The sequence below is a fragment of the Oryza brachyantha genome, chromosome 2, assembly GCF_000231095.2.
Source record: "Oryza brachyantha chromosome 2, ObraRS2, whole genome shotgun sequence".
NCBI classification, from domain to species: Eukaryota; Viridiplantae; Streptophyta; class Magnoliopsida; order Poales; family Poaceae; genus Oryza; species Oryza brachyantha.
The window spans coordinates 9,377,139-9,447,540 of NC_023164.2; the positions used below are offsets into that span (position 1 = coordinate 9,377,139).

Here is a 70,402-nt window from a genome sequence, read left to right on the forward strand (position 1 = left end):
GAAAGTATGTCTAGTAAACAAATGTTTGTAAATTTTAATTCCATCAATTAAATTTGGTGGTGCTCTTACCTTATAAAGGTATGATCTGATTCTAATTGAATTATTAACCTCTGAACTCGCATGTGTTGATTGCAATGCAGGAATCGGGTCAAGTTCCGTATATACACTTGTATCTACATGAGGATCCAAAGAAAATGAATAAATCTTACCTACATATGATCAATGATATTAAGAGACATATCAAGTTGAAGTCAGCGCAAGAGAATGGGGGTGTTGCTCGCTACATCGAGGCTGTGGAGATCCACTGTGGAGCTAACTTGGGGAGCGAGGGCGATGCGCCACATTTCGTACACAAGATCCCGATGCTCCCAACGGCGCCCAACGATAACATGTACTTCGTTGTGGTAATGCACAGACCAGACAGTTGGGTAGGCGGCCCACGGGAGCCAGTAAAGTTGCTGTTTGCGTTCCGCGACCTCTACTTGCTAGGATTTCTTCATGGGAACCAATGGAATGTATTCTGTGATGCGAAGCTGGGTAGTGACATCACTCTGGAGGAGAAGTTATTATGGACTGTGACTCTCCCATTCACGGGCAGCTACAGGGATCTTGACGGCGACCGATCCACTTTGGATTTATGGTTCCAAGGTCAATCCGACACTTATGGAAGTTTGTCCTCCTTCAACAGTCAGGTCAACACAAAGCGTGGACTGCTGCGTTCGGTACTTTCTATAGCAGAGGCTCTTCGTTTTCCTGATCTACTCATACGCATTAGCATTGGGTTCGCTGCCGGGTTGCATGGCGCCACACTACCAGCATGGGAGCTGTACTGGCCATCGCTGACTCCAACAACACACCAGCCACGTATCCCAAGGATCTTCAAGTGCCCCTTCGATGAATCTCATTTCACTAATTGGAGTGACTACTGCGAGCTTGCTAAACTTGGCCCAAAGGCGTTTATTCCAATACCAGGATTTGCCACTTACTCTAGCTTAGTTTCATTCCTAGGGGTATGTCTTGATTGACTGAGGCCCACTACATTTTGATCTGGTAGATGTACATTTTTTGGGAGCTCTAAGTAGATGTACAAATTTCTTTGCTTCATATGTTAAACTCGATTTCTTAAACTTTGAGTTGTCAAAAATCTAAAAAAGCTGAAACATTCAGTTTGCTGTTACTTTGGTTACTGCTCTAGTGATTTTTGTACCTTGAAATGTGTTACAAATTAGAAGAGGCTTACCTTACATCTTTTGGTCCTCTATGGTTGGAATTCACTACCAAATTTATTCATATTTTTTTTTATATCATTTGGATGCCTTTTCAGTGCACTTTCAAAACTCTTTTCAAATTGTTAAAAACTGAAAAGTCTGAACTTTTTAGTTTTCTGAAAACTGTCATTTTTGTTTCCTCCATTTCGTTGAGAACAGGGAAAGGCTTCCAAAATAAAAAAAATGTGTATTGTTCCATAGACTATCTCCTGGATTTATTTAATATTTTTGGCGCTTATTTGCATAGGTTTTCCTTCGCTAATTTAAGCCACCCAGGATGTCTCTTTGAGCTAAAATATTAGTTTATATCCCTTCTGTTCATTATTTGAGCACAGTGTAGCGAGCAGACTGGCCGGAGAGAGTTCAGTTGATCACTGCTACATTCAGACAGGGATTCAAAAGTTCAGATCCATGCGATCTATGGGGATGATCAAGGGATCAGGTGTTGATAGTTTACTTTTCTTCAGATAAGGATTCAGAAGTTCAGATCCATGCGATGTATAGAGATGATCAAGGGATCAGGTGCTGATCGTTTACTTCTCTTCAGATAAGGATTCAGATGTTCAGATACATGCGATGCATAGAGAGGATCAATGGATCAGGCGTTGGTCGTTTACCTTTCTTGCTTCTTTGACAAGATCAGATAGTTAATTAGGAGACAGCATGTGTAATTGTGCATATATAAGAAAGAATCAAGCTGCTGTAGCTGGTGAATAGTCAGTCTGAAAATAAGAATTGAAATTGGTAAGGCTGTAATGTTTTCTCTTGTGGCATATGCTTCAAAGTTCGAACTTCAGACAGAAAATATATAGCTAGGATACACGGTCATCTGCTTCTTTCTGGTCTCAACAGCACGTGACTTAAGTTGCAAGGTCAGTACTCAGTAGTAGGTGAATTTGGGAAAAAATACTAGGGAATTTACAGATAACAGATGCAATATTGTTACTCTCATCTTCCCAATCTGGGGGGTAAACACAGAAATCAGTTACAGACAATGTGGTATTTGTGGGTCGCCTTTAACAAAAATGTGCCTTGTCATGTCGTATGACTCGAGTTAAGAAGCACATCATGGACCTCCCTCTGCTGCTATATTCTTTCAGGAGCATAAACAATGGCCTTGCGAAACGCATCGTTGTGGATGAAAAACGAGGATACATGCCCTCCTGTTACTCGCCGGAACTCTGAACCTGGCAGTGCCTTCTGGAGTTCCATTATCGAATGTTAGGGAGTGTAACCATCATCCTCAAATAATTAAGGAGATCACTTTAAACTAGCAACCAAGATCCATTGAACATTAGATGGCACCGATAAAAACGATTGATATCTCAAAGTACTGAATTAAGCAGATGACAATACTACAGCAGAGAGGCATGGGTCATCACTGGAATGGAGCACCTAAGATGATGTGTTGCTGCAAATGACACAGACAATAAATCTATTTTGAATGAATGCAGAAATAAGATATGAGAAACAGTAGGAAACCAGAATGAACTAGTAAGGTAGGTGGACATTGGGTTAGATTGTTTGGGTGTTTCAACGAAAAAAACAAATGACATATTTACAAACAGAGAATAATTTGTAAATAAATTTTTTATATACGTATTTTTAGTGATTTAAAAGCCAATGCTAGAAATAAACTTTGGTGAAAAAAACTCAAAATCAACTTCAAATTTAAAGTTGAAAATTTAATATATTTTTTTGCTTATAAGCATATGCAAAAAGACGAGGGACCTGAGTTACCCTTACAAGAAATTTATGTACTAGGTTGAGAACATAAGACCCAAGCAGGGAAATCATGTTTGTGAAATGATAATAAAAGGCGTTGACACTGACCGTTGCACGAACGAAAATGACCGTTGCACGAACGAAAATGACAGTCTGTGGGTTCTTTGGCACTGGAAATCGAGTAACGTCAGTCAAAGACAGCACTGATCGCAACCTCTCCTTTACTTGCTCAAGAGTGATTCCTGATTTTTGTGTCTCATATTCCGTCAGACAAGTTACACCTTGAGACTGAGTTAATGCGGCTGCATCATCCCTCGATGCATCCCAAGCTGTAGTAGAATGTGGATCAAGAAATGGCAGCGTAGCAATTGGTATAGGATGCAAGCATCCAACCATTGCAGCATGTACATCACCTGTCTAATTCGCAAGAGATCCCCTTAAGAAATAACAGCGAATTTTATATGTATACAGTATTTGGATGAGAACAAGATATTTTTTTACAAAAATAATTGATGCCAAACTTAACCACGTATCCTGCACTCTATCCGTTTCATATAATAAGAAAAACCTCTCTAAATTTGACCAAATGTATGGACAAAAATAGTATCTTTACAACACCGAATTAGTTTTATTAACTCCACATTGACCACATTTTTTGTAGTATATTTATTTTATGTTTTAAATATTGTCATATTTTTTCTATAAATTTGGTTAAACTTGAAAAAGTTTGACTTAGATTAAATACGTAGCAATGTAATAGGAAATGGAGGGAGTACTTTTTTTAATATCAATTAGAAATCCAAAAAATAGGAAAAACAACACTTCGACGAAAGAAAGATATAAAGAAAAGGGGCCAAAGTACTCATAGAAAAGTTATCGCATCAATAAACAAGTATAGGAATCTTGAAACGAGGTTGCTACAAGATCATACATGTAGTATATATTTAAAAGAGTAAATTATGTTGGCGGTACATAAATTTATTAGGTGAGTGTAATTTAATACACAAACTCGTAAATGGTTCAATATGATGCTCGAACTTATTTAGTGTGTGCGAGCCAAGTCCAAAACGACATATTATGACAAATCATGCTCGGACAACAACGAAGGAAGCTAATAGGAGCGACGAGGCTCAATGAGGATCGATTCCCCACATGGGGATAGTAAAAACATTGCTAGTCCCACTTAGTGTTGGCGGGCGGTCGGGGGACAGGGCAGTTCTTGAGTCTTGACAAGCCTAGTTGACGACCCTAGTTGCACCTGACCAGGAAGGATATAGGGTCGTATGCCCTGGCAAGGAATTCCCTGTCTCTACAGGAGATCTTCACGCTTCAAATTGATTTGGTCCTACAAAATAAATCTTTTTAGGCTTTACTAACATTGCCTCTGTCGAGATTTTCAGGCTAAACCGGAATCCACTCCCTTCAGTCTTCTCCTTCAGCACATGCGCCATTCCGATTGCAGCATCCAAACATTGTTGGATCAGAAGGTTTTAGATATTCTGATTGTATTGTAGTAATCTAGTTGCAACTCCAGCATGAAGAACCGAGATTGATACGGTGACGTCCTGCTATAATTCATCCCAAAACTAGGGACAGGTAAGATTTTTTCGAAGTTGATATATATGTGCTTGTGCCAGCGCATCCCCCTAAAAGTCAGGTGTATCGAATTTCTATTTTCAAACCGTTCATAATTCAAAGTACTGATGTGTGCATATAATGTAACTCTTAACAGGTATGAATACACGATGCCTTCTCTAATCCATCCTGCCGAAGACTACTACGATTCAGGCACAGAAAATAATGATTGCGCAACAGGATATTAGACCATCTCAGAACTCTCGATGTATAAAATAAAATGTAATGATGTCCGACCAAAGATAGCAAGGCAAGTCAAATTAATACAGGACAATTAAATCCAAATTCGTTAATCCACAGGTGTTGCACAAAATTTGATGATTGCGAAAGTAGGAGAAAAGTTCCAAGTAGCTTAGTTTCCAAAACATCTAGAAAACTAAAGAAAATAACTTAGAACACCCGGTACACCTTTCCCATAGTGCTCTTCAGGTACAAGCACCTAACCTGCACGATGATACAAATAGCATGTCAATCGTCAGAATAATTAGGCATAAGTCTAGGTAACAAAGATAAATCTTGTATCTACGATGCTACAAGGAATATCAGATAACATACGTTCTGCCAATTCTTCTTCAAAAGAGAGACAAGGAAGTTCACGCTCATCTGCACATTTTGGAAGATCTGCTTCTCCTCCATAGCACAGTTGCCAACAGCAACACCCATGCAGAGAACCTTTTTCAGCTGGAATTTCACTGTAGCCTTAGTCTCATTAACCTTGGACTCGAGGGATTCCTGGTGTGTCACCAGAGTTGGGAATTTTCCTGTGGTGGAGAAATGTAACAGCGTATGAACAAAAGGGTAGGAGATAATAAAAAAATTGTTAAAACCACTTGCTGCAGATGGATCATGTTATGATAGGCTTTACATGGCATAAACAATTAAGTTCACAAGCAAAAATATTGGTCACTAGATAGTGTACATTTCCAATAAATAAAGAACAAAGAAAATACGTATTAGCAGAGCATGCTTCTGTTAAAAGGGTAAAAAACAAAAGAATTGAAGAAGCATTCTCATACATTCCTTTCTAACAAAAAAGCCCCCACGTGGCCTACCACTTACTAATCAAGTAAAAATTCTATAAAAAGACAGTTCTTGATATAGTAATGTATAACAGTTAATAACTGTTTGCTCAACTGCTAGACAACCACTGAAACCAAGTGGAATGGATGGAATAAGGAAAAGGCACACTTGCCTGCCTTGTTAAGACCAGGACCAAGAAGACGGGGAATCTGCTTGATGATAGCCTCGGAAGCAAGGAAAGCATGATATTTCTTTGCAAGCTTCTTAACTAGCTTCTTGTTTTTGTTCATTTTCTTGAGGGCTTCCACATCCATATAGTCTAGGCCAATTTTCTCAGCCTGCAGAACAAAAATGTGACATAGAACACAATTATCAGCTTTAGATTTTAAAATAGTCTGATATGAATAGGCATATACTCAAGAGTACAAATTCATGTATGCCATCAAGTGGAACAAATCTATAAAAATAGCAAATTTTGGATTTTGGAATATTGATTTAAGGTATTAATCTATCATTACTGCAATAGAATACATTTACAATGAACAGATATTATAATATTGTATCTGAGAATAAATCTTTCACATGACATGAATTGAAACCTGTGGATAAATTGGTTAATGAGATTTTACGTTTTAATTAATGAAATATTTACAAAGAACAGCAAAAACCACATAGCAAGCCGCATACTTATAGTAACTACTGAGTTGCAATGAAAGATATCATTCCACACATTACAGATCAAAAGTAAGTGAATGCAAAATCAATACAATCCTAGCATACCTCTTCAACATGCTGAGCATCACCAAGCATGCAAACCTTCATTTTTGGACGAGGAATGTGAGGCAGCTTAACTGACCCACTGAAACGCTTATCCTTTTGAGGGTCATAGTTCTTCAGTCCAATCTGCAGCTCAATGGTTTCCACAAATTTGCGCTGCTTCTCACGAGAGTCATTGGCAATCTGGGAGATCGCTTCTCTCAGAGCATCACTCTGCAACTTACTGCAACAGGAAAAAGAAAACCAGTTTGCATTATTGAACATGTGGCAGCTTATCTTACTGCGAATTCAGATTGCTCACTACCAGATATAGTAATGTTTTTTTGGCAGAATACAATTGCAAACAAAAATGATTAGACAGAACAAGTTCTACATCAGAATACATTTGTCAAAATGTTTATCACACAAACTTCCCTTGCAGCATTTCTATAAAATATTGCAGCCAACAGCTATCTGCAACTATGGGATAAAAATCTACTATATACTGAAGATAAACAGGTTAATCTTACATGCATTATTTAATCGCAGGCAATAACAAACCAAGTCATCTAACAGGTAAAATATATGCTTCGTCAAAGAATTTAAAACATGGTTATAAAATGGTGCAATGACGGGCCGTTCTCCCACAAATTCGACGTGAGATGAGCAGGAAAGCAAACTAGTCACCATCAAAATAGTATACTAGGATAAGAAGACACATGAAACAAGTTCCATCACCCCCTCCATTCCTGCCTCTCGCGATCTCTCTCCAAACAGCAATTCGCATCACCTCACCCCCACACCCAACGCCGCAATCCCGTTGAGCAGCCGGCCGAATCGGACACGCAGCCCACCCAACCCAGATCCGCCGCTCCTACCTCCGCCGAGGCCACCCAAGCCCCAAATCCCACACAGATTTCGCTCGAACAAGCGGCGCCGCCACCCGATTTTTTCGAACACACTGGCAACTACAACACGAACACCTCACGGCAATCACGGATGCAAAGGACGAGAAAGCGAATCCATACCTCATTGCGCCGCCGGTGAGTGGTCCGAGCACAGATCCTGCACAGCGAGAGAGGAGGCAGGATGAGACGAACGGAACGAATCGCGCCAATGGATGGATAGGAGGAGTTCGGAAGAGACCGTGTTACCGCGGGAGGGAGACGGCGCCGCGGAGTGGGAAACCCTAGACGGCGGCGGGGAAGAGCGTGGTTTATATACTGCTCGCGCGAGTGGCAGTCTAAACCCTAAAACGAGCGGGGCGGGAGGCGATGATGGGCTCTGGGCCCGTTAGGATTTGGGCCGTTCCTTTTGTACCTTTCGAGTTTTGTACATGGGTCAGTCGTGCAGTGACCGAGGATCTTTGCGTAGGAAAAATGTCTAGTATACCTATGCATTTCATTTGACCTTTGTGATACATTTGACTTGATCGATGCACCGACAAACCGTGCATCTCATATTTGCATATCTAGTTAATTTTTCTAAAAAGGTCTTCATTTTGAAGGAATGGCGCATATTGGCGAAAAAAAGGAATTTATTTTTCTTCTATTTCACGGAAGTGAAAAATAGAGTAAGGTTGTTTGTTTCAGTTTGGGATTAATATAAACTAAATAATAGAAATAATTTCAAACATATTGAAAAGTCACATATTGGTTGTGAAATAATAAGAGACCTAATATAAAAGGAGAGGAGCTTTCATCTCATCGGCTAGCTTTTGGAATAAAAAATACTATTTTTGACTCTATAATAGGTACTAGAGTTTGGTTGGTTTAACATCTTTAGCCCGATGGGTCCTAGAGCATGAGGATACGATGGACCATGGGTGCATGCGGATCTTATATACCCGAGTGACCATCGGTGTATGATGAAGGGACAACACGAGGTCTGTATATATGAGGGGACCATAGGTGTACAATGAAGATGCTGTGAATAGCTAAGGGAGATAGTTGAATAGTCGCAGGGGCGCTTCACGTGGTTATCCCTGATGAAAACACCCTTAAACTAAGGATCCGGTGGAATGGGTTTGTGATTGGAGGTTATGCATATGTGGTATATGGATAAACTATGCTAGTATGGTGGATTCCCCGGATTTAAATAACCCCTCTTATACCATAAAAAATGATATAGTTTACGCCTTTCCACACGACCGAGTTTAACCTTAGCATAGCCCAATATACTGTCCCATGATACGAAAGACTATAGGGGTGGCTTTTGATAAGCAGGTCGGGGCGTAAAATGTGAAAGGGGCACGAGGTGCTAGGTTGCATGTTTACGCAACAGTGGACAACCATGAAAGTGTGACGATAAAGTACCTTGCTTGGGCTCTGGCAAGAGTTCAACCACTTAGATGATTCAAGGATCCACTGGACAGTAACTAGTAGTATATGGGACATCTTAAACGACTACGTTATCTTAACCCTGATCAGTTCATTATATTATGTGGTTAAAGCTGGGCAGTCTCTGTAGAGGTGATTTAAACCATTAGAATGTGCCGTACTCCTGGTCTTTAGAGTTATGTCATTTGGGTGATTCCAAATTCTTCTGGTATAAGTAGTTTTTATAATATAAAATTTACTGCAGGTATTTTGGTAAGTTTTTATTTATTTGTTTTGGTATTTTATGATTATATTGCTTTTACTTATTGTTTTGCTTAATCAACTAGCAATATATCTTGCTGAGTACATAAGTACTCATTCTTGCATAAATTGACATATAGATTACTTCGAAAGATGACGAGATCTTCTAAGGTGAAGACTTGAGCTAGGCTTGATCTACACTAGTTTTTGCATGTGGAGTCTTTTATCAATTTTTCTTGTAAAAATTCTTTTAGTTTGAATCTTATAACCTTTAGAGTTGTAATAATCAACTATTATGAAATAATCGAAGCTTGTGTGGTCGAAATCCTAGACAATCATAAGAAATTCCTTCCGGGGCACACATGTTAAAAATTGGTGTCCCTACATCTTTTTATCTCAGTATGTCGCACTTTAGTCTAAGTTATATGAGTCTAAGCATTGAAACACACTTGAATAAACTAACATCTTATGACATATTTATACTTAGAACTTAAAAAATATATACACTAAAGATGTCCTAAAACCCAACCTTAGGTCTGTTTCGGATTATTAGGTTGGTCTCTATTTTCCAGATTACTGGGTGGGCAAAGACCCAACCTTAGGGGTTTTTTTTTCAGTTTATTGAGTGAGCAAAGAGTCACTCTTGGATGCTTTATTATATCTACCCACTTTTCCATTTATCACATACTTCAGAGATAATAATTCAGTTTATAGTAGTCAGGCTTAATAATCTAATCAATTCTAAGTGAAAACAAGCCGAGTCTAACCTTAGCTCTAAACAAAAGCGCTCATCGAAGATGGTTTCTACAGGCCTCTGAAAAAAAAACAATTTGATATTAGGTCAGCTGCTGAAGCAGAGTTAAAGAATTTATTTTCCATCTTTCCTGGAAGGACAAGTTCCAACCAGAACACAAAAATTGCTATACTCAGCTCATGCGGCATAAATACGAAGAATAGACTATGCAGCGTGCCAGTGCCATGGAAACTGGACATCTTGCATTCACAAATCAAAATATGTGCTCATGAGCATTAGATCAAATTGCAGTTATGGTGCCGCCAGCGCAATTGACTAAATTAACACAAGGGAATGAGTCCAACACAAATAGATCATGTTTCATGTGAATGCAATTAACAAACATTATTAATATAACCAAATAAAGTAAAAAATGTAAGTGCATGACAATATAGAACTCGAATTTTCCTACAATTATATATTACAAAAGCTAGTTAAGTAAATCTGTCAAAACTGATAAGGGAAAATACTACTGAACTAGCATATTGTCTGCACATTGAATCCAGACGACCTTACCACCAGGAATGAACTTGAATTTTTCAGCAAAACTGTGATGGACAAGTTTCTGCAGCAATAGGTTGACTTGAAAATATTTTTCTTGAAATTGTTTCAAGAACTGGACAGCCTGAGGTCAATGGAGTGCAGCTGCTCCCGGAGATGTTGGTTGTCCTCCAGCAAACGGTCGTATTCAAGTAGCAGGCTTTCAGATTGTTTTCGAATAGCAAGAGCCTTATCTTCGGCAATGTGAGCTTCCTCTGTCTTCTCTTGGACTTGTAGCTTCAGCTTCTTCATATCCTCATTGAGAGCGGCAATCTCTTCCTGGTATTTCTTTGTCTCCTCAATACTTCCATGTTTTGCTTCCTCTAACATTTTATTATGCTTACTTACAGCCTCAACATTCTTCTTTAGCCCACGTAGTTCTCTGATGTATTGGTGGAGCCGGTCAATAACTAGAGCAAGAAATAAGGAATATCCTGAAAGAACATCGCAAATGGTCAGAATTTCAACGTATGACAACAGATATGCAGATCTAAGGCACAAAGTGAAATATTTTTTAGTCATAACAGACACAATATATTCCACATAGCTGCTAACTCCAGACTCACACCCCTGGTCCAGCCTTTAGGGGAAAAGGAACATCTTATGTCCCTACCTCACATCAAACAGTAACAAACAAGAAATAGTTGATTATAGGAGTTCGGCAGGCAAGAATTATTGAAAACAAATTTCTCCATTGGTGAAACCATTGTGAACATTAGTCCCACACCCAGCCACAGAAACTGTGCTAAGCTTAATACATTGGACTTCCAGTGATAGAGATAGTGACTATCTTCAGTGCTGTAGATATTGGTTCACAACAGAAACATATTGCCAAATTAGTATGTAAACATATCATGTGTCACAGGTGATCCTCCAAATACATGCAATTCATATTGATTCTATTTTGTGAAATTGATTAATCTCTGAAAGAACACCATCTAATACGAGGCATCTCACATACTCCACCCCCTCCCCTAACTTCGAAGAGATTCTGGGGATGAATCTGGACCCTTAAATTAAAGGACAGAGGGGGAATATTAGATTTGTTTTCATGACATCGCAGTCACAGATATGTTCTGCCTAATTTCTATTTCCTAAGCTCATTTTTTCTGTTCCTCCTTTTTTTTAAGAAATAAATGGCTTCCATCCCACTATGGTACTTGGACAGTGTTGGACATAATGTGAAGACAAGGAACAAATATTAGCTACACAAAAGCTGAATTGTAATAAGTCTTTTATTTGGTTGCATAAACACATACTGCACTCTAGCAGTATTTAAAATGACGAAGCATAAAATAGTACCAGTTCAAAGGAAACAAAATACTAGATTAAACTGACAAGAGGAATTAAATTCATCCTTTGGGCACAAGTATAAACTGAACATGAGCAACATGGTGTGCTTAAACTTCTGTACAAATCACGGTCATGAGTCATGACAAGTTGACAAAACCTGAACGTTTTCTAGCTAAAGTTTACTGGACAGAGATAACTGATTTTATTTTCATGCAATAAAGAAACCAGTTGCAGAACCCATAACTTTACTTTGAAATAGGCTATGTTTCAAAAAGAATTCAGTGGCGGTAATCCTAGCCACAAATTTAATTTTATGGGAGGGAACTTGAGATTTAATCATACTATAGAACATTTGACAACTTTAAGCACATGCATGCAGATGCAGATTTCAGATCTTCAACTGAATTAGATGGATATGCTCTTTCCATGTTCAAAACCAAACTTGTACAAGAGTGGGCACAAATGGATGCAGTGACTCAGACAAAAATCTCCAAGGTAAGTCATTGTGTCACATTGCACCTAACAAATCAAGGGCATGCCTGAACTAGGCATGCCAAGCTATAGCATAGAGCGAACAGTTTAGCGGGAGAAAATGTTGCGGTGAGGCCAGCTGTGGTTACTGGCTAGTTGCTAACTCTATATCAGGGTGAACGTCGAAGATATCTATGAATAGGTCAGAGGGCTTTAAAAAGGCATAAAGTACATTACTTGTAGTTTGAATAAAAGAAGAGCTTCGATTTTGAATGAAAATGAAGTCCACACTGGATTACTGAAAGAAAGCAACATGAAATAAGACACAAGGGCAACTTCTTCGATAAAATGTACTCAGGGAACTAACTATTTATGTGTTTTGACCACACATAACCATTAATTAACCCATATTTCGTCAATCTTTGTTAATCTTATATAGCATGGACGTTTGCAGCATCCACTATATGAGAAGTGGACATTCTCTAGTGGAAGAAATACATATCTTGTTCAATTAAAAGATGAGTGTACCCAAGCAACAGTGTTGTACTTTCCGCCCCCATTTCACACTGAGAATTTGTACAGTCCCTTGCAACACCAACTAGATGCTTACTGCTATGGACCAATATATAGATCTTTCCAGTGGTGGAGAAGTACCCTTTTTATGAAAACATTATAACCAGAACACAGAAAAGGTAAATAGCTCAGATGGCCAGGCAACAAGAAGCCTTCTTCCTGTAATAAATTTGCTTTCTTTTTACATAACAAAATCACTAGTCGGAATGAAGTCCGTGTGACTGGCTGAATCGATTTCTTCTCAAGGAACTGAATCTCAATACCCTAGGTCTGAACTAAAAGCTAGTAGACAAAATAAAATGAGAAAAATGAGTTTGCTTCGGCTGAAGCACCTAACTCTTCTTAAACTTCTGATGTTTCTTTGCGACAAGTAAATGCCTAAAAAGATTGTTTGACATGTTCACTCGTGTTAGTGTCTTCATCCCATAGGCAGGATGAAGGAAATCAGCTACAAGTATAACCCTCTACAGCCTAAACTATCGTTTGATCCATTTCTTCCTTCTAAAATTTTCAGTACTGATCACACCAAATATTTTGTGTGAGATTTCTACACTGGTGAATGCCATTAACGCGACCCCAACGCATAGCGCATCGGTGAAGCGGTTTGATCAAGCGAGGGATGTGCGCAACCAACACCTACCCATGAGGGACGCCTCGAGGAGGTGCCGCGAGAACAGGACCTGGTCAGTTGGCGAGAGGGAGGCGCCGCCCCCGCCGCCGCCGGATTCGGGGTCTCCCCCGGCGCGGCCGCTGATCTCGGCCATGCTGTAGAGCGTGGAGGTGAGCAGGGCGGTAACGACGCCGGCGACGGTCTTCACGGCGACGGGCGCGCGCCGGCCGCGCTTGAGGCAGTCGATCCCTAGCACGGCAAGCTTCCGCAGCGGCGTCTTGAAGAGGAGCGCCGCCGCCACGGCCGCCTCCGCCACGAGCACCAGGAACAGCAGCTGGATCATTGCTCTCTCCCCCTCTCGTTGTTCGATTCGATGGAACCGAGGAGAGGCGGCGACTTTGGGAGTGGTTTGGGGAAGGAGGAGGAGGCGGGGATCAGAATTTTCGATTTGTTTTATTCGCTTGCACTACTACTGTACTATTCTTTTCGGTGATTTCCCGTTGAGAATATTTTTATAATGGCTTGGAATGAGTAAAAAGTGTCACGTCTCACATACCTATCAAATTATAATAATTTAGTCTTAATTTTGTGAATATAATGACATACTACCTCCGTTTCATAATATATAATATAAAATGTTTGATATTTTTTTAACGTTTGATTATTCGTCTTATTCGAAAAATTTAGTATAAATATAAAAAAAGATAAATAGTGCTTAAAGTTTTTTTGATAATAAAATAAGTTACAAGCAAAACAAATGATATTTTCATAATTTTTTGAATAAGATAAATGATCAAACATTATAAAAAAAAGTCAAACATCTTACGTTATAAAAAGAGAGATTATTTTAAAACAAATAAATTTAGGAGGGTATGGATCCAATTAACTTTTTAAAACCCATTTCAAGCCCTGTTCTCCCCATCTCAAAATATAAATATTTTAGAATTTAAATTTTATTCTCGTGTACTTATATCTCGTGTATTCCGTGTGAAGGTTTTAGTTTTCCTTAATTAACCGTGCTGCCTGGTTTTCCTATAAACTGGATCGATTATCTTCTTCTTCTTAATATAAAAGCAGCACAGTTCCACCTCAGTTTTTTTTTTAAAAAAAATCTGACTATACTCCACCCAATCGCAATTCACAAGAGGTTTGCACAAAGCAGGAACGGGAGTTCTTCTGAAGGAGATAACACTCGTAATGAGCAATATACCTGACGAACGCGCGACCTTCGTTAATTTATTGCCTCTCGGTGCCTCAGTACCTCCCTGAATACTACTAGCTATACTGACTAGTGACTACACTGAGACACGCAGTTGGCCCGGCTGGACAACCAACGAAACAAAAGATGTACACACACATATCGTTCGGTTAATTAACTGAAACACAGGAAGCACCGGGATGACCGGCCAGCCGTCAAGCTAGAGCCCTAGAAGGCCTAGAGCATGTCCCTCAGCACCATGATCGCCGCCGCGTGCTTCTCCTGCAGGCAGATATATCGACACACGAACGAATTAACGAGCCACGCCGTTGATTAGTTTGCTCAGCTAGTGCAAATGCATGGCGAGCGAGCGAGCGATGGCGAGCGAGAGGTGCATCACCTGGTCGCGCGCCCTGTCCCGGACGCCGCTGCACACCGGCCGGCCGCGCTCGTCGTACAGTATCATCCCGCTGAACCGCGGGAGCTGGCACTTGACGCCCATCAGCACCTTCCTCTGCCATATCGGCCTCGCCGGCGTGCCACCGGCGCCCGCCGTTGCCTCCGCCCCGGACCTCACCACCTTCCGCGCCGCCGCCACTAATTCCTCCGCCTCCAGCACATCGGCGTCAATGCCACCTCCCAGAAGCCCGTACCCGCCGCCGCCGCCGCCTCCTCCTCCCCGCACGTCCTCCGCGCCGGCAAGAACCACCTCGCCGCGCCGCCGCCCCGCGAGGACGACCTTCTCCTTCCACACGGCCACGGACGACATACAGATCCCCATGGCTTCGTGCGAGCGAGAGCAAACGCGGCCGGCCAAACGCCAATGAAGAAGCTAGCGAGACAGCTAGCTCGCGTCGCATCGTATCGTACGTGGTGGTGGGCATTCTTAAGGCGGGTGGCGCCAAGAACGAACGAGCCAATGCGCGCACAGGCCGCCCGTGACCGGAGACGCGCGGTCGATCGGATGCGTGCGTGCGCGTATTTACGTTTCACCGTTTCGCGTCGCGTCCCGTCCCGGTCCCGTGTGCGTGCGCGCGCGCGTGCACGTGAAGCATGCCCAGCTGGGCAAAATGGCAAGGAGTGGTGGTAGTCTTCGATCGGAGTGGTTTTCTTGAGATTGGAGTAACCGATCTTCTGGGTGATTGGGTGGATGGCGATGGTGAATTGGCGGTGCAGCATGGGAGTGGCCTGTAGGGTTTGGTTAGTTGGGAGCCTTAAGTGGTGGAGGTGGGTTTTAATGTACTGTGGACGGTTGTCATTGCTTGGTTTAGCAGATTGGTATCCTAGACTAGAAGAGTGTACTCACAGTCACAGTGTAGCCGTGGAAAACAAAGGTGATTCAAAGTGTTTTAGTGCAATGGAGATGTAGGGACAAATTTAGGGTTCGTTCTTTCTGGAGGAGGAAAAAAAATAAAGGATTTTAATTCCTATATGTAGTAAGCGAACTCTAGGAAAATTGAACGGATTTTTCCTTTCCTACAAGTTATGGAGAGAAAACAAAGAAAATTTTACATCAATTTCAATCTCCTTTAGAAAAAAATCTTATAGATTGGTGCATGCATATATTCCCATTCCTTACTTATTTATTTATTTATATGGATTAAAATTCCTCTAAACCAAACAATCCCTTGAGCTGGAACCTTGTGAATAGAATGGACACGGAATATCTTTAGGATAAGTTTGTGTGATTTTCCTTTGTTTTTGTTTGGATCTAAAACAAAATGGTTACTGCTTACTCAACTGATGATGGTACGATTACAGATTTACAGTTTAAATGCCAAAAAAAAAACAGCAAAGGATGCTGGGGATACATTCTTTAAGGCCTTTTTGGAGAATTTCGTAGTCCATCCAGGGAATTCTTGTGCGACTAGCTAATGATTTCAATATGATCCTGAGTGTAAAGATTGAAGTCCAAAAATCTTGTCAATACAGGTTAACTCCGTCTCAATGGTTTGGTACTCCTACCAGGTAGAAAACATACACAATTTCAATTCAAAGCAACAAATCAGGGCCATGATTCGTACCCCACCTAATCTTGATTGGAAGAGCTAGGTGCTCAATATTTAATCTCTAAAGAAAACAAGCCGATATCCAAAGGCAAAACAAGGGGAATCAGCACTGACCTGTCACTGGAATCTGCAACAGTCTCTTCAGAGCAACAACCCAGTACTGACAAAGATGATAAAGAGTTCACGACACCTAATTGCGGAAATCAGGGGGTACAGTATTTTCTGTGAAGTATTCTTTTCTCACTGTCTCGGCATCACAAAATCTCACCTTATGTGCAGGAATAACAACAGTGAAGGGGTAAAGATTAAGTCATTTGCTATAAATTCATATGCAGAGAGGTAGAGAGGAGGGCTGACCAGGGATGCATATTGTTTCAACAAAGGTTTAACAAGCTGCCACATCGGCTGAAACACGAATGGTGCATCAACAAAAAGAACTTGCCCAAGCCGCTTTGGGTAGTAATAGTAGAACACATCAATCTGTACAACGTCAGGAATTGTCAACAGAAGTACAGAGCAAATGGTTTGCGGAAAATATGCATCAAGTATGGAAGCCTGGAAGTTTCAATGCATCGACTACCATAATTTAGTACAAACTTTATGTTCACACAATATATCAAAAAATACGCTTTAAAATGATTTTGGTAGAGCAGAAAATTCTTGTTTATTTTTAAATAATCGATCTTTGAAGATACAGAAATCACATGAGCTAATGATCATGTTACTTCACAAACTGGTATTCAAGGGAAGTGATTTTTTTTATCATTGATAGATAAAGGCAAGCCGGTGATAACTGTTATGGGCTAGGGTTCATAGGGGGTAAACACTACCGGGAGGATAGCTGGGCGGCGACGGCTGCTAGGGGATGAGAGGGGAACTTAGATTAGGGAAGACTAACTCTTGATTAGAATAACGATACAATCCCAACCTTATATAGATGGTGAGACTTAATCCCTAGGTAACTAACTTGATCTAATCTAATTTTATCTCTTAATCCTATCCTATCAACTAACCGATTACTACAGTACTGCGTGCACTGTTCACGCGTGTACTGTTCACCCAGTTGAGCCCATGGGCCTCGATCCCTTGGCCCCTACCTATGACATAACTGTATACATGTTCAACGCTCCAAAAGCTCAGTAATTAATCGGAAATCTTTGGTTAGCTGAGGAACAACTATGTAGTTTGGAATAGAATAACATGAATGAACACAACTTACCAAAAACTTCAAAAACTGGAGATCACCATTTTCCACCTGAAATCCTCGAAGATCAAAAATGCCAAGTATATTCTCTGTTCCCAAGGGAAGTCTACTCAATGCTTTCTCAACCAAAAATGCACATAACTTCTCATTTTCAACTGGGTCTTGTTTCTGTATTTGTGTGCATAGGTAATATAACCATCAGTTACATACCAAACAGAAATACAGGCAGAAAGTCAAAGTGAAGCTTTGTGGTGCAAATATGTAAAGCATTATTTTCTTTTGAGCTGCTCTCACACTCTCAAAGTTCTAATAATAGTTTCCCACAAATAATCATGTGGCTCCAATTTACTCCCCAGTGCCCACTATTTAGGCTAAGCAACATCAACAGTTCAAGAACTACTTAGGTTAACAATGTCAACCAACATATCTAAATCATGATTCATAATATAAAGAACTTACAGAAGGGAAATGCTTGGATGCCACAACTATTAGCACCGGTCTGCCATATATATCAAAAAAATCATGCACATATGCCTTGCCAGTTTGATACAACCCTTTCACTGATTCTTCTGATAACTCTGATACATGAAAATCTTGTCGCCATTTCTAATGCAGATGAAAGGAAAACTTAGGCACAAACAGGATCAAATATAAAGAATATAACATAGAGCTTTATCAGGGGTATAAACTGTCATCGTTTCGCTTATGTTGACCATAAGCCGTAGCGGCTTATTAGTGACCAAAAATAATTTGTGGCTAAAACTTTTATATATGTCCGTAGTGACTTAGAAAAAAGACTGAAAAATAAATCATGATGACCCCCCCTCCCCCCCCCCCCCCAAAAAAAAACAACTCCAAACGTAAGTTCTAAAATTCAAATTTTGGTCATGGCTTATAAGCTAAAGGGTAATTCATTGCCAATCCCATGAACTGGAGGAAATGCAGTTCCTAATGATTAAGGTTCAATGATGTGAAACTTTCTCCCTGAAAAGGAGAGATAACATGAAACATCACGCAAGTTTAGAAACGAACATGGCAATAGTTTGATGGAATCACTTAGAGCATCCCCAACAGCTCGTCCATCCCATCCTCCATCCTAGAAATAGAGGATAAAGAGTAAAAGTTAAGCTCCAGCAGATTATCTATCTCATCATTTATTTTTGGATGTCATCCATATTAAGAGAGAGAAACTCTATATTTAGATGTTCTCTCTCCAATCCTCCAAATATATATAGATGATGCCATATATAGATGATCTGCTAGAGTACAAAGGGATAGGAAGAATGAAAGTGTTTTAGATGATCATCCAAATGAAGATATGGATGACTAAATTTAGATGAGCTGTTGGGGATGCTCTTAAATTCCAATTTTATCTAGAACTCAATATGTCTTTTGATCAAAAAAATATTATCATCATTTAATAGTGCATCCAAGTAGTACTGAAAATGCTTGTGCCAGTAAAAAAGTAAAGTAATAACAGCATTAAACATTGGTTAGACAAACCAGACTCTAGCCCACCTTTCCAAACGTGTATATGGACAGTGATTGTAAGCAAAAGCATCCATCCCAGAGGAACTATAAAACATAATAAGAATCTAGGTTTTAACCAAGAAAACTATGAAAAGAAAAAACAATATGCTAAACAAGAGTTTATCGAAGCAGGATATGCCTATTTGTCATGTCAGCATAGTTGTAGGATACAATGGCCTTGGTCAGTTTGGAAACCGATGCGTCGACGGAGAATTTCCGGTCCTTCAAGAACCAGAGGATCATCTCCTCATCGTCCCTCCCGTTCCTGCCCGTCGGGAGGCCCGGATGCTCCCTCTCCAGCCTCTCTTTCACCTCTAACACGAACTTCACACAGGGACGGAAGCAAGCAAGACAGCAAAGTCACGCTCTACGCCTCTAACTATGCATCAAGACTCGGCACACGACGCATGGTTTGGGACCTTGCTGGCACCTTGGAGTAGGAGGATGTGGTGGAGGCGGCGCCGGGAGGAGCGGCGCTGCAGCAGTGCACCTTTCTCCCGTGGAAGCCCCGCAGCGGCGGCGGAGCTCGGGCGACGGAGTGGAAGGACCAAGCTGCGGCCATCGCCTATACAGTTATCGTCTCTGCGGTGAGGTGGGGTGTGTGTGTGTGTGGGGTGGGGTGGCCAGAGAAGACGGAGTGAGCGACAGAGCGAGGAAAATGGGAAAAAACCGAGTGGCCGTGAGAGGTTGTTTAAGTCACCACAGTGGATGTTTGACATAAATTTAGAGTATTAAATATAGACTAATAAAAAACTAATTGGTAATTCATAAGACGTTTTTTTAGCCTAATTAATTTATAATTAGAGCATGTTTACTGTATCATCATATATGCTAATCATAGATTAACTAGGCTCAATAGATTCGTCTTGCGAATTACTCTAAGATTATAGATGAGTTTTATTAATAGTCTATGTTTAATATCTATAATAAGCGTCCAAACATTCGATGGAAGAAGGGACTAAAAATAAGTCATTTGTCCTAAACACCACCTTAGTCCGCGGAAATTTTTAGATCCAGTGTCACGTGGAATATGTGATATCGAAGGATTATTTTGATAACTAATTTAATCTAATTATATATAACGATGGGACAAAATTTTAAGCCTAATTAATCTACTGTTAGTATATGTGAGTTACTATAATTACGACTAATCATTAATTAGGCTATTCTCATAAATTCCATCCAAACCGTATAAATAGTTATTTTTAAACTATATTTAATATTCTATACATATGTCAAAAGATTCGGATGGTGAAAATTTTTACGTGAGAAAGGAGAAATGGTGGACGTGGAAGGACCGAGGTCGATCCGACTGTCGGTTGACCGGTTCATGGGTCGAATAGCCGGTTGTTATTTATTAATATTATTTTATTTTATATATACAACTATTATAAATTGGTAAAAAGTATATAAATAAAATGATTATTACATGCTCACAAATCAAAAAATAATGATAATATGATAACTTATAAATTAGGAAAACTGTTTGATTTCAAAACCAATCGATACACCACAAAATCGGCTACTAGTTATTATCGGTTCAATCGTAGATATTATCGGTCGCGCAGATATTATCGGTTCAATCGCAGAGATGGTCTTTCAGTAGAACCGAAATGCTAAGTTTGCTAGTTTTGATTTTTTTTACTATGGTTGTGAGGGGTTTCACCATAGAAGTTTGCGACTGTGGGCTCGTTTGCACCTTAGTGTGCTAACGAGTCTAATCACCCACGTAAAACAAAAACAAAGAAAGCCACTAGTACATAATTATTATTAGTTTTTGTCATGTCTAGAGTTTTTTTCAAGCCTAAAAATAATTAAATAATGTATTAAAAATAATTTATTAATTAAAGTTCAGGAGAAAAACATTGTATAATTAATTTAATTAATTGGAAGCTTTTCAGAATATTATAAAATGTCCCGAAAGCACTTTAGGTGATTAAAAGGATTTAAATATGAACTTCAATCGATAAAACATGCTTAAATAAATAAAATAAAAAAAAAATTAGTAAAATTGGAGGCAAAATCTTTTTTCCTTTTTTTTCTTTTTCTCTTCTCCCGGTCATCCGTCTATTCTTTATTTAGCTTTATTTAGCCATAGCTTCTCGTTTTCGGACTAAAATTTTACTCGTGTTTCTGACCCAAAAGGCTACAGACCTGTCTCCCCCTCTCCCCACCTGCGCCCTCAATCCTCTCTCTGGCCGCACTCCTCCTTCCCCCTTCTCCTATGTGCGACAAAATCTCCTCTCCCCCAGTGCCACACTCCACCTCCCCCTAGCCTGTGCACACTATCTTTTTCTCCGTGTCCAGGACGTGTGCACACCCCTCCGCTGGCCGAGTCCCCCTCCCACACAGCCAGAATAATCCCACGACTCTATCTCTATCTCTCAAAAATCAATTCCAATCTATTAGGATTCTAGTTCTTATTCCTTTGAGACTCAATCTATTCTTTATTTATAGGGGATGGAATCCTAGTTTATCTCTAGTCTTTACCCCTATAAATAGACCGCCTCAGACCCATTTTTTCCCCTCGTTTTGTCTCCCGCGCCCAAGCTTTGCTGCCGCTAGCCCTAGCCATCGCCGGTCCTAGCCGTCGCCGTCTTCCTATGCGCCGGTTCAGATCGTCACCGCTGAGCCGATCGCCTCTCTCCAACCATCGCTGCCGTGCGCCGTCCCGGTTCTGTCGAGCCGAACAGCGAGCAGCAGTGCAGCCGTTTGTCGTTTTTCTCCACCGAATCTTAGGTTCGCATACGTTTTACTCATGCGAATCAATCTATTTTGATCTACCGTGTAATTGTTTAGATTTTCTAATCTATTAGCTAGCGTGAGATCGATCTACAGTGCGGAGTTCAATTTCATACGTGTAGATTTATTTTACGTTAAATTCATTTAGTTGCAGTTTAGTGAATCGTTAAATCTCGATTTAACAAGTCGTTAAATCATGCCGTTGTTCTGCTAACAGTGTACATGTTCGCGTTTCATCGTGCGAATCTCTGATTCGTGCACGTTTTGGTTTGATTTTGCGAATACATGCTCTGTTCGCGATTTCTAGAGCCACGGCCCAACCCGCGCTTGAAGTCCCCATCGCTTCCCTCTCACTCTCACTCTCTCGAGACACCGACAGGTGGGCCCCACCTGTCGGGCCCGTCTCTCTCCTTTAGCCATGCCCGCTTGAGCCACTTGCCGCCAAGCTGAGCCGCGTCGCGCCCTCGCCGTGCTGGCTGTGCCTCGCCCGAGCCACATCCCGCCTGCACCGGCGCAACAAGCCCTCCGCTTTCCCCGTGCGTGGCCAAATCCGCGTGACGCTGCCGCCAACTGCCGCCCGCTCTTCCCAGCGCCACGCCCGCAACGGCCGCACCGTCGCTAACCGCCCCTCTGCCCTAAGCATGTCGCCGCCGCACTCACCTCCACTTTTAAACCCTCGGACGTTGCTCGCTCCTCCTTTGCTCGCTCGCGCTGCCGCCTTGTTGTCGCCAGGCCGTTGTCATCCCCGAGCCGTCGTCGTTCACCGTCGGACGCCAATCTCCATTGGGCGCCGCTCCTCCTCGCTTCGCCGGACCGCACGCCATCATCGCCTTCACGCCGGTGAACGCCCGCTATCCCTTCCCTTCCCCCTCTTTGTTTTCCCCTCTCCGCTGCCCCCGCGGGTGCACCAAGCCACTCGGCCGCTCCTCTCCCTTCGCCCACACGCCACCGTCGAGGCTGCCGCCTCTTCCTCCCTCGGCCATCACTGTCGTTAGCCACTTGGCTGACGTCGCCATCTCCTCATCGCGCGCGCCGCGCCGTCGAGCCGTCGGTTGCCCGCTACTCTGCTTCCCCGCGTCATGCTACGCCGTCACAGGCTACGTCGCGCTAAGCCGCCACTTGCCGCTGCCCCTCGTTACTGCTCCTCCGCCACCGCTTGCTGCCGCATAGCCGCACCCTGGTTATCGCTCTTGCGTCATCGCCGTCGCCCCTCTCGGGTCGTCATAGCGTCGCCCGTGTCGCCACCCGCCGCCTAGCGCCTTTCTTCGCTGGTCGCCGTCGGCCTTCACCGTCCGTCGCCACCGTGCTCGCGCCGCCTCTCATCGGATCGCCGTTGCACCGCGGATCTTTCCAGGCCGCTGCCGATCTCCCCTTGCCCTCACGGCCCCGCTCTCCCCTCTCTTCGTTGCCACCGTTTTTCTCCGCCGATCGCCGCCGTTGTCGGCCGTCCGTCCTCCGCCGCCGTTGCAGCGCCACCACTCGTCGGCATCCACCGCCAGTCGCCCACCATGCTGTTTGAGCCATCTCCTCCCCCTCCTCTATTATTTGTCTCTACCACGCGGGGCCCTTCCGCCAGCCTTTACCTCTCTCTCCCCACGTGCGCCTCACTGCATCAGCCCCTCTCTCTCCAGTAAGCCCCTTCGGTCAGCCCCTCTCACTCCCTCCTCTCCCTTGTGTCACTGACAGCCGGGGCCCATGCTGTCAGGGGCTGTCCCCTCTCTCCCCTCTCCTTGAGTCACTGTCCAGTGGGCCTATGTTATCAGCATTTCCTCTCTCCTCTCGTGCTAACGTAATGGCCTCCAATTAATTGTGCAATAATCTACTTAAGGTTTTTTTTGTGTAGTTTAAAACACATATAAACTTCTAAAATTCATAGCTAATTCATCTAGTCCCCATTTTAGTCAATTCAAATTTCATTAAATCTAGAAAAATGTCAAGAATCCATTAAAAATAGTTTCTTTCTCTGTTTCAATAGTTTTATAGCTCGTTTTGCTTGTTTTCCTCTGTTTATCGTAGGTTTTTCGCCCGTCGAAGCTTCGATTGTTCTTGAAGTCGTTGCCGAAGTTCCTCGTGGGTTAGATAAAGGCAAGTGGCACCCTATCTTTGATCATATTGACTTGATATTTATAAAATTTCTTGCTTTACATTCAAACTTGCATTATTTTTATGCAAATTTACTTTACTTTTTTTATTTATCTATTGGGCAATTACCTTTATACCCGTTAATTCCCACATATTATTATTGTCATCCCAGGGTTAATTTGACTAGAATTAGGATTACGCAATGCTTAGCCTAGCTTAGTTCAACTAGCTCACCAAATATTTTTAAATTAATGTTAGACTTTGATAGATCTTTAATGGTTATGATCATGATAAATTACCTGATGCGGGTTAATAATAACTAAAATATTGCTTATGGTGGGCTGTGGGTGCATGATTTTGAGAGTCGTGCCCATGGGAATTAAGGACCGGTTCTCAGGAAACCCTAGAAGTCTTACACGTACCAACCACAAGCCAGAGTGGGCAACGGTGAGATCCGTAGTCTAGCTTGTCCCTATTCGACGTACCCAAGAAAGGATGGCGTGATAGAGTATGGATGAGAATTGTGGTGTAACGATGGCCTATGCTGTTTCTGAATTCACCTAGACACAAGAGGGGGTTGTCCGACTTGGTTTAAAGGAGGGGGCGAAACTTGAAGTGTGGTGCGATTGTCTAGGAAGGGTTAGGTGAAAGGTCTTATCATGGTTTCCGTGCTGACGTATCGTGGTGATACGTTGGGGCATGGTAACATGCTGGGGAGCCATGTCTCGTGGGTAAAGTTGTACACCTCTGATTAGAGTAAAACTATTCGAATATTCGTGCCCGTGGTTATGGGGTGAACTGGCAAGGATTAGTCGTACCATTAATAATTTGATTAATCTTGAAACTGGTTTGACCCTGCACAACATGGTGTAACGTTGGTAGTGGTTCGGGTCTGTTGCAACGTGGTGTAACGTTGGACAGAGGGTTGACGCTATCGCTACGTGGTTTAACGTTGGACAGTGGTTTGGACCTGTTGCAACGTGGTGTAATGTTGGACAGTGGATGATTATTTTAAATGTTTACTTTACTTTTTGTTCAGTCTATTTTATTTACTATTTTGCTAAATTAACACTGCTTTTATGCAAAGTAACCTTAGCCTATCCTTGATACCCTATTGCATTCATTATTCCCCTTTCTTGGGTGTTACTTGTTGAGTATGGTGGTTTGTACTCAGTCTTGCTTAATTTTTCCTCCACCAGAGCAAGTGTCAGAGCTTCAGTCAGAAGGTGCTAGTTCCCGAGGGTGAAAGTGAGGTTTAGTCCACCATCAAGAATGCCTGTAGTGTGGAGCCATCTTCGCCAGCTGAAGCTCAAGACTAGTTGGAGTTTTAGTTTTTTCTTTTCCACTGCATTTCGATAAACAACTGTTTTTATTTGTTTTAAGTCATGGAACTATGTATTAATTTGTCATAGGTGTACTCAGGCTGATTTCTGGACCAAGATTTAATACATGCTATTGTTCGGAAATTGGTGTAAATTTCTAGGCATGCCAGTTTTTGCAAATTTAACAAATTGATTAATCCGATTATTTAAACAATTTTCATATAATTTATTTTGAAGTACCTCCAAGGTATCGGCAGCCACATGAAAATATTACTATTATTATGAAGTACCACCAGAACAACCAAGACAACGCTATCAAGAGGTAACACCTCCAAGGTATCGTCAGCTACCCCAATATCAGAACAACAGTCCATACCAGGCTCCATCAGTATGGCCACATGCTAGGGAGGAACCAATGCGGCTGATACATTATAACCAGCCCCCTCAAGTGCACGGGGGCAATTTAGGGACGAGGAATGGACCGATCGGATAGCCGAGGTAATCAGGGATCAGTTCGGCTTGTGGCCAAAGGAACAAACCGTCATGTATCGGCACCCGTACCTAGAGTGGTTTGAAAGAGTACCACTGCCACATCGCTATCGGGTGCCGGACTTCTCCAAGTTTTCTGGCCAGGATGGGATATCTAGCATGAGCATGTCAGCTGATTCCTGGCTCAGTGTGGGGAGGCATTGGCTGAAGACGCACTTAAGGTCCACTCTTCCTGCTCTCTTTATCTGGATCGGCCTTTACTTGGTTCTCGTCACTACCTCCAAACTCGGTGATAAGTTGGACCGATATGGAAAAATAGTTCCACAAGTACTTCTTCTCCAGGGTTCATGAGATGAGCTTGACCGATCTCGCTACTGTCCGACAAAGGGTGGACGAATTGGTTCAAGACTATGTACAGAGGTTTAGGGATATCCGAAATAGATGCTACAACCTGAATCTCAGCGACCCACAGCTTGTCGAGTTAGCTTTTCAAGGGCTACTCGGCCAGATAAGAGAGAAATTCTCAGCTCAAGAGTTTGAGAGTTTGTCTCACCTGGTACAGAAGGTGTTGGCCCATGAGATCTGATACCATGAAGCCAGGAAGGAGAAATTCCAAAGGAAAATTCCTATGTCACCGAGGATTCATCGGACTTGGACCAAGATGAGGCAGAGATCGGCTTGGCCAAGTAGACTAGGAACAAGAAGCCGATCACGTGTCCCTGAGTGAAAGGAGGCATGAAGGAAGAGAAATTTGACTTCGACATCAACAAAGCTGATAAAATATTTGATCTGCACAGACATTGCCTGCAGGACACGTTTTCCATTGGCTGAGGAACTAAAGAAGAAAAGATACTGTAAATGGCATAACTCAGTGTCACATCATACGCATGAATGCCATAACTTTAGATAGCAATTCAATCGGCTATGGAGCAAGGCTGAATCAAGTTTGAGGATACGAAGAAGCCGATGAAGATAGATGGACATCCTTTCTCGTTAAATATGGTGCATGCCAGGATTGGCTACAAAGAACCAGCTGACCAAGAAGGTACGAAGGTAATCTCCAGATAACTTCAACCTCCTTAATAAACAAGTACCAGCATCAGCGGGAAAGAAGCCAGGAGTATGAAGAACGTCCTTGGTACGATGAGCATTAGGATTGCCCGTTCTTCCAGTACTGCTGGGAGCAAGGCATTTGGCTTCCTTCCATAGAAGACTACCCGAAATGCAACCCTGATGAGTGGAGGAGAGCAAGCCACCAACCCAGCTATAGATGGTCAATAAGAGCTGAGCACAAATATTGGCGCATAGTGTCGGTGCATGACAGGCTGGGGTCGATGAATCCTGAGGAAGAAGATGAAGAAGACGTAGGACAGTACAAAGAAGAGCCAAACCAAGACAACTCTGACGTAAGGCAACATCAATGGTGCCCTAGTGGACTGTTTAGCAAGAACCAGAAGAGAAGGCTGCAAAGGCTGCGAAATTGTGAGCTCCAACAACAAAAGATCAAGGAGGAGAGGGGACCTGCATTGAAGAAAACATGCCAGGAGTGGAGGGTGAAGTCACAGGTTCACAAGGTCACATCGGACGTCAACATGGTCATAATGCTGCTAGCAGAATATTGAGCCGATTGGTCCGATGACGAGTCATAGCAGGCTACAGCTCAACTAAAACTGCCACCTCAGCAAGCAGTGTTCGAGAAGCCAGAGGAGAAGGACCATCGACACTTAAAACTGTTGTACATTCAAGGCCATGTGGATGGCAAGCCGATGGCTAAGATCCTGGTAGATGAAGGAGCTACAGTCAACTTGATGCCATACTCCATGTATAGAAAACTTGGTAAGACCCCCGAGGATCTAATCAAGATGAATATGGTGGCGAAGGACTTCAGAGGCAACACATCGGAGGCAAAACACTATGTAAACGTAGAACTCACGGTCGAAAGCAAAACTCTACCCACCACCTTCTTCGTAATTGACGATCATCATGCCATCGAAGAAAGGAGTACCATTCAAGCAATATTTATCAATCGATGAAAAAACAATTGGTTCGGTTCTGATTCAAGAGATTGACAATAGAGAAAGTGTGGTATTCTACTTAAGCAGAAAGCTATTGGATGCAAAAACCAGATACCCAGAAGTTGAAAGGTTGTGCCTCTAACTATATTTTTCATGCACGAAATTAAGGAATTATCTGATGACAGCAGAATGCACTGTGGTATGCAAAGCCAATGTAATCAAATACATGTTATCGGCTCTAGTGCTGAAAGGAAGAATGTGTAAATGGATTTTGGCATTAATGAAATATGGTCTGAAATACGAATCGACTAAAGCAGTAAAAGGACAAGTGATGACCGATTTTATTGTTCAGCACCATAGAGAAGCCGATTACATGGAAGTTGTACCATGGACAGTCTTCTTTAATAGATCAGTATGTAGACATGGGTGCATAATCGACTTAATGATTTTTTCGCCTCGGGGGGCATGCTTCGAGTTTGCTTATATGATCAAGCCGTATCGGACTAACAATCAAGCTAAGTATGAAGCGTTGATCGAAGGACTACAATTGTTGAAATAGATAGGTGCTGAGATCGTTGAAGTTATGGGAGATTCTCAATTGGTGATCAAGCAACTATCAGGAGAATATGAATGCAGGGATGATATACTCAGAACGTACTATGAGGCATGCAAAGAATTAAAGATGAGCTTGAAGTCGGTTGTGCTAACACATATCACGAGGGAGCAAAACATTGTTGCCAATTCACTAGCCCAAGGAGCTTCAGGGTACAAGCCGATGGTGCTAGGTATTGAAGCTGAAATAGCAGATATCAAAGCCGATGATTGGCGCCAAGAAATTATTGATTATCTGCGCAATCCTTCATCATCGGCTAGCAAGAAATTTAAGTACAAAGCTGTCAAATATGTGCTGATAGAAGATTTGCTTTACTATAGGACAATCAACGGAGTTCCGCTGAGGTGCCTGGATAAAGAAGCCAAAGTGGTAATGTGTGAAGTACATGACGTCATATGCAGGATTCATCAATCAGCCTACAAGATGAAGTGGCTATTATGAAGAGTAGGATATTTTTGGCTGACTATGCTAGAAGACTTCTTTACATATTACAAGAGCTGTCAAGATTGTTTGAAGTTTGGGAAGATGCAAAGGTCTCCGGCATCAGCTATAAATTCGATCATCAAACCATGGCCATTTAGAGGATGTGGTATCGATATGATCGGACAAATTTACCCCCATCAAGCAAAGGGCACAAGTTTATACTGGCGGCAACAGATTATTTCACCAAGTGGGTTGAAGCCATCCCATTGAAGAAGTTGACTTTGGCCGATGCAATCAATTTCATAAAGGAGCATATTATATATAGATTTGGGATTACACAAACCATCACTACAGATCAAGGGTCTATATTTATCTCGGAGGAATTCTAGCAGTTTGTTGCCGGTATGGGTATAAAATTATTGAATTCATCTCCGTATTATGCTCGGGCTAATGGACAGGTAGAAGCTTCCAATAAGAGTTTGTTCAAATTGATAAAAAAGGAAGATAGCCGAGCAACCGAGGAGATGACATACTTCGCTAGCCGATTCACTATGGTCATATCAGATGACGTGTCATGGTTCAATACAAGTACCACTTATCAACTAGTTTGTGGGCATGAAGCAGTGCTACCATTGGAGAACAACATTGGCTCAAGGAGACTTGCTTACAAGATCAACTGACAGCTGATGAGTATTATAATCTGATGGTTGACGAGTTAGAAGATGTTGCCCAATCTCGGCTAAGAGCACTTGATAAGATCAAAGAAAATAAAGCTAGAGTATCAAGACACTATAATTAAAAAGTTATATCGAAGACTTTCAAGGAAGGTGAATTGGTGTGGAAACTGGTGCTGCGGATAGGATCGAGAGATAATATTTTTGGCAAGTGGTCACCTAATTGGGAAGGCCCCTATCGGATTCATAAACGTGCACCAAGGAATGCCTACATGCTTAAAGGTTAGATGGAGAAGTGTTCAGGAGGGCTTTGAATGACAAATATTTGAAGAAGTATTACCCGAGTGTTTGGATTAACTCTTAATCAGTTGGAATAAAGCCGGTTGAGTACAATAGCCGATACAACTAAGTATAGTCTTAAGATGGCCGATGTTGATACATCGGCCTTAGACAAAATTCATTGCAAATCAAACAGAGGCAACAAAGCATATATTATAAGTGGTAAAAGAGTGTCAATAGAAGCACCAAGTTATATTACAAGTATTTGGAATCAAGATAATAGTTCAAGATTACAAGCCCACATATTTCTTCATGGCGGCAATCGCACACAGGCAAATTGAGTCAACATTGGCTATAATCTTGGTGTCGATTTCGTCAGCGCCTGGGATGACCTTGATGTTCTTGTGGCTTTGGATGGTCTTCTAGATGGAAAACTTGAGAATTTGCTCTTGGGTGGTTATAGCTGATGGGAGAAGATAGCTTTTGCTCTTCTAGTGAGATCTCTTGGGTTACTTGACCAAGTTGGGCTTCTAGTTCAGCTTTCTTCCTGTGTAATTGCTCGATGGTCTTGGAAATGCTTGGAGCTGTCGATTTGAGTTCGTCCAACTTGTTCTTTTCGCTTAGAGCCTGTTGTTGATCGGCTTGGACTCTACCCTGGGCTGACGCTTGAGAAGCCAAATCGGCTATGCACTGGTGACCCCTCAGAACTTGGAGTTTGTGAGATTCGATGTATCCGGCTGGTGCTATCGCATCAATCAAATCGTCAGGCAGTTGGTCTTGGATCTCTTCTATCCTAGCTCAAATCGGCCCGACGTCATTGACGAGTATGTCAATGGGGAAATCCAGGTGCTAAAGAATGTCTTTCAGGCAAACCTTGGTGTCATCAGAAAGTGTTGGTGCTGAAGATGAATCATGGATGTTGGTTTCAGTTGGGTCGATGTATGTATTGACCGATGTTGAAGGAAAACAAGTTGCTTAAGTCCTGAAAGGCTGAAACCAAATTCGTTAAGGAATGAAATTAAGAGATGAGTAAAGTAAGATAGTAAAATAACCAAATTACCTGAATAGCAGAATTTACTGAAGAGACATCGAACGAATGAGCAGGTGATTTTGGGTCGGCTGGTTTGGGTATCACATTAACAACAGGGGTTGCACCGGAGGCTATTATAACGGATGAGTAAGTATTAAGGTGGAATGCAAGAACAGGTGGTTATGAGAAAGCAGTTTACCTGAGCAGGAGAAGGTGATCGCTGAAGAGGAGGTCGATGAGTTATCATTTTCTGTCTTCTTCTTTGGAGTCCCCATCAGTTGTTATGTCGGTAGCTGGAGGCCGATGAGTTATCACTTTTTGCCTTACTTCATCTTCAGAGTCTTCATTGGCTGCTGCGTCAATAGCCGCATCAAGTTCAGCCGATGAAGGTGCCACTGGTATGGCAACGACTTGAAGTTTGATCTTTTTCTTGGTGGCTCGGGTTACTTTCCTGGTTCTTCAACCTTCATGGTGGACTTGGAGGAACAGTGAAGCCTTTGATATACTCTGAAGGTGATGGAGCACCATGGCCTAGTTTAGTAATAGCCAAGGCTGAATATTCAATCGGCTTGCCACTTCGACTAGTGGCAGGGGCAGCTAAAGTAACCTGCAGGAGTTGGAAATTATTGAGGATAGAAGAATGAGTTCAAGCCAGGAAAAATGGTAGATGTTTAGAATAGATACCTCGGAATCGGAGTCTTCATGGATAGAATTAATCCGATTGCAAAAGAAATTAACTGATAACTGTCACGCCCAAAAATTTCTCAAACAAATTTTCGGACCTTATTGTGTATTAAAATCCCTGTCCAGGACCAGCCGGGGTACACAAATAGACAACTATTAATTACATCACCATCGTTCTTAGAAACAACAATAAATAGAATTAAAGTCTAACAACATGCAGCGGAAAAGAAATAAAGACGTCGGGCTTCAACACAGCTTGGCTCCACGTCACAGGAAACACCTTGACAGCAGACAACTTCACAGAAATCACTCTAGAGAGTAGCCTCCATCTGAACCATACTCTAACTCTGAAGGAGAAAATTAACGCAAGACTAAGTACAACCACGTACTCAATAAGCAACATAGAAAGGAGTAATAAATAAATGCAAAAGGATCTCAAGGATAGGCTAGGGTTAGTTGCACAAAGCAACATTAAGTAAAATAGAGATTTAAATAGAATAAAAGAGTAAGTAAGTAAAAGCATTGGTAAAGAATCTCAACACCATTCAACGTTACACCACGTTGCAACATGCTCAACCACTACTCAATGTTACACCACGTTGCAGTAGTCCTATCCGGGTGCCAGTTTACTCAGGTCATTAAGGTTTAACTAATCACAGTGAATCTAGCAGTTCGCCCATGACCGTGGGCACGACTATTCGAATAGATTTACTCTAATCAGAGGTGTGTACTATTGTACCCACAAGACATAGTTCCACTACACTTGTACGTGCGCCGACGTGCCAACATGACACACCGAAAAGGAAATTATGATAGGACCCATCGCATAACCCTCCCTATTCAAACGCACCGCACTTCAGGTTTCACCCTGTCCTTTACACCAAGTCAGTAGATCTAGAAGCAGTAGAGGCCATCGTCTACCATGACTCCCATCCATACTCCATCATGCTCACTCTTGCCTGGGTACGTTAAATAGTTCGAAGCTACGCTTCAAATCCCACCTTGCCATTCTAGCTTGTGGTTAGCACTAAATTACTTCCAGGGTTTCCTGCGAACCGGTCCTTAATTATCGTGGGCACGACTCTTAAAACCATGCTCCCACGACCCACCATTAGTAGTAATTTAGTTGGTATTAACCTTGACCGTGCATTGATTCATTAACAGCTAATTTAGTCTAGCAGTGATTAAGGATTCCCATGTGCTACTTGTTCTAAGCAGGGCTAAGCATAGCCTAGGCCTAACTCTACTTCAATTACCCAGGGTATAACATGAATAACAAATGGATAAACAACAACATAGTAATAGGTTAAACCCGGTAAATAAAGTAATATAAATACGATAAAAACTTTAAGTAAAACCATGCATGTTTGAATATATAAAGCGAGAATTGAATAATAACTGGGATCAATATGGTCAAGATGAGTGCCACTTGCCTTGCTTAGTCCCTAGGGGTACCTCTGCGACAATTTCGACCGACGCTTTGATGGGCTCTGAATCTAAGCGACAAAGAAAAAAATAAACAAGAAAAAACTCTATTAAGACAGAAAAAGAAACTATTTTAATGGATTCTTGGCATTTTACTGGATTTAATGAAATTTGAATGGACTAAAATGGAGACTAGATGAATTAGTTATGAATTTTAGAAGTTTTCTGTGTTTTTAAACTAAACAGGAAAACCTTAAACGATTTATTGCACAATTAATGAGGTCGCTGACATCAGCCCGAGGGGAGAGAGGTGGCGCCGCCAGGTAGGCCCCACCTGTCGGTGAGAGGGGAGGGGAATAGGGGCTGACCGGTGGGCCTAACCGAGAGGGGAGAGGTGGTTGGCTGGCGGGTTGGTCCCGCTACCCAGTGGGGAAAACAGAGGAGGGGAGGGGGAGGGGGGTGAGGGGAGGCCGACGACTCTAGGGTTGGCCGGTGCAGCAACGACGGCGGTCGTGGCGGCGATGGCAGCGATGGCGGTCGTGGCGGCAACGGCGGCGCCACGGGTGGATGACGGCGACGACGACGGCAATGACGCTAATGGCGACGGCGCGGGGAGTGGCGGCTTGGGGCGTGGCCAAGAGGGGGCGGTGGCCAAGGGCCGGCATGGCGGCGACAACGGATGACGAGCACGAGCACGCTCGGGCGTTGGCGGCGGTGGCTTGGCGACGGTGAGACGAGGATGACGACGCTGGGGAGGGCGACGACAGACAATTGGACTAAAGCAATTGGAAAGCAACTCGGATACAACTCATAGAGATCTACTCAGATTGGAAAAGGAGTCCGATTGGGCCTGGAAACGTGTAGATAGATTCGGGAAATGGATAGAACCCGTGTAAATTTATATATGTAAATATTAGAGTTTGTTTTAGGTAATATCTCTAAATGGAGTCCATGTGTAATAAGTTAGGTAACAGATACGATTCTGTATCCAATTCTAGTTAGTTTTAGAGGTATAAATATAGCACCCCGTGGTTTGTAAAGACATCAACAATCATATGATCAATACATCTTTCGGCGCATCGCCAAACTTTCGATAGGAGCGAGCTCTCGTCGTGAGGTTTGTCAGCTTCGCAATATAGTTCATGATTGTCTATCCATCGCATCGGCTAGATAGAACTGTCTCGATTTAGTTCGATCTTCTATCTAGTCCGTTCGATAGTTTATCAAGGCTTGTTATTGTTTCAATCTGGTTTGAAGTAGCAATAGGTTCTCGATCAAGTTTGTACGAGTGCTTTATTGAATCCATCAATATGAATTTTACTAGCTTGATTCTACCTCGGTTTAGTCCGATTAATCTGGTTAGTCAGATTCTTGTTGCTACATTAGATTGGGTATTCACATAATCTTATCGCTGGAGTTTTAGCCAACATTTTCTTAAGTAGTTTATCGACTTGTCTATTAAGCTTATAAATCGTCATGTTTTCTATACTTATAAATCATCATGTTATATCGTACTAGATTACATACTGTCTTGGTTTGGTCTGATCTATGTCAGTCTAGTCCGATTTGCCTATAGAAGCTTGTCTGATCTGCTAAGTTTAGCAAATGAGTTGATAGATTATGCTTGTTTAGTAGTTAAGTATCAGTATGCTGCAATATTTTGCTGACTTCATGCTTAATTGTGTTTAAATCTGAACTGCCTTGGTTTAGTCCGATCTTCTAGTTTTAACATGAGCATGCATGTAGTTATTTACTATTGTTTTATGCTGATGATCAGTCTAGTAATCCAGTTTGGCCATATTTAATTCACTTCACACCCTATCGGCTGCATGTGCGATAAGTACTAAATTGGTCTGATCGGCTGATTAATCTTGAAACTATTTCGGTTGAGTTCGATCTTTCAAGAGAGATAGTTGGTTGAACTATACAGTGGTTATCTTACTCATAATTCAGCCAATAAGATAGTTTTATATTATATCATGAAATTCTTGCAAAGCCGATTGATTTGATGTATCGGCAAGGTCCTGAAGCGATATTGGCTTTCTGGTCGATAGAGTCTAGGTTTAATAGTTTTTCCTGTCTTTTTCTTATCTTGTTAGTTACAGGATCAAACTGACTGACACGCCTGGTTTTCTAAGAATTTAGGTCATACACTGGAGCGTTCTAGCAAGTGACTCCCAGGCCTTCGTGTATGATAGGTCAGCAATCAATTTTTGACGTCAACAATAGCTTGGGTGGTGGTTTGGTCGCCATTCCCGGGCTATGAAAAAGAAATGTGATCATTCATATATTTACATTCAATCAAAAAGCTGGCACTGTCAGAAATATGTCCCAGGGGAAGCGATAAGAGCATTTTGGCTAGAGTTTGTTTCATTGTATGATTTGTATCAAAGATGTAGCAACTTATGTTTGCATTGGTTAATTTCCTTTACCTATATGACTTATTAAGCTTGCCTGTAAAGTTTTACATTGCATCTGCTTGAATGATATAAGGTTATTTGAGCAACATGATTCTGGTATGATGAAAGGATATGGATAGGATATACCGATATAAACTTTTGTTTTCCATATAACTTGCTGAAATACAACATCTTCTATTTTTTGCATACATGATAACATGAATACTAAAGATTAGCTGAAAATGCTAACCAGGAGACATTGTAGTTAGTGCAGAGGACACTTTTTGTTTGTTTTATTTTGACATCATATTGCTGTGATTAAGCTATATTATTCCTTAGTAATAATCTCATAATATAAATATGTATGAAAATAATGATGGTTTTTATGATTCATGAGCTAACTTGTATCTTCTTCTATTGTGCATGTATTGCTTAAAGACTATTTTGGTCTGAACAAATTTATGATTAAATAAAATTCTTTAACAGACAGGTAAATCATCAGTTTTTGAAAGATTTGTTGCATTTGGATTTGAGCCTTCTTACATCCTTGAGGAATAAAACATGGGGGATGACGCAAGACCATGCGCAAGTGAGATCGAGGCATGCACGCGTGGGGAAACAAACATCCGGAAGGCCTCCTTCCTCGTCGCAGGACAGGCTATGGTCCCAGTAACATTGACATACATATTTTTTTTCTCATTGCACTAAATCTTTCCAGCTTAAATTTAGACCACTATTGGTAGAGCTAATTAGTACTATATGTTACTAATTTTAAAAGATGAGAGCAATATTAGTGTCTGTAGAAGTTCAAATAATATATATGTCAGACAATTTCCAGAATGTCAAATTTGTGGATCAATTGGATGTCTGAAATGTCTTTTAGTTTGGGGAATCAATATTTTGCTCAGAAAACTAACAAGCTGTTATTGATCTGGAATTTAATGTTGTGAAATATTTGTGAAATTGATTTGATCGTTCGATGGAGATAGTTGCTGTCGGTGTTTCAATTGTCATATTTAGCCAAGTTCTAAAGTCTGTAATTCTGTATCTACCCCCTTGTTGGAGGTACATAATCATTTGTCGCTGAAGAAGATGCTATCATCAGTAAGTGCAGGAAAGAAAACAGTCAAGAACTGGAGAAAGCTTCTCCTGTGGATTTTTTAGAACTGAAATCTGCCTGTATCTGGTACTGATTTGTTTGGACATCTTGGGTTTCAGATATTTGAATAACAACTTAATTCACCAAATATCTGAAATTCTCTGCATTCGTTTATTTGGCCAAATTATGTTTCCAGGTCCTGATATGGCAGAATGTGTCAATGCATGTATTCCCACAGATTCACAGAATGTATAAATCTCTCTGATCAAGGGTGCAAGAGAAAGTACATGCTTTCTGTGACATCAGCACATGTAGTTGGATCATCCTTTGGAATGCTTCAGGCTGTCTTCCTCGTGTTTTCATCAAAATTTGTAGATACTGCTGTGCCGGCTCGCCCGACAAGTTGATGTTATGTTATCCCACCTAGCCTTGAATCCCTGAAATTTGTGCGGTTTATTGAAACTGGATGGCATTAGCATCTCCTGAACTGAACCTTGAGAAAATGGTACTGAAGCCCCTCTTTTGTTTTTTAGGATTCCTGCTACTTGCAAGAGTTGTTAGCTTCTTGGCATGGACCTACGATCATGGCAGCCTCCCAGATCTGCTGCCAGCTCTGGCTTGCCACTTCTTTTCTTGCGAACCGTTGCTGGACAGGTCAGATTATCACGTCCTAATCTCACAGATGTATTCATGGAGCAGCTGTTTCAGTTTCTGAAATTGTGTATAACTTGTCTGTGTTGTTAATGAGCGATTGCAGGTAGTACTTGCGCAAGTGCGTTTGCCAAGAATGATGAAGGCAATATGGTTGCTGCGACATCAGTCACAGTTTGTCTCGCAGGCTCTTGTTATTGTCACTTCTTTTTAAAGGCAAGCGAAAGAGGATCATGCTAACAGCACAGTCCACATCATCTTTGCAGCTGAGCATTGTTCTTGGCATGGGGCTCACAGTTGTTCATGGGCATGGTTTGAAGAATATATTATATATGTGCAAAAGAGACTCCAATTCATTTGTTCACTTGGATGATGAGAACACGTTCCATTATTTCATTGTGTCATGAATTATGCTATAATTTCTTTTGACATCAGTACGGCAATAAAATTGGAGACTCTCATGTGGCCTGTTGACATGTCTAAAGAATATAATTTGTAGGAGATGTGTTATGATGATTTCTCCATATGATAATTTGTTGTTAGTCTTGAGTCTAACATATGTGAAAAGGGAGAAGGCTCTCGGTATTAGTCTTTACTTCAAGTTCTTGCTTACCACATTCTGTAAAATTGAAAGGTTTGGAGAATACTTTAGACTATTTTTGGTGTTTTTTCTAGGGCACTATTACGTTACCTTCTACTGACAGCGTAACTATGTATTTTAAGTACATTAAATATTATAGTTGAAACTTTGGTAAGATATATTTAACAATTAATTTATTTTAACATGATATATGACACAAATTTAACAATTAATTTATTTTAACATGATATATGATACAAATTTATCACAACATTATATATTTTAGTTCCAAATTTACCCTAATAAAATTTAGAGAAAATTTGTTACAGGCCACTGAAAGTTTGTATTCTTTGCTATAAAACATCGTAAAATCTTGTTTTGGCCAGAAGACACCGCAAAGAAGTGGTAATTAGCCACTGGACATCAGCGACATTATTTTATAGTTTCCATTAGTTTTGGAGGGAGAAAACACAGTAAAAGTACCAAAATGCCCATATCTTTTTCACGTTAGATACGGAGGAAGACGACAAGAATGAGCTCTCGGAGGAGTTAAGGAAGCTAGGTGGGATCTATGCGGTGGAGGCAGGGGACGGCGAGGAGGAGCTACTCTTTTCGATCCGGCACCACCATCACAAGGGCATTTTGGTACTTTGGTCATGCTTTCTCTCTCCAAAACCATCAAAAATTATAAAGTAATGTTGCTAGTGTCCAATGGCTAATTATCACTTTTTTGCGGTGCCCTTTAACCAAAACACGATCTTACGGTGTCTTCTACCAAAGAACGCAAACTTTGAGTCCCTACAGCAAATTTTGACTAAAATTTATACTCCATATGCTACCATAGTAGTATAATAAAATCAGTTCAATTGGTTCTAAAGCAATGAACGATTCACATTCATCATAGGATAATTATAAGATATTTTTAAAAATCCTTTTTTTTCTATATCACCAAACGAACCAGCGGTGAGCTGGTGAACAAGGCCTAAGTATAGGGGCTTGAGGGGAAGATTTGGGGTCCTTTTATTTAGAGGCTTGATTTGGGGCCTGTTGGACCATGTTAAATCAAACCAAGCCACCATTTGGCATAGGGATTTGAAAACTTTTTCCACGCGCATATTTTCTAAATTATTAAAGAGTAAAGTATATGACTGGACCTTAAACTTGTGGCACGGTATCACTTAGGTCCATAAACATAGAAAATGCACGTTTAGATCCATGAACTCATTTTAACGTCTAAAATCATAGACCTAGATGATATATTAAAACAAGTTCATAGACCTAGATAGTACATTAAAACAAGTTTAAGATCTAAACGTGTATTTTCTAAGTTTATAGACGTAACTGGTAACACACCACAAGTTTAAGGACCGGCCATATACTTACTTATTATTAAACAATATAATTATAAAAAAATTTCTATATAAAAGTTATTTTAAAACCATATTGATTTATTTTTAAGTTTGAAATATCAAGAGTCAATTAATCATATGCTGATGGCACATCTCATTTTGTAATTCTTTCTCGTTTCCCTTTTTCAGATTCAACCTAAAGGTCTAAAGGATCTTCTGGTATCATCTCTACAGGATTCTTTCTGACAATAAATAACATGAGAACAATATTGGGTTTCAATATATAAACACATTAACTATAATCGTACGTTAGATTTGCGCAGTCGAAGGTTCTAGAGTTGATATCATTTTATTACAAATGTAACCAATGTTATGTTTGTGCTACCTGCCCATAGTAGGATCCCACCTTTTGGGCCTCGAACGCCCACTTGCGAATCTGCCAGAACAGCTAGCTCATAATTCAAAAAAAAATAAATTATAACAGATGAAATTGTTTTTTTTAAGAAATAAAAATGTTTGTCAAAACTGACAAATAGTAAAAAAACAAAGGGAATAGACAAGATTACAATGAACTTCCGATTGGCATAATATTGCATATTATAATATGATCATCGGTAAAGCAACATATTTCATGAGAACAGAGTACCTCGCCTGATACGAGTGTCGAGCCTCATCTTTTTCTTATGTTTATATTTATTAAATAAAATTTCAACATTTAACCTTAAATTAAAGTAGGCTTTAACATTTATTCATCGTAGTTTACTTTTTCATTGACTTTATACAAAAATCAATTTTATTCATAAATATGCAATTTGGCTTTTTCACTAAATAAGTCAAACAATCACCGCAATACACGAATACACCCATTAATTTAGAACTGTGCTGCATAGATTAATAACAATTAGAACATTGAATTGATTTACCGGACAAGCATAAGAGACCAAGTAACCTTGACAAGCATCCTAACACTACCACATGTAACTTCAGACTCTTCTGAACCATTGATATTTGGAGTAAAGCCAACGGTTTGCGTAACACAGCCAGATGGAACTACATCATCCTGATTAACAATGGTCAATAGAAGTTTCTCCTTGTAGTGGACGGCTATGACGCGTCGCGATAATTGGATGTCGTGATTGGCGGCCCTCGCACCGCAAGTCCTGCCATCAAGAAGCAGAAATCTATCTTGGATGTTGGTGGTGCAGGCTGAGACCTCTCCATGGAAACATCCCTCGAGAACCTTGATTTCAACAGTAGCCTCCACTGCCTCTTGTTTAACAACTGCATATTTCATCTCCACAGTGCTGAGCTTACCCTCAAGAGTGTCGTTTTCAACCTCCATTTTGATCCCACATGTACTTAAGATGCCATCAATCCTAAGCGTTCCTCTGTTAAGTTCCTTTTTCTTCTGTCTTAATCGGTCATCTTTAATTCTGAGATCAACCTCAAAATCTATATCATCTATTAACACAAGTCCTCGATTTGGCCCAGTCAAGATCAATGGATCATCCTGTGAATCAAGTAACATGCACGATGAGGTATTGTCATGTTACTTTGAATGCAACTGTAAAAATAAATATAGGAACAAATTTAAGTAAGCGTCATATAAAAGGTATTGCCAAAGATGATAAAAGCATAGGTTTAGACCTACATCTTATGAATATCGTGATTGATCACTAACATGTGGACTTCTAACTTCTATATCATATAACTTCTCAACAAGATATATGAGATAGAACTTACAGACTAAAGATGTTAGTCACATTGTACACGCCAACCAATTAAAGGCCCCATCAGCAAGGGTATAATAAATTTCCCACATGTCAGATTTGTCAGGTAATAGTGCACAAATACAGAATGAAAATCGATTGCAGATCAGATCAGTAAGACATTTAGATTCATACGAACATATGCAAGATGACAGTAAATTTGATCGAAGTGAGCCCAAACAGATCACGCTATTCTTCAAAGAAAATTAAAATATTACTTTTTAGTACCTTCGAGTTGATGAGTTGGCAATCATTTCTATGGCGGCGGAAGAGATAAATACACTTCTTATCAAGGCTGTCTCTAGCAATTACAGAGCCATAAACATTAATTGGGAAGCCTACATCTGAGCTTACTATCTTCACTGAAAGAATGTTTGCTGAGCTGCACTCCCAGAATGGTATTTCCTCATGTTCATGGAAGATTTTGTCAGTGTATCGCATTGGACCAAGAGGAGCTGCATTGCATGAGTTCAATGAACCAGGTTACAGCTTAACAAAAGTAAGGGAAATGAAATGGTGCCAGTAGTTTGAATTAATAGTTATACGCAGGAATATGCAGGTTCAGCCTCAAATATGGTAGTTGGTGCATCAAGTCCCAAAGGCAATTGAGCCAGCAGTTTATGAGACAAAAGTAAGTAATTGAGTCAGCATTTCATGAGACAACAGTATTTAATGCAGGATCATCCAAAGCAAACAAACTGAAGAAATTTGACAACACGTGGCTTTCCTTCTCTATCTCTCTGGGTTTTGGTGTGTGGGAGATTAGGGGAATTATGAAGCATGATCCATCCATTAAATTTGTACTTTTGTTGATTTCAGAAGGAGGGTTTCAGCGAGTTAGTACAAAAGGAACTGGGGGGATACCAATGGAAGGAACAATGCAATTGATAGATTAATGGCAAAAATAACACTACGAGGTTTAGGAAGAAACTGTTAGGTTAGAATTATCAAATGTAGGTGCTATGAGAAAAAAAAAAAGAACTGCCTACAGGAAGAAACTGATAAATATACACTAATATAAATAACTTCGACTGATATATGAAGAGCGGGGAAATAAATTCTCCCAGAAAAGCAATTAAAAAATGCTCCAGGAGTAGGAGATTGCACAGTTGCAGAGGTCTAAAGAGAAAACATCATAAAGAGAAAGTTATAACAAATTTCCTATCATTAATGTAAGTGACAGAGAAAAAAAAATGTTCTCTAACACAAGAGGAAGGAGTTACTGAGCATGATGTTAGTTTAAGCAATTATACAATTATTATTACAAACAATTATTTGGACCTTCCAATGAGTCTAGCATGGTTCTTGGCAATGTCCCTCGGTGTAGGCTTTTCCACGGTAAAGGAAATCAAAGTTGTAGTTATTTAGATGGAACGTAATAAAGCTCCTGTGGAAGATGGTTTCCTAACAAGGTTTTATCCAGTGTTATATGATATTGTAATTTTTTAACTTCTCTGCAGATTTGTATAACAATTAGTTCCTTGTCCTTGGATAGGCTTTATTTTGGTATGATATATCCATTTATCAAAAGCATAGATGCTCCTTCTATCCAAACATAGATACCAACTTAATTTTTCAAGATGGGCTATTTTTGCCTGTTCTTTCACTAAAACAGCTTCTTCGGAATATACCATGGAAGGCATAACGGTTTTTCATGAAGTGGCATGATGGTACTACTATTATTTCATTTCAAAGAATCACAACAGGGGAGGCCCTGTGGTTAAATTTATGTGCATTTAACCTTGTAGCAGCAACTTCATACTTTTACATATAAGCTATCGTCCCACAGATTGTGGTAAAGGGCTTACCATTCAATCTTTTTATATAACTCTAACAATCAATGTGGAATGTTCTGCTGATGAAAGAAAAAACTCCTGAACTGAGATTTTTTTTTCTTCAGCTGTGCTCAGAGTTAGTATCCTAACCACAGATGCTTTAATTAGGAGAATTTTTCTCTCAGACACATGGATAGGCACATACGACCAATATATATAATTTGTCGCGAAGATAATGTCCATTTGTCTGGCGAAAAAACAAGCTAGTTTAGACTATTTATCTTGTTGGTCTATGTTTTTGCTAATGTCCTCGAGACAGGTAAAGCGGAACCTAGGCTATATTTGAGAGAGACTGGTAGGTATATATATTTAGGGAACATTTAATCTCTCAAGAGGACGTCACCTTGTTCCTCAGATACGATGAGAAGGGTTATGGAAAGTTGTAACAAAAAGCAGTAATGTTCATATAGCATACATATAGCACAACACGAAATTCCAGACCTAAACTGGTGGAGCATTGACACCATATTTTTAATTGATATGCATATCGATTTTAAACTCGAAATTTGGTGGAGTGAGTAATAGATGCTACTGTACTATACATCGTGAAAGATGGTTAGTAATAGAAAATAAATTCATAATCATTCGAATTGTACTCCATCAAAGAGAAGAGAAAGAGATTGAAACACATGTTCATATAGGCTTAATTGTCCCCAATCCCAATCGATCGGGAATAGATAGGAAGGCGGTGGGAGCTTACATTCTTCGTTGAGGTCGAAGGTGAGCGGGTTGCCGAAGGAGTATCGGGTGAAATAGAAAATTCCCCTTTTGGGATCGTACTTACTGATCCTCTTGAACAGGGCCTTCCTCGCCTTCTCCTCCTTGGCGCGCTGCTCCTGCACCCGCGCGCGCTCCTCTTCCCGCAGCCGCCGCTTCTCTGCCGCCACAGCCGCCTCGGCCACGGCCTGAGCCTCGTCGTAGAAGAAGGGCTCCAGGCACCCACTTTCGTCGTCGTCCTCCTCCCGCTCGGCCTGATCGGAAACGCCGCCGTCCAACCGCAGCACGCCGTCAGTGAAGAATAAAGACATCACGCGGCCAATTTCGTCGTCGGCGACGGCCGCCGCCATGATTACACGCTCTAGCCTAGAACACAAGCCGATCAAGGCACAAAATAAATATTCTTCTTTTCTAGGGTTCGCGATCAGATAGTTTTTTAGTTGTGGAAGATGTGGCGGGCGGCGGAGCCGCGAAGGCCAGACCGAGACCGACGGGCTAGAGGAGAGGAGGCTGGAGGTGGCGGCGACCGGCGAGGGAGGTGGATGAGTGGATGAGGAAAGAAGAGGCCGAGGGTGAGGACGAGAGGAGGAGGCGGCGGCGGCGGCGCAACAGACTGGAGGGGGCCGGGTGGGGATTAGGACTGGGTGTTAGGGTTTGCTATTTTGGTCTGGCCCAACTATTTACCCTTTTTTAGATCTGGGTCCGTGGGATTTCCGCCGGGGTGTTTTGTGCAGTACTAGACCAAAGGAAAAAGTTCACCAGAGATTCTAACTCAGAATCGAGTATGTTTTTCGTCCTTTAATCGAAATAATAGAAACGTGTATCCTAAACTTTGCATAATTCATAAAAAGAATCTCTCGGTAGTCAGGTTATTTTTTTTTATTCCTTTTTCTTTCTTCCTCTCCTATCACAACTCTTCCTCTATTCTTTATTTCTCTCCCGTCTTCCTCCAGGGTGGGGCGGTGGGCCAGCTCTTCCAGACCACCTCGGCCGACGCGTGCAGCAGCGTCTCCAGATCGTAGGGCACGTTCGGCTCGCCACCGACGAACACCAACTTCTTGGAGCCGCTCGCCGCCGTCTACGACGAGTGCGACCGCTTCATCTCGGCCTTGTTCGTCCTCGCCACCTTGATAGACATCGGGGACGCGTCCTCGTCGGCATACGCGGCGACGGTGATGGTGGCGCAGGGTTTCTGCACTCACTACTAACCGTATAGGAGATCGATTATGACCGGAATCCGCACGAACACAGATCAACAAGCGCGCTGGGCTAGCTAAGCTAACTAATCGAGAGCCCCGGCGCGACGTAGGAGAAGCCACGCGGAAAGAAGACCATGCTGACGAGAAGTCGGAGGCCGGACTCGAGTGTCCCTGTCTCCGGGGGAGACGCGTTGCAGGTGGCAAGCGGCATGTCCACCACCTGCAGTGAGCAGCCGCTGGCCACGCTCGACAACGCCGCGCTCGTGTTCGTCGCCATGCGGAACCAACCCTTGTTGTCTGTCGTTGCGTTCCCCGCCGCCGCGCCGACGGCGTCCGCACACTGCAGCTGCACAACCGCGTCTGCAGCCAGCGCATGCACGGTGCAGCCATGCAGATCAATTAGTTTGATCAAAATCGATACTCTTTACATGTTAATTAATTTAGAACTAACTTGGATGGAGAAGAACTTACTTGGGAAGCCGGGAGCAGAGCTCGATTTCATGGAGGTGCCATTGTTGCAGGGCACGTAGCCCATAACGACGACGTCCGCTTGTATCCACGGTGGCTGCGGCGGCGCCGCTGCCTATGCAAGCACGCTGACCACCGCTACGCCTATCACCACCTGAAGAATCTTCGACGCCATACGCCAAGTTTATCTGCTATTGCTGTTTCTGGATACGTTCGATGGAAATGCTCACTTCTTGCTTGTGTTATGCGTGACTGAGTGTACGTGTTATATGATGTGACCAAGCCAAGACTCCCAAGGTATAAATGTATGATTTGATTCATAATTAAGTGCGGTTATGCTTTTCTCACCCTAGTTAGGTCGCTTATCTACTACTAGGAATTAAAGCTCAGTACTGATATAGTTCTTTTTCCTGTGCTTGTTGAGTAGTTAGCCACTGTGAAATTGAAATCATGTTTGTTAGCCACAGCGACCAGGAGGAGGACGACGACGCCACGGCAGCCGCGCGCCGACTGCCTCCCGGAATGCGACAGAAACAGAGAAGGGAGGAAGAAGGGAGAGGAGAGGAAGGAATAGAAGAGAAGGGAAGAAAAAAAGATAGAAGAGAGAAAGGAAAAAAAACAAAATAATCTGATATGTGGGGTCCATCGGCACCATCTCAGCAATACCAGTCAAAAGATAAGTCAATATTGCCGAGAAACCTTTTTTGGACGAATTATGTAAGTTTAGGGTGTTGTCGCTAAAAATAACAATAAACGGCCACACATGTAGGCCTGGGAATCAATCTTAGACCATTCTAGTGCAGGACCTAATTCTTAGAGATACCGGGCGTGCCAGTCAGTTTGATCCTGTAATTGACAAGATATAACATAGAAAAAGTAGTTAGCCCTGAATTCGCTATCAGCCGGATAACCGATACCGCTCCAGGACCCTAGCCGATAGACCAGACGATCGGCTTTGTAGGAATTTCATGATAACAGGTAAACTATGCTCAATCAGCTGAGTCAGAAGCAGGATAAACACCAGATAAGTCAACCAGCAAACTAATCTCAAAAGATCGGACCCAACCGAGACAGTTTTAAGATTACTCGGCCGATCGGACCGCTCCAACATTTATCATCCGCTAAATTGTTAGCCGATATAAGATTAAACATGGAATTTATACAATAAACCGGAACATGCATACTAATTATTCGCATAAAACAACATTAACCAACAACATGTATGCCCATACCAGATCTAGAAGATTGAACCTAATCGAGACAATAAAGATCTAAGCATAACCACGCATGATATCAGATAAGTATCGTAGCATATGAATAATAAGATAACAAAGCAGCGTAATCCACCAACCAATCTATTAAACTCAGCCGATCGGACAAACCTCTATAGCTAGATCGCACCAAACACATAGATCAGACTTAACCGAGACAATATGCGACCCAATGCGATATAACCACAGAGACACGAAGACCAGCAAGATTAATAATCTAGTCAATGAATTACTCAAGATAACACTGCTAGAACTCCAGCAGCAAACCCTCGCAGGCCCCTAATCCAATCTGATAACATGAATCAAGCAAACCTAATTGATCGGACCAAACCGAGACAGAATTAGATCAGCAAGACTCACGCGAACAGATCAGACAAAAGAACTTACGAGAACTTGATCAAGAACTACCATTGCCTTAAACCAAAACAGATCAAAACAATGATAGAATTCAGCCCGCCGACCAATTAAACAGAAGATCGGATACAACCGAGACAGTTCTGCCTTAATTGATCGACGAGTTTTAACGAACTAGAACTTACATTGCGAAGCTGACAAACCCCGCGCCGAAATCTCAAGCAAGTCGATGATTTGAGGCGATGCGCCAAGTTCAATTGATCGAGAGATATTTACAAAGACCCCAGGCACTTATATTTATAGCCCCGGGAAATAACTAACCAGATAAGAATCCGCTACTACCTAACTTTATATTATTCGGACTCTAATTAAATAACAGAATCCTAAACAAACCTTGAGTTAAATCCTAATTAATCTACATAGACTCACGGTTAACTACCGAACTTATCTCCAGGCTCTGGGCCCAATCGGACCCCCATTCATGTCCGATTCGAACTCTATCGGCGGCAACCCTTTTGCATCCAGCTTCCTGTTCCCAGACGATTCAAGCTTACTATTCCCAGCCGATTCGGTTTTTAACCGTGTTTCAATCAATAACGCCCATTTGCCAAAATCTGGCGTTAACACATGCCCCCAATTTCGGAATAATTCATTGTTCCGAAATTTCCTCTTTTGTAACTGATCCCCGCTATCGGCTTACCGCCATAATGGTACAGTTCAACGGTAACCCTGTTTTGGTGCACTGTGCTAACGGCTCTTCTTCGCCCGCCTGTTCTATAAGATCTCATTTTTCTCCGGAGTGAGGCACTTCCACCGCTGCATTTCTCCTGCTTCTCAATCCTTCGCGCCCCACACTCCTGCATCTGGTACGCCTCCCGCCCCTCGTGTTCGTGCTCCTTCGTGAGATCGCCAGGTTCATCACCACTACGCCACGAAGAACTTCGACCCCCGTCCCTTCGAGCCTCCACCAGCATCAATGGCATCCGCAAGCTCATCGCCGGACACCCCGTATGAGATCCCGGAGGTAAGTCTTCCCCTTTTCTCCATTTTCGCTTTCTGCCACTAGATACCCTGTTTTCTGCTCCTAGGGTTTACTATTAGCGAAATTTCTTTGCACCCTACCATCGATTGGCCCAAGACCTGATTCCTCTACTTTGCAATGTTTTCTTTTTAGCACCTTAAAAACTAGATCATAATCCCCAGCCCAAACCCTAGGTTTCATTTCCTCGGGCCGATGGGTAACCCTGATCCCATAGAAATCATCTGTTCTGAAACCAATCGAATCCCCTTTAAGAGGGATTGGTATAACCGGATGTACAAAACATATGGGACCTAGTGGGAAGAATTAGACATCGGTCATTGCATAGGGTTAAGTTTGTCTGAAATGGAAAAGGACGAGCCCTTGCTAGCCGCTGCCTCATACTTTTGGTCCGATGCTTTGAATGCGTTTGTATTTGGCCATGGTATTCTTACTCCTTCTCTTATGGACATCCTCATGTTGACTGGCCTGAATATCATGGCTCCTGTAAACCCCTTTAGTCTGAATACCAAATTCTAGCATCGGCTGCAGACCAAAAATATCGGGGGTTGGTCCAAATATATTGAGGCTCACCACAAAGACTCAGGGCCGGCCGACCAAAGGGAACACAACGCCTTTCTAAACCTTTGGCTAGAAAGGTTTGTCTTTTACAACCAGACCTTAGGCCCTACCACCAACATGGAGAACCTAGCAGAGCGATTGGCCGATGGGAATCCTGTTCCTCTTGGACAGTATCTGTTAGGAGCAGTCTACCACATGCTTCACCAAGTCTCATCCAAGCTCTCCATCGGACAGCCAGTTGGACACATCGCCGGACCCTGGTGGTTTCTTCAACTTTGGCTCCGCTTGTACTTCTCTAGAGTATTAGAGTTATCGGCCTTTCATCAGTGGACCTATCCTTCTCTATCCTTTTTAGAGTCGGAACCAGCAGAGACCCGGCGATGCATGTCTTATGGTGAGGTGGTCTCCTCTTTCCCCGGTCACCGGATGTCAGCAGCTCGCCTAGCCCAGACTTTCAAGCTATGTTATCTTGGGCCAGAACTCAATGCATGTATCTGGTTTGCATACCCGGACTACGGGGATTACGAGGTCCCTAGCTTCTTCCGACTAAACGAAGTCATTTCTAACAAATGCTCATCCGAAAATCTTGCATTTGCACTTAGCCCCTGCCTGCTACCCGTCAGTTTCCATGCTGGTCGATCGGCCAGACCATCTTATGAGTTCTACCACCCGGCTCTTGCGTCCCGGCAGCTCGGGTGTGGTCAACTGCCAGCCGATCTTTTCTTCTTAGGCAAGATCGAGATAAGGGGTCTCGTAGCCCCAGCCTTGGAGTTCGACCGGATCAACAAAATAGTTGAAGTGATCCCATTTGGATCATTATCTTCCTTTTCTTTCAGAAACACGGTGTTAGACCTCTACGTCGGCTGGTGGGAAGAACTACATCAACATTTGTTTTTAGCACCGGTGGGCTTCTTCTGCAATCGGATTGACTCCGATTATGAGTATTCTGATTCCGAGGTAACTTTTGTACCACTTCACATATTTTCTTTTGTCATGTCTTTCCTGTGGTCACCGATTTTCCTTTCCTTTGCAACCAACCATCGCAATTCCTGCGGTCAGCAGAAGTGGCAAGCCGATCGAGTATTCTTTGTCGGCTCTTCCTTCTTTAGGCCACAGGGCGCCTTCCCCCAACGAGTACATCAAGAAACTCTCGGGGCCACCAAGTCAGGCTAAGAGGCCTCTCAGGAGCAAGAAAGTTACTTTGGCTCCGAAGAAGAAGAAGGCCAAAACGATGGCAGTAGCTTTGCCGGTTCCTGCGACATCGGCCGATTTAGATGCTGCTGTTGATGCTGTCGCCGAGGAGGTCTCTGACACCGAGGTTCGTCAGCAGGTGATTGCCTTTCTCTTCCCTTTTTCTGCGGGTAACTGCCTTTTTAATCACCTTTTTACGACTATATTCTGTCCACTGCCCTACTAACTTTGTTTCGGGCAGTCCCCTCTTAAATCACTGGCCGATGATACTCCGGCGCCATCTACTACCACCGACCCGGCTCCTGCTACCGTTGTACCACCGGCGCCACCGAGTCCGACCTCTCCTACCAGCCTGTCTCTAAGATCTGGCAAGAGGCAAAAGAGTGTGGCTCATCGGTCTCCCAGGCAAGCTACCACCTCTACACAAGTGTGTTTCCGATGATGCTTCTTTTATCTGGTTTTTATGTCCTCGGCTAACATTCTATTTCCTTGTGACAGCCTCCCGATGCTTCCAGTTCGCCGACTCCACTAGCCGATGCCGATCCTACACCAGTACCCAACACAGAGGGAGTTCCTCTGCCTGCTAGTGCGCTTATCCCATCGGCCGACGCTACTTCCGTGGCCCAGGTGATTTTCTTCAGCCTATCCCTTGGCTATTCTTATGCCCTGGCTCATCCGTCGTCTCCGTTTTAGGACTTAGGTGATTTCTTCTCTTTTGACGTCGGCCAATAGTTGGATCCCTCTAAAGCCGACGCCGATGAGTCTGTTGATCTGCCGACCGAGCTTCGAGCACCCGAGCACAACTTCAAGATACACTAGCCCGATTGGACTACCCAATCGACACGCTGATCAACGATGCCGGGCCGATTGGATCCAGAATTGAAGAAATCCATGATCGGCTGCCTGACGACCTGGTGGATGCTATACTCCTGCGGGTTACATCGAGTCTCATGGGATCCCTGTGCTCCGGGCGCGGCAAAGGATCACCGATCGCGCTTCCCAGGCTATCGCTCAGGCGCGGGTTCAAGCAGACCGAGAACAGGCCATAGCCAAGAAGGCCAAACTAGACGAACTCCAATCGGCTGCGCCGGGCATAGGGATGAAAATGGTACGGAAATATCCCGAACCGAACCGAACCGTTTTCTACATTTGAACCAATCGAATTCGTATTTTCACTGAGATTCGGAATATCAGAAATTCAAAAACGGAACACAAAATTCAGAATGCGAAAACGGAACGAAAACGGTTTTACGCTTGTTCGACTGATTTCTATATGTTTATATTTTATTCGGAATATTCCGTATTTTAAATTCGATTAAAACCGAATTTGGACCACCCAGTACTCCCAACCCAGTAGCCCGCCAAGCCCAATACTAGCCCATACATATGAAAACCCTAAATCCCAACCCCACAGCCGCACATCACGAGACGAGGCAGGAGAGGGAGATCGAGGCTAGGCAAGTGGGTGGCGGCGGCCTCCTCATCGTCGCCGGTGTCCTACCTCCCGCCGCCTCAGCGTCCAGGCCACGGCCGCCCTCCCGCCGCTCTAGCGGCCGCGCCATCCCTCTCCCGTCGCTCCGGCGTCCACGCCACGCCGTACCTCCCGCCGCTCCGGCGTCCAGGCCGCGCCCTCCCTCCCGTGGCTCCAGCGGCTACGCCATCCCTCCCATGTCTCCGGCGACCGGCGTCCAGGCCGCACTAGCTACCACGGCTCCGACGTCCAGGCCGCGGCCACGCCTTCCGTCCCGCGTCTCCGGTGGCTCCGGCGTCCAGGCAGCGACTTCGGCGTCGAGATCCGGCGGCAACCCCTCCCTCCCGCGGCTCCCACGATTCCCGCCACTCCACCAGCCTTCCAGGTTCCCTCTCCCTCCCGCAGCTCCTCCCGAGAGCGGCCAGCCGGCAAGGCCTCACACTGTCACACTCACACATGCTAACTGCTGCACACTTGCACTCCATAGATGGCGCCTACTGGTGAAGGTGGTTCTACTCTTGGAACAAAGACGAAGGGCAAGACCAAGACGAAGAGTGTGCGCCATCTTCTAGCGCCGCCGATAGTAGCACCGGATGCTGCATCACAAGGTACAACTTTACTGCCTCAAATCATCGATTGATCTATAGTTGCAAACTTGCAATGTTGCTTTACTGTTGTAGGCTACAATTTAGCATTGCTAATGTACATTAGGTGTTTTCTATAGTGGATTTGATTAGCAGCCCTCTTGTATTATTATTCATTATGTGCAGACAGTACCACTCATGTGAAATTATGGTTAATGTTCATTGTGTTTTAATTTTACTCGTTTTAGCTAGTTGACCATTAGGCTATTTAATTTGATTTGATTATTTAGTTTAGCTTGTTCACTACAAGTACATATATCATATATGTGTTAGAGCCATATTTTTTGATATAATTAGGATGCATTTTTTTTGTAATCTTTGGTTCTTGGCAGGAGCAAACAGTAAAATGCTTTTATCTCAAAGTGTTAGCTCTAGTGCAACTTGTGAAAGTCCATCCACAGCAGCATCAGTGGTAATGCCTTCTGTTCCAATTCCAAGTCAAGGCACCAAATGTTGGTGCACCAGCGGCAACCACAACAGCAACCCCACAGATTGTTGTCGAAGATGATGACCAAGAGGCTGATGAGGATGAAGATCAGCCTCACCATCCTGGCAAGGGGTCTAAGAAATGCACATCAAAAGTCTGGGAGTATTTCACCAAGAAAACAGAGACTATAGAGATGGATGGAAAGCAGTATGATCAGAAGTGGGGGTACTGCAATTTTCCTAATTGCAAACAGAAGTACAGAGCTGAGGGTACATGTGGGACAACTGCATTCAAGAACCATCTCAAGTTGAAGCACAGTGTTGTGGTGGGACAACACCTACTTAATATTGGTAAGAACCCTGGTACTGAAGTTGCTCATGTTCGACCTTATAAATATGACCAAGAAGTTAGCTTGAAGAAACTGATTTTGGCAATAATCATGGATGAATATCCATTCAATATAGTTGAGCATGCGTATTTTGTCGATTTCATAAAGTCTCTCCGTCCTACCTTTCCCATAAGATCCCGTGTCACTATTAGAAAAGAAATAATGGACATATATCTTCAAGAAAAGGAGACTTTGTATAAACACTTGAAAACTCTCAAATGTCGTTTTAGTGCAACAATGGATATGTGGACCTCATGCCAAAATAAAGGATATATGTGTGTTACTATTCATTGGATAGATGATAATTGGCATATGCAAAAAAGAATTATTGGTTTCTTCAATGTAAAAGGAAGACATACTGGTGCAAAGTTGTCTGAGACATTCAGTGAAGTTATGGTTAAATGGTACATTGAAAATAGGTTGTTTGCTTTGACTTTGGATAATGCTAGTTCAAATGAAGTGGCTGTCCATGATATAATTTCAGATCTGAAAGTGAATGGCAATGGTTCACTAGTTTGTGATGGGATGTTTTTTCATGTTAGATGTGCTTGTCATATTCTCAATTTGGATGCTAGAGATGGGTTGAAACTAATTTCAGCGACAATCAGCAAAGTCAAACAACTTGTTCTAGTTGTGAAAGGGTCTCCATTGCAGTGGGAAGAGCTTATGAAGTATGCCACTGAAGCTGAATTGGACACAAAGAAGGGTATCTCCATGGATGTTTCAACCAGGTGGAATTCTACCTACCTAATGTTGAGAGATGTATTGTACTACAAGGATGCATTTGTTAGGCTGAAGGCTTCAAATCGTCGTAAGTATGCCAAGATTTTTCCATCTCCTGATGAATGGCACAATGCATTGAAAATTTATAGCTGTATGAAAAAAATTTATGATCTCACTGAAATTCTCTCTGGCACTTCATATCCTTCTGCAAACTTATTTTATAGAGGTTTCTGTGATATAAAGCTCTTGCTTGATGATTGGTGTTGGAGTGAAGATCTTATAATTAGAGATATGGCAATTGCTATGAATGAGAAATTTGAGAAATACTGGAACCAATCGAACATTGCTCTAGCTGTAGCATGTTTTCTTGATCCTAGGTATAAGAAAAGGCTCATAGAGTACTACATGAAGAAGTTCCATGGTAATAATTATCAATTTGAGCTTGATGAGTTTGTTAGTGTGGTAAAGAAACTATACAACTTTTATGTTAGTTCAGCTCCTGCACCAACAAAGAGAAATAGCAAAGAGGCTGCACCTGGACCTAGTAACACAACTGATATATTAATGGGAAATGTAGACCATGACATTGAAGAATTCTTATATGATGCAAGTGAACCTGCCATGGTTGAGTCCAATGAGTTGGAAAGGTATATTGCAGAACCATTTCTGAAAATTGTTGGTGAGTTTGACATCTTAGCATGGTGGAAAAACAAGAGAGAAGAATATCCTATCCTTTCACAAATTGTTTGGGATGTAATGGCCATACAAGTGTCAACAGTAGCATCTGAGTCCGCTTTTAGTGCTGCTGGTCGTGTTGTTGATCCTTATCGTAGTCGTCTTGATCCTGAGATGGTGGAGGCATTAATTTGCTCAAAGGATTGGTTTGCTGCAGCAAGAAATGGTGCTCATCTTTTCATTTAAGCACTTACAAATTATAATTGCAGCAGAATAATGCATTGATTATTTTCCTTTCTTGTTTTTTGTTTAGATGCTAAAATGGTTGGATCAATTGTGAGTGATTTTGAGGTGGAGGCTTTGACTGCTGTTGTGGCTAAACTGAAAATTGAGGTATGTTTATTGTTGTATGTTGCCCTTCACTTTCTTTAAAAAATTAACTTCTTTGATCTAAAAATGCTACAACATGGATGGTACCCATATCTCATTTTCAGTCACTTCGCAAATTCGCAGGAAAATAATAAGGAGGGTGATGAGGACTTGGATGTCACGCCCGGAGTTTCGTCCTAAGCCTAAACCGTAAAAAGGAAATCCGTAAATAACAATTGGCTTAATTAACTCAGGAAGAATCCCTCTAAAAGAACCTAATTCAATTAAATCGAGGCTCGCAAATGGATTAACTGCATTTAAATTCAAATTGCAGAAGTATAAAATTCGACCAAACAAATTTAATTTAAAACTTGGCAAAAGTGGGGTTTTCCTTTTTCCCTCCTTTTTCCTTTCTTTTTTCCCTTCCTTCTTAAATTGGGCCGAAGTCCAATTTTCCTCCCTCATTTTCTTTTTCTTTTTCTCTTTTCTTTTCCTTTTTCTTCCTTCTCGGGCCGGCCCAGCCGAGCCGGCCCATCTTCCCGCTCGGCCGGCCCAGCCGCGCCGGCCGCTTCCCTCCGCCCGCGCGCGCCCCCGCCTGGGCTGCCGTTCGGCCCAGCTCCCGCGCCTGCGCCCGCGCCGCGAGTCTGCGCCGCCTCCCTCCTCTCTCGCGCCACTGACAGGTGGGGCCCACCTGTCAGTGACCGTTTCGCCACCTCCGTGCCAGCCCGCGCCGCGCCGTCCCCGCGCTGAGTCCGACTCCGCGCCGCCGCCGCAACCACCGCCGCCGCAATCGCCGCCGCCGAGACCGCGTCGTCCCCGACTCGGTCTCCAACCTCCGCCCGCCCTAGCCGGTGCCGCCACCCTATAAATCCCGAGCCGCCGCGCGCCGTCGCTCACTTTCTGTCGTTGCTCGAGTCGCCGCCGCGCTGTCGCCGTTCGTCGCCGCCGCGCAATCTCGCCGCCAGTCGCCGGTCGTCGCCGCCTAGCCACGTCATCGCCTCTGCCTCGGTGTCACCAACCTTTCCCGGGCTCTCGTCGTCGCCGGTGGACGCGTCGCAGCTCCTCCGACCTCGCCGCCGCGTTCGGCCCCCTCGCCGCTGCCCGTCGATCTCCGCCGCCGCTGCCGATCTCCCGCTCCAACCCGCGTCGCCACCTTCGCCTCGATCTCGCCGACCCGTCCGCGCTCTCGCCGCCGCCGGTGAGCATCCCCATCCTCCTCCCCTCTCTCTCCCCCTTCCTGGCTGACCGCCGCCGAGTCGCACGCCGTCGCCGGACGGGTGCGAAGCTCGCCCTCGCCGCCGGCCACTACGGTCGTCGTCGCCTTCGCGTCGCCGACGTCTAGCCGCTGTCGCCTGCGCTCGCGCGTGCCCGCGCTCTCCGCTTGCCAGTCGCCGCCGTGCCAGCCGTCGCCGCTGCTCTGCGGGTTGCGCCCGTGCATCGCCGCCTCGGCCGTCGTCGCCGTCGCGCCGTCGCCGGACGCCGGTCATCGTCGTCGCGCCGTCGCCGTCGCGTCGCCGTCACCGTCGCCGTGCGCCGCCGCCGCCGCGTCACCCGCAGCTCCCGCCGGCCGCCGCCGTCCGCCCGAGCCGCGCTCTGCTCCCCTCCTCTCTGTTCCCTCTCGCTGACGAGTCGGCCCCACCCGTCAGCCGTTCCCCGCGCCTCCCTTCCTCTCTCTCCTCCCCGGGCCCGCGTGTCAGTCTCTCCCTCCCCCCCTCTCTCACCGACAGGTGGACCCCACCTGTCAGTCGTCAGCTTCCTCTCTCCTCGCTGACGTCAGCAGCCCCATTAATTGCGCAATAATTGATTTAGGACTTTTCTGTTTAGCTTAAAAAACCTAGGAAACTTCTAAAATTCATAAGTAATTCATCTAGTCTCCGTTTAGGTCCATTCAAATTTCATTAAATTCATAAAATTATCAAGAATCCATTAAAAATAGTTTCTTTTGCTGTTTCAGTAGAGTTTGTGCCTGTTTTATTTATTTTTGTGCTTTATCGCTTAGATTCGGACCCCGCCGAAGAGCCGGTTTACTTCGAGATCGTCGCCGAAGTTCCCCAAGGGCCCGAGCAAGGCAAGTGACACTCATCCTTGATCATATTGAACCCATTATTGCAAATTCCCCGCTTTATTATTTCAAATATGCATTGTTTTAATTAAAGTATTTACTTTATGTTATTTTCGGGTAAACCTTATTATTATGCCGTTGTTTAGCCAACTTTATTCATTGCTGGACCAGGGGTAACTTGACTAGAGATAGGCCTAGATTAATGCTTAGCCATGCTTAGAACAAATAGCTCATGGGATCACATTTAATTATGCTTAGTTCTGAATAGCTGAGATAATGATTCACTACCCGGTTCGGGTTAATGTCAACTAAAATATTGATAATGGTGGGCTGTGGGTGCATGGTTTTGAGAGTCGCACCCATGGCAATTAAGGACCGGTTCACGGGAAACCCTGGAAGTAAATAAGTGCTAACCACATGCCGAAATGGGTAAGGTGGGATTTGAAGCATGACTTCGAACTATTTGACGTACCCAGGCAAGGGTAGGCGTGATGGAGTATGGACGGGCAATCGTGGTGTAACGAAAGCTTCTCCTGCTTCCAGATCTACCAAGGCACAAGAGGGGATTGCCCGACTTGGTGTAAAGGAGGGGGTGAGACCTGAAGTGTGGTACGATTAAATAGGGAGGGTTGTGCAACGGGTCCTATCACGGTCTCCTTTCCGGTATGCCGTGGTGGTATGTTGGCGCACGTTCAAGTGTAGTGGAGTCGTGTCTTGTGGGTACAGTAGTACACCTCTGATCAGAGTATAAACTATTCGAATAGCCGTGCCCACGGTTACGGGCGAGCTCCTAGCTTCACTGTGATTAGTGAACCTTTAATAACTTGGGTAAACTGGTTTTCACTTGGGGCTACTGCAACGTGGTGTAACGTTGAGTAGTGGTTGGGCCTGTTGCAACGTGGTGTATTGGACAGTGTTGTGGTATTTTACAACTGCTTATTTATTTATGTTTTACTGTACTTAATTACCTTTGTTCTTTTAATCTCCGTTATTTGTTTAGCTGCTGCTTTATGGCAACTAACCCTAGCCTGTCCTTGTTAATCCTTATGCATCATTTATTTTTCCCCCTTGTCCGTGTTACTTGTTGAGTACGGTGGTTTGTACTCAGCCTTGCTTAACTTTCCCACCCCAGAGCTAGAAGTCGAGTCCGATGGAGGTGCCTCTCAGGAGTGAGCTGTTCCGCCGTCGAAGTGTTGCCTGTGGACTGGAGCCGTACCCGCTGGAGCTAGTCTACCCCCTTTGTTTTTCTTTCCGCTGCATTTCCGCTAGAATAAGTGTAATTTTCAGTTGTTTCTAAGAACGATGGTTATGTAATCAACATTGTCTTTTTGTGTACCCTGGCTGGTCCTGGACAGGGATTTAATACACAATTAAGTTCAGAAATTCGTGTGAGGAATTTCTAGGCGTGACATTGGAGGAGGACACCGAAGAAGCAAAAGACATGGAAATTGATCATAACATGGATGATGCTAATGAACTGTAGCCGGGTGTCATAATTCTATCCTAATTTACTTGCTACTTAATTGCTTGTTCTAGATATGTATTTGTGTGTTGATGAGTTATTATTCTATATTATTTTTTCGTATACCGACCGAGTTCGACGTAATTTCGTTCGAATTGGTTCGTTTCCGAAATTCTCGATACTCCGTAAGTTCGTGTTCATTTTCGTGTTCGACTTTACCGATTTTATTTTCGTTTTCGTTTTGAAATGTAGAAGTAGAAAATGGTTAAGATGTTTTCCAACCGTGTTCGATCGCTTTCATCCTTAGCCGGGCATATCGACTTGCATTGAAATGTTGCGGAAGGAAAAGGCCGATCTGGAAGTGTGGCTGGCCAAAGTCACCGAGAGCTTACTGGCCGAGGAACAGAGGCTGGCAGATCTTCCGTCGGCCGTAATTGCTCAAGAAAGTATTCTGAAGTCTGTTGTTCAAACCGCCATCCGCAGCCGCCGATACCTGAAGGCAATCCCTGGCACCGATGCTGATGATCTGAAGATCATTCACAACGCCGATGACGTCCGCCTACATGCGATTGCTGCCCTGAAGAGACACTTGGGCTTGTAACTTTAACTTCTCATTCGTAGCTAGCTTATGGCTTGACACATTATTGTCCTGTGATACTTTTGGCTCTGAACGAATGGCTGCCGTTCCCTCTTGCTTTATGATAAACTTTGGTTTGATGATAACTCTTTTTTGCATTTCAACCGTGATTTGTCTCTTGTCCTTGGGTTGTGATGAGTTTTTGATCTAAGGACGATGTATTGACACCGGTCATCTTGAGGTGATACTTGGTCGTATCGGCTTTCACGTTAATCGGGTTCAGCCGATCAAGTGTTTATCCATACGCTCGGGTAGTATTTCTTTAGGTATTTCCCGTTTAAAGCTCTCCCAAACACTTCTCCATCCAATCCCTCTAGCATATACGTGTTTCTCGGGGCGCACTTGTGAATCCGAAAGGGGCCTTCCCAATTGGATGACCATTTGCCGAAGACGTTATCTCTAGCTCCGATCGGCAAGACCAGCTTCCAGACTAGTTCACCTTCTTCGAAAGTCTTCGACTTGACTTTCTTATTGTAGTGTCTTGACACTCGAGCCTTGTTTTCTCTGATTTTTTCTAGCGCCCTCAACCGGGATTGGGCAACTTCTTCTAACTCATCCATCATGAGATTATAGTATTCATCGGCCGTCAACTGATCTTGCAACATCAATCTCCTGGAGTCGATGTTGTTCTCCCATGGGAGTACTACTTCATGCCCATATACCAGTTGATAAGGTGGGACCTGGATGGATCCATGACACGCCATCCGATAAGCCCAGAGCGAATCGGCCAGCGAGGTATGCCATCTCCTAGGCTGCTCGGCAATTTTTCATTTTATTAGCTTGATCAAGCTTTTGTTCGAAGCTTCTGCCTGTCCATTAGCCTGAGCGTAGTAAGGAGATGAGTTGAGTAGTTTAATTCCCATACTGGCGATGAATTGCTGGAACTCTTCCGAGATAAACACCGATCCGTGGTCTGTCGTTATGGTCTGAGGAATCCCGAATCGGTATACGATATGTTCCTTTATAAAACTTATTACATCGGCCGAAGTTACTTTCTTGAGTGGTATGGCTTCGACCCACTTGGTGAAGTAATCTGTAGCCGCTAGTATGAACTTATGTCCTTTGCTCGACGGGGGATGTATTTGTCCGATCATGTCGATGCCCTAGCCCCTGAACGGCTAGGGTTTGATGATCGGGTTCATAGCCGATGCCGGAGACCTCTGTATATTCTCGAACTTCTGACAGTCCTGACAGCTCTTGTAATATGTAAAGCAATCTTCCAGCATAGTCGGCCAATGGTATCCTACTCTCCGCAGCAACCACTTCATCTTGTAGCCTGATTGGTGAGTGCCGCATATGTCGTCATGTACTTCACACATTACGACTTTGGCTTCCTCCTTGTCCAGGCATCTCAGCAGCACGCCATCAATCGTCCTATAATACAGTAGGTCCTCGAGTAGTACGTATTTGAGCGCTTTATATCTCACTTTCCGGTTAGCCGATGCTGATGGGTTTCATAGATAATCAATAATTTGTCACACCCGGAGTTTTTGTCCTAAGCCTAAATCGTAAAAAGAAATCCGTAAACAACAATTGGCTTAATTAACTCAGGAAAAATCCCTCTAAAAGGAATTAATTCAATTAAATCGAGGCTCGCAAATTGACTAACTGGACTTAAATTTAAATTGCAGAAGTATAAAATTTGGCCAAACAAATTAATTTAAAACTCGGCAAAAGTGGGGCTTTCTTTTTTCCCTCCTTTTTCCTTTCTTTTTCCCTTCCTTCTCAAATTGGGCCGAAGTCCAATTTGCCTCCCTCTCTCCTTTTCTTTTTCTTTTTCTTTTATTCCCGGGCCGGCCCAGCCGAGCCGGCCCACCGCTCCCTCCTCGGCCGGCCCAGCCGACCGGCCTCCCTCCGCCGCCAGCGCGCGCCCCGCCTGGGCCGCCGCTCAGCCCATCTCCCGCGTCGCCCGCGCCGCGAGTCCGCGCCGCCTCCCTCCTCTCTCTCGCGCCACTGACAGGTGGGGCCCACCTGTCAGTGACCGTTTCGCCAGCCCGCACCCGCGCCCGCGCCGGCCGAGTCCGAGTCCGCCGCCGCGCCGCAACCGCCGCCGCCGCAACCGCCGCCGCCGCAACGGCCGCCGCCGGGACCGCGTCGTCCTCGACTCGGTCTCCAACCTCCGCCCGCCCTAGCCGGTGCCGCCACCCTATAAATCCCTCGCCGTCGCCCACTATCCGCCGTCGCTCGTGTCGCCGCCGCGCTGCCGCCTCTCGCCGCCGCCGCGCAATCTTGCCGTCGGACGCCGGTCGCCGCCGCTTTGTTGCGTCACCACCTCCGTCCCGCTGTCGCCGACCGGTTGCCACCCTCATCGTCGCCGGTGAGTGTCCTCGCGCCGCGCATTCCTCCGTCGCGCCGTCGCCGTCGCGCCCGGTCGCCTCACCGCCGCCACTCGATCTCCGCCGCCACCGCCGATCTCCCGCTCCCACCCGCGTCGCCACCTCCGCCTCGGTCTCGCCGACCCGCCCGCGCTCTCGCCGCCGTCGATGAGCACCCGCACCCTCCTTCCCTCCCCCTTTCCGGCCGACCGGCGCCTAGTCGCGCGTCGTCGCCGGACGAGACTGTAGCTCGCCGCTCCCGCCGGCCGCCGTGGTCGTCGCCGCCTCCGCGTCGCCGACGTTGAGCCGCCGTCGCTTGCGCCCGCGCGTGCCGCGCTCGCCTCTCGCCAGTCGCCGTCGCCGCTGTTCTTCCGTCGTCGCCGTGCGTCGCCGCCTCGGCCGTCGTCGCCGTCGCGTCGTCGCCGCTCGCCGGTCGACGCCGTCGCGTCGTCGCCGTCGCGTCGTCGCCGTCACGCCGCCGTCGCTGTGCGCCGCCGCCACCGCCGCGTCGCTGTGCGCCGCCGCCGCCGCGTCGCCCGCCGCTCCCGCCAGTCACCGCCGTCCGCCCGACCGCGCGCTCTGTCCCCTCCTCTCTGTTCCCTCTCGCTGACGAGTGGGCCCCACCCGTCAGTCGTCCCTGCGCCCGCCTTCTCTCTCTCCTCCCCGGGCCCCCGTGTCAGTCTCTCCCGCCCCCTCTCTCTCACCGACAGGTGGTCCCCACCTGTCAGCCGTCAGCTTCCTCTCTCCTCGCTGACGTCAGCAGCCCCATTAATTCCGCAATAGTTGATTCAGGACTTTTCTGTTTAGCTTAAAAACCCAGAAAACTTCTAAAATTTATAAGTAATTCATCTAGTCTCCGTTTAGGTCCATTCAAATTTCATTAAATTCATAAAATTGTCAAGAATCCATTAAAAATAGTTTCTTTTGCTGTTTCAGTAGAGTTTGTGCCTGTTTTATTTATTTTTGTGCTTTGTCGCTTAGATTCGGACCCCGCCGAAGAGCCGGTTTACTTCGAGATCATCGCCGAAGTTCCCCAGGGACCAGAGCAAGGCAAGTGACACTCATCCTTGAACATATTGAACCTATTATTGCAAAATCCCCGCTTATTTATTTCAAATATGCATTGTTTTAATCAAAGTACTTACTTTATGTTATTTTCGGGTAAACCCTATTAGTATGCCGTTGTTTATCCAACTTTATTCATTGCTGGACCAGGGGTAACTTGACTAGAGTTAGGCCTAGGTTAATGCTTAGCCATGCTTAGAACAAATAGCTCATGGGATCACATTTAATGATGCTTAGTTCTGAATAGCTGAGACATTGATTCACTACCCGGTTCGGGTTAATGTCAACTAAAATATTGATAATGGTGGACTGTGGGTGCATGGTTTTGAGAGTCGCACCCATGGTAATTAAGGACCGTTCACGGGAAACCCTGTAAGTAAATAAGTGCTAACCACATGCCGAAATGGGTAAGGTGGGATTTGAAGCATGACTACGAACTATTTGACGTACCCAAGCAAGGGTAGGCGTGATGGAGTATGGACGGGCAATCGTGGTGTAACGAAAGCTTCTCCTGCTTCCGGATCTACCAAGGCACAAGAGGGGACTGCCCGACTTGGTGTAAAGGAGGGGGTGAAACCTGAAGTGTGGTACGATTAAATAGGGAGGGTTGTGTAACGGGTCCTATCACGGTCTCCTTTCCGGTATACCATGGTGGTATGTCGGCGCACGTTCAAGTGTAGTGGAGTCGTGTCTTGTGGGTACAGTAGTACACCTCTGATCAGAGTATGAACTATTCGAATAGCCGTGCCCACGGTTACGGGCGAACTCCCAGCTTTACTGTGATTAGTGAACCTTAATAACTTGAGTAAATTGGTTATCACTCGGGACTATTGCAACGTGGTGTAACGTTGAGTAGTGGTTCGGCCTGTTGCAACATGGTGTAACGTTGGACAGTGTTGTGGTATTTTACAACTGTTGTTTATTTATGCTTTACTGTACTTAATTACCTTTGTTCTTTTAAGCTCTGTTATTTGTTTAAACTGCTGCTTTATTGCACCTAACCCCAGCCTGTCCTTGTTAATCCCTATGCATCATTTATTTTCCCCCTTGTCCGTGTTACTTGTTGAGTACGGTGGTTTGTACTCAGCCTTGCTGAACTTTCCCACCCCAGAGCTAGAAGTCGAGTCCGATGGAGGTGCCTCTCAGGAGTGAACTGTTCCGCCGTCAAAGCGTTGCCTGTGGACTGGAGCTGTACCCGCTAGAGCTAGTCTACCTTTTTCTTTCCGCTGCATTTCCGTTAGAATAAGTGTAATTTTCAGTTGTTTCTAAGAACGATGGTTATATAATCAACATTGTCTTTTTTGTACCCTGGCTGGTCCTAGACAGGGAATTAATAGTTCAGAAATTCGGGTGAGGAATTTCTGGGCGTGACATAATTCCCCGTCTCCAATCATCGGCCTCTGAGCATAATATGCTTGCCCCTTCTGTCAGATCTGTTTGTCTTATTTCTGCTTCCGTTCCTGTGTTCATCGGCCGATAGCCTGATGCCCCTTGGGTGAGGGAGTTTGCTTCAATATTCTGCTCTCAGGGAATATGGGTCAATGTGACTTGTTTGAAGTTCACTAGAAGTTCTTTAGCTGCTTTGTGGTATGTTCTGAGGACGTCGTCTCTGCACTCGTATTCCCCAGATAGCTGTTTGATTACTAACTGAGAATCTCGCATGACTTTGACCGCCTCGGTGCCTATCTCCTTTAGCAGCTCCAACCCCCTGATCAATGCTTCATACTCGGCCTGATTATTGGTCCGATATGGCTTGATTGTGTATGCGAACTCGAAGCATGCCCCCCGAGGCGACATTATCATTAGGCCGATGCCGTATCCATGTCTGCAAACTGATCCGTCAAAGAATACCGTCCACAGCACGACCCCGACGTAATCGGCTTCCTTGTGGTGTTCGACTAGGAAGTCGGCCATTATCTGTCCCTTTACTGCTTTGGCTGACTCAAATTTCAAGTCATATTCTGTTAATGCCAGAATCCATTTATCCATCCTTCCTTTTAGAACCAGGACCGATAGCATGTACGTTATCACATCGGCTTTACACACGACCGTGCACTCGGCTGCCAGCAGGTAATGCCTTAACTTGGTGCATGAAAAGTACAAGCACATGCATAGCCTTTCGACTTTGGGGTATCTGGTTTCGGCATCCAACAACTTTCTGCTCAAGTAATATACAACCCTTTCCTTGCCATCTACTTCCTAGATCAGTACCGAGCCAATAGTTTTTTGATCGGCCGATAAATAAAGTTTGAAGGGTACTTCTTTTTTGGGTGGCATAATAACTGGAGGGTTTTTCAGGTATTCTTTGATCTTGTCAAACGCCCTTTGGTGACTCTCCCCCCACGAGAATTCTTGATCGGCTTTTGATTTCAGCAACGGAGAGAAGGGTTCGATTCTTCCGGATAGATTTAAGATGAATCTTCGGATGAAATTAATCTTGCCGATCAAGGATTGTAATGTCACTTTGCTTTTCGGAGGTTGAGTATCATTTATCCCTTGGAGACATCCTTGGGTTACTTCGATTCCTTTCTCGTGCACCATGAACCCTAGGAATTCTCCGGCCGAGACAGTGAAGGCACACTTGGTAGGATTCATCTTCAATCCATATTGCCTTGTTCTGTCCAATACCCGTCGAAGGTTGCCCAAGTGTTCATCCACTGTCCTAGACTTGACTACAACATCGTCTATGTAGATCTCTACTAGGGAACCGATTAAATCGTGGAAGATGTAGTTCATGGCTCGCTGGTAAGTTGCTCCGGCACTTTTTAATCCGAAAGTCATAACGACCCACCCAAGCATCTAAAGGCTGTTTTGTGGACGTCTTCTTCCGCCATGAAGATCTGATTGTAACCGGTGTTACCATCCATAAAACTTATCATCTTGTGCCCTGAGGCTGCATCTACCAGCTGATCGGCTACTGGCGTGGGGTACTCATCCTTGGGAGTTGCCTTGTTCAGATCTCTGAAATCCACGCAGACCCGCAGCTTGCCATTCTTTTTGAGTACCGGGACGATGTTGGACACCCATTCTGCATACCGACAAGGCCAGATGAACTTAGCATCGTACAATCTTGTGATTTCTGCCTTGATCGGTTCATACATGTCGGGTTTGAATCTCCTTGGTGGTTGCTTGAAGGGCCGATAGCCTGGTTTAATCGGCAGCCGATGTTCCACGATCGATCGGCTCAATCCTGGCATCTCATGATATTCCCATGCGAAACAATCCACATACTCTTTCAGTAACTTTATTAATTCTTCCCGGAATTTCGGGGCCAAATTTGCACTTATGTAAGTCGGCCTTGGCCTGTCTCCAGGACCTATGTCTATTTCTTCTAGTTTGTCAGCCGACATAAATCCCTGGCCTAGCTTACCATCTGGGTCGTCTACTGCTCCGATCAAAGTATTTGCTGGGACTCCTGATCGCGTATCAGCTGGATCCCAGTGTCCGATACGCTCAGGAATTCCCTCGACCAGGGTTTTTCGGAGAAGCACTCATAGCCTTCTGCTTCCCAGGTGGGAAGGTCTGTCGTGGCTATGTTGACCGATCGGTCGGTTGGAATCTTCTCCACTTGATCGCCGTGCCACTGTACCAGGCTTTGATGCATGGTGGAGGGGATGCAGCAATTGGCATGGATACAATCCCGGCCGAGCAGTAGGCTGTAGGATCCTTTCCCATCGATGACAAAGAATGTGGTTGGCAGTGTTTTACTTCCGACCGTCAGTTCCATGTTCAGGCACCCCTTAGCTTCTGATGAGTTGCCCCCGAAGACTTTGAGCATCATGTTAGTCTTGATAAGATCTTCGGGGGTTTTGCCCAACTTTCGGTAGGTGGAGTATGGCATCAAATTCACCGCTGCACCGCCATCGACCAACATCTTCGCCATCGTCTTTCCATCGACGTGCCCCTAGATATAGAGTGGTCGAAGGTGCCGATGGTCTTTTTCTGCCGATTTCTCGAAGACGGCTAGTTGTGAGGGTAGCACTAGCTGGGCTGATGCCTCTTGTACCTCATGATCCGACCAATCAGCCCTGAACTCTGCTGGTAGAATAACTACCATGTTCACATTGGCCGATGGCTTGTTGACTTCTGACTTGATGTGCCATTCTTTGCGTGTCCTTTTGGGTGCCGGCGGCTGTTCTTTTCCTTTCTGCCGCTGGAGTTCATGTTGGCGAAGCCGTTGCAGCCTACTCTTCTGGTTTTTTGTGAATAGGCTGCTGGGACACCATTGACCAGGCCTCATTGGCAGCTGTTCTTGATCATCATCATAATGCTGGCCGATCTCCTCCTCGTCGTAACCTGCATGGTCTCATTCTCGAGGGCCCAGCCTGTCGTGCACTGACACGTGGTGCCTTGGCGGCGTACTTGGCCTCCTGGATCGTATTTGCCGGTTGGTGTAGCTTTGTTCTTCGGGATTGCATTCCGGACAGTCTTCTCTTGATGGCAGTCGTATCTTCTCTTCCCAGCAGTATTGGAAGAAGGGGCAATCCCAATGATCATCATATCGGGATCGCCCATCGTGCCTTTGGTTTCTTCCGAACCGCTGATGGTATCTGTCCATCATTGAGGTGTATATGGTGTTATTGGCTCTCGGATGCCTCCTTGAACCGCTACTTGACCCATAGCCGAACTCGGGATGAACCATGTTGATAGGGAACGGATGCCCGTCTATCTTCATCGGCTTCTTGGTTTCCTCGAACTTAATGCATCCCTGCTCGACTACCATTTGGATTTGCCGACGGAAGACCTAGCAATCATTCGTATGGTGGGAGACGGAGTTATGCCATTTGCAATATTTCTTTTTTTTCAACTCAGCCGATGGTATGACATGTCCTGCCGGTAGCTGGATATGCTTCTCTTGTAGCAGGAGGTCAAAGACTTTGTTAGCTTTATTGACATCGAAGTCGAACTTCTCCGTCTCTTTCGCTCCCTTGACCCAAGGGCAGTTCACCGGCTTCTTATTCCTGGTCCATTCTGCCAGCCCTATGTCGGACTCCTCGACGTCAGAATCTGACGATTCTTCGGCCAGATAGGCGACGCGGCGTTGGAACTTATCTTTCCTGGCCTCCGGGTAACGGATTTCATGAGCCGATACCTTCTGGATGAGGTGAGCTAGACTCTCGAACTCCTGTGCCGAGAACTTCTCCCTGATCTGGCCAAGCAAGCCTTGCAATGCTAATTCGGCGAGCTATTGATCACTTAAGTTTAGCCGATAACATCGGCTCCTCACGTTGCGGAATCTTTGGAGGTAATCGTGGACCGATTCATCCAGCTTCTGCCTGACCGTAGTGAGATCGGTCAGTGTCATCTCCTGTACTCCCGCAGAGAAATACTTGTGGAATTGTTTTTCAAGATCGGCCCAATTCCTGACCGAATTTGGGGGTAGAGACGAGAACCGGGTGAAGGCCGACCCCGATAGCGAGAGCGGGAAGAAGCGCACTTTTAGTGCATCCTCAGCCGATGCCTCACCGCATTGAGCTAGGAATCGGCTTACGTGTTCGATGGTCGACGTACCATCTTGTCCCGAGAACTTGGAGAAATCCGGTACCCTGTACCGGTGAGGTAACGACACTCTCCCAAACCACTCCGGGTATGGGCGCCGATACATAGTTGTTTGTTCTTTCGGCCTTAGGCCAAAACGTTCCTGCATGACCTCTGCAATGTGGTCTGCCCAGTCCTCATCCCTGAACTGGCCTCTGGGCACCGGATCAGGTTGCTAGAACTGGTTTTCATACACCGACTCTTGCCGATGGGGCCATGCCGGAGGCGGCTGATACTGATGGTTGTCCCGGTAAAAGGGATCAGCATGGCGAATGTTCCTCGGGGGAGTTCTTTCCTGGTAAGGTTGTCTTTCTGGGATCTCCTCCAAGTGTACACGGGGATTGCGTAGTATCGTTGTCTTTCTGGGATCTCCTCCAAGTGTACACGGGGATTGCGTAGTATCGGCTCGTCCTCCCTTGGATTTCTTTCATCTTCGTACTGCCGGTACTTAGGCCTTTCCTCATTTGGGAAGTATCTGGGCCCCCTTTGGTGCGATTCCCCATCGGGAGCTCCATCGGCCACCTGCCGGATTAATCCTGACAGGGTGTTCACCAGTACCCCTGATTGATTGATGAGGGCATGGTGCACTGCCGAATCTACCTTGTCTTGTAAATTCGGCTGGTTTTCTAGGGGATGGTTGCTACAACCTCCTTTCTCCGCATCAGCTCCTTTTCCTGCTTCACCCCCTTTCCGACGATCTGAGCTTGGCGTCGGCAGCTGAGACTTCTGTACTGGACCGCCTCGCGTCATGCTGAAAGACTCGAGGCACAGCTTCTGGAACTTGTCCATGTGGCGCTTGTCATGTAAAACCGGTTGTTTTCGGTCCCCCAAACCTGCTTTCAGGCTTTAATGCAAAGCTGGGCCTCGGCCTTTATCCAAAAAAAACTTATTTTCTAATCTTAACCTAATCTTGATCACCTTTGGTAATGCGGAATTAAATTGGTTTACTGACCCGATTGAGAAGTCACGAAATTGAATTTCTCTCTATTCTTTCTTTTCGTTTTTTGCCTTATGCGATCATTTCATGATCCTCTTCCCATGCCTAATAGATAGGGCAATTAGGGTGTTGGGGACGGAAGACTTGGGCGTCCCCTCCTCTCCTATTCCTCTCTTTATATATCATTGGTGGGACACAATGTGTATCTGGAATTTAGTTATGGATTTTAGATTCTACCGATCACCAAAGCAAACTCCTCCTTATCTCTAAACTGGTTTTTGACATGGTAAATAATGGTGGACCCTGTCTCTCCATCTCAATTTTTCTGTTTTCTGGTAGCTAGGCAGTTTAGATTCTATCGACCAACAAACTGCTTATCTCTAATCTATTTTTCTTTTCTGGTTAGAGAAGGACACAGAAAAAAATGGTGGATTTTATCCCTGGCTCTCCATCCTTATTCTTTTTGTTATCATGAGTCTAACCGAAAAATCAACGAACAATTCTCCCCTTGATTTAGAGGTTTAACAAACGAGAAAACTTAAAAAAATAGCTCCCAAGGCAATGTGTCACAACAAAATTATGTGTCATTGAGACTACAAGACCTATAGTTTACTATAGTGCTTAAATAAACTCAATCTTATCTTAGTGGGAGGTTCATTGGAAAACTTATACCCTTGTCGACGATTTGGATCTGCAGTAATATATGGGGTGGCTAATGAGGCGAAAAGATCGATGGTTAGATGAAGACACGGGTTACCCAAATTCAGGCTTTTAATATATAAGATAATACCCTACTCCTCATTGGTGATTGTATTTGATACTGTATAGATCAACTAGTAAATAGCATACCTGAATATGACGTAGTAAAAAAAACAGAAATAAGGAAAAAAACACGCAAAAAAACAGAACTACCCTCAATTAACCATATCATTCTCATTCACACGGTCTGTCGGAGGCAGCGGGCGTCGGCGGCGTGCGGTGGCTGCGGGCCGCAGCGCCTTGGGGGGAAGGGGGGGGGGGGGGGTGAGGCGCGGGGCGGCGGGGGCGCTGCTGGGCTGTATGTGCGAGAGGTTGTTGCATTAGCTGTTTGCTCTTCTCGTATCAACTACTCCCTCTGTCCCAAAAAAAATCAATTCTCTGGTTTTCGTGTCTAACGTTTGACCATCCGTCTTATTTGAAAAATTTTTAGGAAATTAGAAAAAAATTAGTCACAAGTAAAGTACTATTCATGACTTATCATTTAATAAAAACAAAAATATCAATCGTAAAATTTTTTTAATAAGACGAAGAGTAAAAAATTGTAGATAAAAAGTGAAAATTTGGTTTATTTTGGGACGGAGGGAGTATTTGACATCGCATACCTACCGAGGCCTTTCCATTTGAGATCTTCAAGCAGGCTTTTGTCTTGTTTTGTCCATTTTCAGGTAACGTAATGTGCAACGAAATTTCATTTATCAAAAAATCCTATGATTTTCGAACCGTTTGCCATCTGATTTAGTTTATTTTCTGTGGTGTTGAACTTGAAGTTTAAGATTAATTTATCAAAATCTGCTTCTCCACACCATATTCTGCAACCTTCAGTTCTGATTTACTGTTTGCAGATTTCATTCATTTTGTTTGTGCATCTCCATTGTAATCTCAAGCTATGTAAATTATACAGGTGTGGGCACCAACCAAATTCTAGACTGCACCTCAACTACGGATTTGTTGACGAAGACAATCCATATGATCGCATAGTAATTTTGGTGGAATCTGTTTGCTGTTGTTGTACATTGATCTTGATCTAATTGGATTTTACTAAGCAACACTGAATTATTGTTGCAGGCATCCCTAAACACAGAAGATCCTCAAATCCAAGAGAAAAGAATGGTTGCTCAAATAAATGAAAATCTAGCTATCCAAAATGCTGCCCTATTTGAGGCTAGGATATTTTCAGATCCAGATGAAATGCAAGCCATACTTCCAGAGAAGGAAATAGTTATCAATTATGTAGTGCTTTTGTTGGACATGCCCCTTGCTGCTAGAACATGATAATGTGCTGATTTGTGGCCTTGTGATAGCTACATATTTATATGGTTGTGTTCTATTATTTGTCTTATCCCCATATAATTATGTGCTGATTTGTGAATATGTATTTTGGAGATGATTACGCAATTTGGCAATTTTGGGCAATATGCTATCAAAATTTTGTTAAACATTAGGTAAAAACATGTCAAAATTGTGTT

At 43.9% G+C, this 70,402-nt stretch overlaps 5 protein-coding genes, 1 long non-coding RNA gene and 1 pseudogene across 9 annotated transcripts; 1 reads left to right on the top strand and 6 right to left on the bottom strand.

Annotated features, from left to right (window-relative positions):
- Positions 1-4,695: 4,695 nt before the first annotated feature.
- LOC102717403 (60S ribosomal protein L10a-like) lies at positions 4,696-7,608 on the bottom strand. Of its 2 annotated transcripts, none has more exons than XM_015833861.1 (6): positions 7,551-7,608; positions 7,433-7,469; positions 6,429-6,648; positions 5,821-5,986; positions 5,184-5,389; positions 4,696-5,072 (listed from the first exon to the last, which is right to left on the bottom strand). In XM_015833861.1, exons 2-6 carry the CDS (start codon positions 7,435-7,437, stop codon positions 5,019-5,021), a joined length of 651 nt encoding a protein of 216 aa, XP_015689347.1. In that variant the 5' UTR covers positions 7,438-7,469; positions 7,551-7,608; the 3' UTR covers positions 4,696-5,018. The 2 variants fall into 2 exon arrangements, with proteins under 2 accessions (XP_015689347.1, XP_006647216.1); XM_006647153.2 differs by having other exon boundaries at positions 7,559-7,589.
- A 2,503-nt stretch (positions 7,609-10,111) lies between these two features.
- Positions 10,112-13,735, bottom strand: LOC102717125. Its single transcript, XM_006647152.3, has 2 exons — positions 13,294-13,735; positions 10,112-10,750 (listed from the first exon to the last, which is right to left on the bottom strand). Exons 1-2 carry the CDS (start codon positions 13,604-13,606, stop codon positions 10,386-10,388), a joined length of 678 nt encoding a protein of 225 aa, XP_006647215.1. The 5' UTR covers positions 13,607-13,735; the 3' UTR covers positions 10,112-10,385.
- A 735-nt stretch (positions 13,736-14,470) lies between these two features.
- On the bottom strand, positions 14,471-15,355 carry LOC102705506. The gene is made up of 2 exons (XM_040521243.1): positions 14,862-15,355; positions 14,471-14,743 (listed from the first exon to the last, which is right to left on the bottom strand). The coding sequence occupies exons 1-2, from the start codon at positions 15,240-15,242 to the stop codon at positions 14,699-14,701; spliced, it is 426 nt and encodes a 141-aa protein (XP_040377177.1). The 5' UTR covers positions 15,243-15,355; the 3' UTR covers positions 14,471-14,698.
- Positions 15,356-16,100: 745 nt separating this feature from the next.
- On the bottom strand, positions 16,101-19,818 carry LOC102716842 (motile sperm domain-containing protein 2). 2 transcript variants are annotated; one of them, XM_006647151.3, is made up of 7 exons: positions 19,635-19,818; positions 19,376-19,528; positions 18,134-18,280; positions 17,690-17,842; positions 16,828-16,950; positions 16,585-16,738; positions 16,101-16,422 (listed from the first exon to the last, which is right to left on the bottom strand). In XM_006647151.3, the coding sequence occupies exons 1-6, from the start codon at positions 19,764-19,766 to the stop codon at positions 16,661-16,663; spliced, it is 786 nt and encodes a 261-aa protein (XP_006647214.1). In that variant the 5' UTR covers positions 19,767-19,818; the 3' UTR covers positions 16,101-16,422; positions 16,585-16,660. The 2 variants fall into 2 exon arrangements, with proteins under 2 accessions (XP_006647214.1, XP_015689026.1); XM_015833540.2 differs by lacking the exon at positions 19,376-19,528.
- A 20,133-nt stretch (positions 19,819-39,951) lies between these two features.
- On the bottom strand, positions 39,952-43,976 carry LOC102706077. 2 transcript variants are annotated; one of them, XM_006648519.3, is made up of 3 exons: positions 43,365-43,976; positions 41,058-41,284; positions 39,952-40,570 (listed from the first exon to the last, which is right to left on the bottom strand). In XM_006648519.3, the coding sequence occupies exons 1-3, from the start codon at positions 43,729-43,731 to the stop codon at positions 39,980-39,982; spliced, it is 1,185 nt and encodes a 394-aa protein (XP_006648582.2). In that variant the 5' UTR covers positions 43,732-43,976; the 3' UTR covers positions 39,952-39,979. The 2 variants fall into 2 exon arrangements, with proteins under 2 accessions (XP_006648582.2, XP_040376768.1); XM_040520834.1 differs by having other exon boundaries at positions 43,449-43,975.
- A 683-nt stretch (positions 43,977-44,659) lies between these two features.
- LOC102706359 lies at positions 44,660-45,223 on the bottom strand (annotated as a pseudogene).
- A 24,250-nt stretch (positions 45,224-69,473) lies between these two features.
- On the top strand, positions 69,474-70,337 carry LOC121053621. The gene is made up of 3 exons (XR_005811170.1): positions 69,474-69,601; positions 69,838-69,913; positions 70,002-70,337. It is a non-coding gene; the product is annotated as an uncharacterized LOC121053621 (long non-coding RNA).
- The last annotated feature ends 65 nt before the right edge of the window (positions 70,338-70,402 follow it).

Coding starts and splice junctions, on each gene's coding strand:
- LOC102717403 (XM_015833861.1), bottom strand. Junction 5,987..6,428: donor ATGCTCAGCATGTTGAAGAG/GTATGCTAGGAT, acceptor TTTGTTCTGCAG/GCTGAGAAAATTGGCCTAGA. Junction 5,073..5,183: donor TGAAGAAGAATTGGCAGAAC/GTATGTTATCTG, acceptor ATCATCGTGCAG/GTTAGGTGCTTGTACCTGAA.
- LOC102717125 (XM_006647152.3), bottom strand. CDS start 13,606: ATGATCCAGCTGCTGTTCCTGGTGCTCGTGGCGGAGGCGGCCGTGGCG. Junction 10,751..13,293: donor CCTCGAGGCGTCCCTCATGG/GTAGGTGTTGGT, acceptor ATGTTCTTTCAG/GATATTCCTTATTTCTTGCT.
- LOC102705506 (XM_040521243.1), bottom strand. CDS start 15,242: ATGGGGATCTGTATGTCGTCCGTGGCCGTGTGGAAGGAGAAGGTCGTC. Junction 14,744..14,861: donor GGGACAGGGCGCGCGACCAG/GTGATGCACCTC, acceptor ATCTGCCTGCAG/GAGAAGCACGCGGCGGCGAT.
- LOC102716842 (XM_006647151.3), bottom strand. CDS start 19,766: ATGGCCGCAGCTTGGTCCTTCCACTCCGTCGCCCGAGCTCCGCCGCCG. Junction 18,281..19,375: donor CCAAACTGACCAAGGCCATT/GTATCCTACAAC, acceptor CATCTGCATTAG/AAATGGCGACAAGATTTTCA. Junction 16,951..17,689: donor TCCAGTTTTTGAAGTTTTTG/GTAAGTTGTGTT, acceptor GACGTTGTACAG/ATTGATGTGTTCTACTATTA.
- LOC102706077 (XM_006648519.3), bottom strand. CDS start 43,731: ATGGCGGCGGCCGTCGCCGACGACGAAATTGGCCGCGTGATGTCTTTA. Junction 41,285..43,364: donor CTTCGACCTCAACGAAGAAT/GTAAGCTCCCAC, acceptor CATGCAATGCAG/CTCCTCTTGGTCCAATGCGA. Junction 40,571..41,057: donor GCCAACTCATCAACTCGAAG/GTACTAAAAAGT, acceptor CTTGATTCACAG/GATGATCCATTGATCTTGAC.